Consider the following 72089-nt stretch of genomic DNA (forward strand, 5'->3'; position numbering starts at 1 on the left):
CTTCCTCCTCCAAACATAGCGTTGATCCATGGGCCCAAACAGTTCTAATTTTGTTTCATCAGTCCACAGAACAGTACCACAAAAGTTTTGGGATACTGTGAAGCATGGCAGGGGGTCAATCATGCTTTGGGGCTGTTTTGCTTCTGCAGGTACAGGGAAGCTTCAGCGTGTGCAAGGTAGCATGAATTCTCTTCAGTACCAGGAGACATTTGAAGAAAATGTGATGCAGTCTGTCACAAACCTGAGGCTTGGGAGACGTTGGACCTTTCAACAGGATAATGATCCCAAGCATACCTCCAAGTCCACTAGAGCATGGTTGCAGATTAACCTTCTGCCACCCTCGTCACGCGGCGGCAGCCAATTGGCGTAAAGTCCTTGGGCTCTGTTTTGCATTAGATCGCGCGCATGGTGCACGCGCATCTCATGCTCGGAGGGCGGAGCTCCGCCCCGCCTTCAGTCTCCGAGCGGCTATTGCCGCTCGGGAGACTGTTAGACGGCGATCACGCCGTCTATTTACTAGGTGCAGCGCTGCGATGAGCAGCAGCGCTGCACTGGGGACAGCCGTGTGACACGGCTGTCCCCATGGGGGACAAGAGAGCGATCGGCTCTCATAGGCAGAAGCCTATGACAGCCGATCGCCATAATTGGCTGGCTGTGTGGAGGGAGGGAGGGAGGGAGGAAAGACATTTAAAGAAACAGGGGTTTTATAGAAAAAAAAAAACAATAATATTTATTTAAAAAAAATAAACATGGGGGGAGCGATCAGACCCCACCAACAGAGAGCTCTGTTGGTGGGGAGAAAAGGGGGGGGGATCACTTCTGTGCTGAGTTGTGCGGCCCTGCAGCTTGGCCTTAAAGCTGCAGTGGCCAATTTTGCTAAAAATGGCCTGGTCACTAGGGGGGTTTAGCCCTGCAGTCCTCAAGTGGTTAAAGGCTGGAACATTTTGGAGTGGCCATCGCAGTCTCCAGACCTAAATCCGATTGAGAACCTCTGGTGGGACTTAAAGAAAGCAGTTGCAGCGCGCAAGCCTAAGAATGTGACTGAACTGGAGACTTTTGCCCATGAAGAATGGGCTAAGATACCTGTAGATCGTTGCAAGACTCTTGTGTCAAGCTATGCTTCACGTTTAAAAGCTGTTATAACTAAAAAAGGATGTTGTACTAAGTACTGAGAATTAATGTCACTTGGGGGTTGAATAAAACTGATAAGGATGTGAGCACAGAAAATACATTTGTGGTTATTTCATTATAAATGTAATATTTGTCTGACTTACAAGTGCCTCTCTGATTTAATTGTAAACAAGATGACTTAAATGATCAAAATCAATGTCAAACTGCCCAAAACCCTCAATTTCAGTGGGGGTTGAATAATTTTGAACACAACTGTATGTTCTCTCATCCTGTTTGTACTTGTTTGTACCTTTAGCACATTTGCCTTTCCCACAGTATACTATGTTCTGTACACCACTTATTGGAAGGCTCTTTAAATAGACTCCGTAACAAAAATTGCATCCTGTTTTTTATCATCCTACAAGTTCCAAAAGCTATTCTAATGTGTTCTGGCTTACTGCAGCACGTTCTACTATCACCATCTCTGTAATAAATCAACTTATCTCTCTCTTGTCAGACTTGTCAGCCTGTGTCTAGAAGGCTGCCAAGTTCTTCAGTGTTGTAGTTCTGTGATGTATCTCCCCCCTCCAGGCCCCTCTCTGCACACTGCCTGTGTATTATTTAGATTAGGGCAGCTTCTCTCTTCTCTCTTATCTTTTACAAGCTGGATAAATCCTCCTCTGAGCTGGCTGGGCTTTCACATACTGAGGAATTACATACAGGCAGAGCTGTCTGCACTCTGCAGGAAGAAACAGCCTGACACTTCAGTGGAAGATAGCTGCAGGGGGAAAGAAACACACAAATGATCTCTTGAGATTCAAAAGGAAGGGTGTATACAGCCTGCTTGTGTATGGATGTATTTTCTATGTGTGGACATGCTGTACATCAACTTACTTCCTGTTTTGGTGGCCATTTTGTTTGTTTATAAACAAACTTTTAAAAACTGTTTTTAACCACTTTTAATGCGGCTAGGAGTGGCAAAATTGTGACAGAGGGTAATAGGAGATGCCCCCTAATGCACTGGTATGTTTACTTTTGTGTGATTTTAACAATACAGATTCTCTTTAAGCAGGTTCCCCTAATCCTCTTGTCTCATAGTTTGTACTTACTGTGTACATTTGCCCCACCCCCATCTTATTTATTTTATAGCACTTTGAAATATGTTGGCACTTCATAAATAAGCCATAATAAGAACATGTAATACAGCTGGTGTGGCAAGCTAGTTTTAGGATTGAGTTAGTGTGTTAACACTTAAAAAAAAAAGTAAGATTTAAAAGCAACAAGCGAAACCACGGAAATGACTTGATGGGGAAGTATATTTTCGGAGATGTGCTTAATAACAAGTGTTTTTTTCTTTTCATTGGTTATTTAATCAGACAACCACAAGATGGCATCAAAAGTCTACATACTGTTAGATACAGCATCTCTACAATGTCAGACCATCTGTCATGCAGTACTAGTTGAAATGTTGTTAAACTGATTTCCCACTTGTGTGGCATAATCTGGATGATGGAGGTGAGACTAAAATCACTTGAATCTTCTTGGCAGTGAACCTGCCAGGCAAAATTGTTTTACCTTTTAAATGTGCATGTCATCTGTGCTGTAAAAACAGCAGTTTTGCGCCCAGGATCACCAGGTGCTGAATGTAGTGTTAGAACTGCCTGTCAGCAGTGTTTCTGTCAGCATGGTGATCACAGACAATTCTCTACTTACAAATGAGTCCAGTAACAAGGCTTCAGAGATACAAAAAAATTGTCTTTGTTTACAAAATATACAATTTTTTTTCATTACACATTTTTGTTGTTAAATGTATTGTATAAACTATTATAATAAATAGTTTACAACACTTTAAAAGCACATTGAAAAAAAACAAAAACCATAGTTTACACTATATTTCCAAACCCAAAGTTGTCCAGAAGTAAATACTGTAATTTATCCACGTTTCACCATGTCCACAAGACCAAACTTACAAACAAATTCAACTTAGAAACAATCTCTTGTAACATAACTAGTTTGTAAGTTGGGGACTTCCTGTACCTTTTTTTCCAAAGCTGTTATGTCACAAGAAACATCTTTAAAGAGAAACTCCGACCAAGAATTGAACGTTATCTCAATCAGTAGCTGATACCCCCTTTTACATGAGAAATCTATTCCTTTTCACAAACAGACCATCAGGGGGCGCTGTATGGCTGATATTGTGGTGAAACCCCTCCCACAAGAAATACTGAGTACGTACTCTTTGCAGTTTCCTGTCTGTGAACCTTGATGCATTGAAGGAAATAGCTGTTTACAGCTGTTTCCAACTGCCAAAAAAGCATGCAGCAGCTACATCACCTGCCAACAGTAAAAATGGCACCATGTAATAAATGTCAGAATGTAAATCAGGGATTTAAAATATTTTACAATGGGCAAAACACTGACTAAATCATTTATACATAATTATTGTAAAAATGAAGCACTTTTTTATTACATTATTTTCACTGGAGTTCCTCTTTAACCACCTTTCATATAGTGTTGCACCTAATTCAATTCAGACCTTAGAAGACATGGAGACAAGGCCAGATAGCCAACAAGGAAACAGAGGTAATTGTCTCAGACCCTGAGGAACATCCATCAGTAGCGGGACCTGCTACAGGCCCCATGAAGACCCCTGGCAGGCCACCTGCACTGCAGCGTTGCAAACAGAGAGGAATGTCTCACCTCCTCATGCTCCAGGACTTCAAGACCATGGGATTATGGAGGTTGCTTGCCTCACTTATCTACCTCCTGAGCAAGCCCTGATCATATGACAACACAAATGGTTTTCCAGGGGCCAGAGTGTTACATATACACATCAGTAAGATGGCATTCAAAATGAAACCCTTAAAGCAAACCTGAAGCCAAAGTAAACTTATGATAAAATGAATTGTATGTGTAGTACAGCTAAGAAATAACATATTAGCAGGAAATAAAAGAGTCTCATATTGTTTCCAGTTCAGGGAGAATTAAGTCTAGTTGTTATCTATGCAAAAGAGCTTCTCTGAGCTCTGCGACCGAGCTTGGGTCAAAGACATTCCTGTTTTCTGAAGCACTTAAACAAACAAGAAACAGTAAGAGACAGGTTGAGATAAGGTTTTACTGCAGGAAAGTTCAAAGGGTCATTAGCTCTACTCTGTTTCATAGTTTAAAATAAGGAGTGTGGTTTGCAAACTGCAAATAGGACGAAAGATGCAATTTATAATAAAAAAAAGTTATAACTGAAAATAAAAATAAGGGACTCTTTTCTTTGCTACTAATGTTCTATTCATTATCCATACTACATATACAATTCATTATATCATACGTTTTTTTTTCGCTTCAAGTTTGCTTTAAAAATGGTCTAACATCAATATTTCACTTTCTTCCTTACCTTACAGTCGAGACACTGGAGTGGTGAGTGGTCATGTTGGCACTCAAACACTCTTCCCATTCAGGACACCAGAGGGGTGGGTGTAAAGCTGGCACTCCACCATTGCTCTCATTCAGGACAAAAGAGAGGTGTGTGGCCAAGATGGCACTTCCCCACCCCTCTCAATTGGGACATCAGAGTGGTGTATGGCCAAGCTGGCACTCCACCATTCCTCTCAATCGGGACACTGGAGGGGTATTTGGCCAAGCTGACATGCCACCACTCCTCCCAACTGGGACACTAGAGGGGTGTATGGCCAAGCTGGTGCTCCACCATTCTCCTCATTCAAATTGGGAAACCAAAAGCCCATTGTGGTGTAGTATGTATAGACTCGTTGTGGTTGTCTTATAAATGAACAATGATATGATACTCACAAGTGTAGGTTACCCCACAAGCAACCACTGGAAAGGCAGGTGGGGAGAACAGATCCGAGCCCATTCAGGTTAAAGAGGAACTGTAACGCCAAAACGTCCCCTGGGGGGTACTCACCTCGGGTGGGGGAAGCCTCAGGATCCTAATGAGGCTTCCCACGCCATCCTCCGTCCCTCGGGGGTCTCGCTGCAGCCCTCCGTACAGCCGTGACGTAATATTTACCTTCCTGGCTCCTGCGCAGGCGCTCTGTTGGCTGTCGGCTCCGAAGTAGGCGGAAATACCCGATCGCCGTCAGGTCCACTGTACTGGGCAGGCGCAAGTCTCCGGCGCCTGCGCAGTAGAGCAGACCCGACGGAGATCGGGTATTTCCTTCTATTTCCGAGCCGAAAGCAGCCACAACGCCCCCGCTGGAGCCAGCAAAGGTAAATATTGAAATTACAATCGGGCCTGTCGCCGGCTGTTCAGAGGGCTGCAGCGAGACCCCCGTGGGACGGAGGACGGCGTGGGAAGCCTCATTAGGATCCTGAGGCTTCCCCCACCCGAGGTGAGTTCCTCCCAGGGGATCTTTTTGAAGTTACAGAGTCTCTTTAAGAAGTCGCTGGAAAAAGCTTCCACTCTACTATAATAATACAGACAATGGTATACACCAAATATAGACACTGGTACAAGATACATGATTGATAATTACAAATATAACATGATGAAATGCATAAGAGATTTCAAGATACAAAATGAATAACAAATTCCAAGACACAAAAGGTTGAAAGAGCCCTGCCCTTGTAAGCTTACAATCTAAAGGTATATTCCCTAATCTTTACAGTGCACTGAGAACACTTGGAGATTTGTGGGCATTAGGCAAACAGTGTAACATGCTGTAAGGCAGTGTTCCCCAACCCTGTCCTCAGGGCCCACCAACAGTACATGTTTTGCAGAAAACCACAAACAAGCACAGGTGAGGTAATTAGTGACTCAGCAGAGCTGATTAACTGCCTCTGTGGATTTCCACAAAACATGCACTGTTGGTGGGCCCTGAGGATAGGGTTGGGGAACACTGCAAAGGGATCGCCCCTCTCGGCCGCAGTATGGTCTGAGGTGGCGACAGAGGTAGAGTCAGCTGACACTTAGGTAGGGGTTTATGTAATAAATACCTGACTGGGATTCGAACCCTGGTTTCTCACATCAGAGGCAGTGCTCTTAACCACTGTGCTATAGCTGATGCACAGTGAGGATATTTTACTGGATACTATTGGTTACTCAGCTGACATGTATTGCCACCCGTGTTAGCTGATCTTTCTCTCAGATGATGTCATATAGAGCCTTCCGTCTCCTCTCTCGGCGCCCTCTATCCTGTGCTGGCTCCCACCCATTTCAATCCCCCACTGAAAGGGTATTTGGAAGTCTTCAGGAGCCGTTTCCTCCCGAAGACGTGCGGCTCCGTACTGCACAGGCGTGAGCGTGCAAGAGAGCGTGCTTGATCAGGCGCAGTACAGGGCCGCCCTTCTTCAGGAGCACTCGGGCTCCCTGAAGACTTCTGAAGCCTCCTTCGGCCGGATAAAGCAGTATTTGACTAATTTAGTCAAATACTGCTACCGGGCGAGCCAGCACTGGATCGAGGGGACCAGGAGTGGAGCCGGAAGGCTCTATAGGACCCAGAGCCTTCCCTCTCCTTGGGTAAGTATCTGTCTCATTTTTTTTAAATGCGGCTCCCATTCACTTTAAAGCGGACCCAAAGAAACATTTTTTTAATTCAAAATATTTAGTTGCACCACTCTGACACATACAAAGATAAATAAACACTCCTTCAAGCCTATAAGCATTTCAGTGCATGCTTTTCACCCTTCTCTTTTCATAACTAGGGTTATACAGGTGGCAGCCATTAGCAATTCCTCCTTTGCCGGACACCATCTACTCCACCAATTTGTCAGATTCTGTCCTGGCAATATGAAAGGAAGGGAGGGGTTCCTCCAATAAATGTAAAATATTTTATATTTGTCATCATGCAGCTGAAAAAAGGCTGCTAATTATTAATATAATTTAGAAAATAGATTTTATTTCTGAAATCTTGTATTTTTAATTTGGGTCCACTTTAAACAAGATTAAATGCCTGTGTGTGATTGGCTGTTGTGTGCATGTGGCTGGCCACTGACTGGATCAGTATTTAAACCTTGCTGTGACACTTGCATCTTGCCCATGATAGCTTCTAGCTTGCTGGTTGCTGGGTGTGCTGTTACCTGATGTTTATATTGGATTATCTGGACTTTGACCTCGGCTTTGATTACTGGACCTCCCTTGTCTGCTGCCTGAACTGACCTCTTGCCTGGAATATCGTGACGACCCTTGCTGCCTGGTTTTGATTTCAGAAACGTTCTTTGACTACTCTCTGCCTTGCCCTCCGGTACTGTGATATTTCAGCTTACCGTGTATGAACCTGGACCGTTGCTGGACTTTGTTATTCTGTTTCCTTGTTTGGTCTGGAAGCTTATTTGCTCACCCTGCATTCAGCTCCAATACCTTGCACACTAAAGGCCTGGGTGTAACCGAAGTCGGGCAGGTGTTGTCTCTTCACCTACCATTCAAGTGGGGACGCACCACATAGGGTGAAGCGTGTGGAGTTAGATTGGGGCATTGGAGCTGATTCGTGAGTAGAAATCCCTACAGGCCTAACATTATCACGGGCCTAACAAAAATAATGGAGGATCTTGTGCAGCAAGTGCTTCACCTTACTGGGGCCGTCAATCAGCTCTCGGAATGGGTATCTGCTCAACAGACCCAATAAACTCAATTGGCCAATGCCTCTTTACAGGATGCTTCATCTGCCTCATCAACTGAGCGCTCAGTTCCTCCTTCTCCTTCATCTCAAGTGCCAGTGGAACCTAAGATGCCTCTTCCAGAAAAATTCTCAGGCTCTAGATCTCAGTTCAGCAATTTTGGAAACAGCTGTTTGACTTACATTAAAGTGCATCCACGTTCCTCTGGAACTGAATCTCAAAAGGTCTCTCTGGTCATATCTCTTCTACAGGGGGATCCGCAATCTTGGGCCTATGGACTTCCTTCTGATCATAAAGCCTTGTCTTCTGTGAATAGCCTCTTCAAAGAAATGGTTATTCCAGGCATGGGCAAACTTGGCCCTCCAGCTGTTGAGGAACTACAAGTCCCACAATGCATTGTAGGAGTCTGACAGCCACAGTCATGACTCATAAAGGCAAATGCATTGTGGGATTTGTAGTTCCTTAACAGCTGGAGGGCCAAGTTTGCCCATGCCTGGGCCATTCTGTACTCTGATCCTGATGCTACCACCACTGCAGTACAGAAATTAAGGGAGCTACGTCAGGGTCGACGATGGTCAGTTTTTACCAAGTGGTGTGATGCTGAACTCTTGGATCACTTTCGGTTTGGACTTTCTGACGCCATTAATGATGCTCTTGTCAGTCATCCACCTCCTGGAACTTTGGAGGAAGCCATAACATTGGCAATGCGGGTAGATAGATGACTCAGGCAACGTCACCAACGCAGGTCTCAGGGCCCTGTGTCTGCTCCTGTTCCTTCACAAGTGTCCCAACATCTGCAGAGGAACCTATGCAAATAGGCTTTTCTAAGCTCTCCCCTATAGAGAAACTTAGGAGATGTAATGAGGGCTTATGTCTTTATTGTGGAGGCAAAGGTAATCTTGCCAAGGATTGTCCTGTTAAGAAAAGGCATGAACTCCAGCGCCTAAGTAAGACCGAGGAACCTCAATTGGGCGATCAGGTTCTTCCTCTAAACATGAAAAAAAAATTTTTTTGCCCGGAGTGATAAGCTGGGGAAATATGTCTCATCATTGTTATGCATTTATTGATTCTGGGGCAGCCGGTAACTTTTTGTATTCTTCCCTTGCTGTTGAATTGGGTATTCCTGCCTTGACTGGAGATCTGTGTGACCGCCATTGACAATTCTCCTATCCAGGCGAATCAGCCAATTGCTATCACTCCTGAGGTGTTACTCCACGTTGGTTCACTTCATCAGCAATTTTATCTGCTTAAAATGCCTTCTAGTCCTTTGGTTTTAGGTTTGCCATGGCTTCAGAAACATAATCCGATAATTGATTGGTGTTCTGGTCAATTAACCAGTTAGTCTTCTTTTTGTTACAAGAATTGTTTAAAAATGCTTCCTTTGCATGGCACCGATATGAGTTTAACATATTATAGAGACTTTTCTGATGTCTTTTCTCCACATGCTGCTGACAAGCTTCCCCCACATAGGTCATATGATTGTGCAATTGATCTGTTACCTGGTACTATGCCACCCCGTGGCCGGTCATATAATCTTTCTGCTCCTGAAGACAAGGCCATGAAGGATTATATCAAGGAAAATCCTAAAGAGGGCTTTATTAGACCATCTTCCTCTCCAGCAGGGGCAGGCTTCTTCTTTGTTGAAAAGAAACATGGCGGTCTTAGACCTTGTATTGATTACAGGGGTCTTAACAAAATGACAGTGAAAAATAAATACCCTCTGCCCTTAATTGATGATTTTTTTTACAGTTGGCAGGTGCCAAAGTGTTTACCTAGCTTGATCTCAGGCGGGCTTACAAACTAATCAGGATCAGACAGGAAGATGAATGGAAGACAGCTTTTAACACTAAGAGCTCAATTCACAAAGCGGTGCTAACCCAGTTAGAGACTTTAGGCATGATAACCATTGCACCATGCTGGTGAAAAGTCATTTTAGGTGTGATAAGTTTAGGCGTGATAAGTTTAGGCATGATAAGTTTAGGCATGCTAAGTTTAGATACGTTTAGATTGCGCGCAAAGTCCCGCACGCAAAGCAGCGCCATTAAACTCTATGCGAAGTGTACCAGACTTTGCTAGCGCAAAACTTTTGATCAGCTGTGCACTGCGGTGCTAGCCCAGTTGGTGCTTAAACTTATCACGCCTAAACTTATCACACCTAAACTTATCATGCCTAAACTTATCACACCTAAACTTATCACACCTAAACTTATCATGCCTAAACTAAGTTTAGGCGTGATAAAGGGCTTTTCACCAGCGTGCTAACTGTTAGCACCGCTTTGTGAATCAGGCCCTAAGTGTAATGATCCGCTCAGCTGTCTGCACAAGCAGACAGCTGTTTGACCATTCCTTAAGTCTGTGGGCGACAGGTCTCTGGAAGAGAGACCTGTCTTCACTTTGCAAGTTTCAGACCTGCTCTGCTGCTGAGGAATTTGCATACATTTGTCATGCAAATTGCCTAGCTACCTCCTTTGAAGGCTTGCAGTATAAATACCATGTGATCCCAGAGTCCTTTGCTGGTCATGATGGTTTGTTACAGCTAAAACACTCCTGGAGTGTCAGCCTTGCTATTGTTGCTAATAGATTATCTTAGAGTTATTCCTGGGCACTTCACTAGGCATTCCTTCTAGTGCAGCCAGGTTGTATTATTTGTATTGCCTTGTTCTCCCTCTCTGTCTCAATTGCCTTGTCACCAGCGGCTGTCGACAAGGAATCGTTCTGTCTGTCTGGGAGTGTAGGCCAGAGCTGCGGTTGCTACTGGTTACTCCTTCTGTCTGTCTTGCCGTGTGGATCGCACTCGCTCTGGTGGAAAGAGCAGTGGATCCTGCTAAGACTATTCCTTTCCTCGGATCACACTTGCTCTGGTGGAAACGAGCAGTGGACCCTGCTAGCTCTGTTTCTCTACTTGGTTCACACTTGCTCTGGTGGAAAAGAGCAGTGGATCCTGCTGGCTCTGTTTCTCTACTTGGTTCACCCTTGCTCTGGTGGAAAAGAGCAGTGGAGCCTGCTAGCTCTGTTTCTCTACTTGGTTCACACTTGCTCTGGTGGAAAAGAGCAGTGGATCCTGCTAGCTCTGTTTCTCTACTTGGTTCACACTCGCTCTGGCGGAAAGAGCAGTGGATCCTTTCTGTCCTGTCCCTGAACCCGGATCGCACTCGCTCTGGCGTAAGAGCGGTGGATATTATCCGACCTATTCCTGTCTTTCGTTCGTCTGTCTGTCTGGAGCAAACGCTTGCGGTTGCCTGTGGTAAGGCAACCGTTTAGCAAGCGTTCCTGTTATTTGTTCATTTTGTTCATTCGTTAGTCAGGGTGGCGTGCTTGTCTCTGTTGCGCTTATCGTGCGGAGACCGCGTCGTAAACGCGCTTGTCGCTGTTGCGCCTAACGCGCGGTGACTGCGTTTAGGTATTGTGTTTGTTATTTTCGTTGACATTCTCATTGTATGTTATGCTGTGCCTTTCTCTCTGCTCCTGCAATTAACCTTTACTCTGTCTTGTGTCACTGTTTGCAATCGTCCCTCTTGCGATTGCGTTCACACCTTGGTCTTCGCTTTTGTATGTCGACCGTCGCCGGGCGGCGACTAGATTGGTAGACATACATACATTCTGTCCCTGTGCTCTCTCCCTCGAGAGAAACTATCCTGCTCTGTATTGCCCCATCACGTACAATCACCTGGCATCTGTGGCTGTGCAGAGGATCTGTTCCTCTGCACTCCACAGCTCAATCTGCCTGCATGAATTCCCCTCTACTGGTGCATAGCACCATTGCTGGGTTCTCTCCGATTATACGCTTGTGGAGGATTTCCGCAGTGTCAGCGCGCATCCTGTGCGCTGACCACGGAAATAGTTACACAATCGTTACACTAAGGATGGGCATTATGAATATCTTGTCATGCCTTTTGGATTGTGTAATGCCCCAGCTGTCTTCCAGGATTTTGTTAATGATGTGTTCCGTGATTATCTAGGTTAATTTGTGGTTATTTATTTAGATGATATTTTGATTTTTTTCTCCCTCTCTGTCTCAACATCGGATACAAACTGCAGAAACGGAGAGAAAATTGTCTGTACACTAAACTGGAAAAATGCATTTTTGAAGTTCAAGAAATCTCATTTCTGGGTTATGAAATGTTTGTCTCAGGTTTAGCTATGGATTCTAACAAATTAACTGCAGTCCTTAACTGGTCCTAACCCACTGATCTAAAATCATTGCAACGATTCTTGGGATCTGCCAACTTCTATAGGAAATGTATTAAGAACTTTTCCACTATTGGGATCCTTCTGTTTGGAACAGTGAGGCTGTCCAAGCTTTCAACTCCCTTAAACAAGCCTTCTGTTCCCCTCCCATCTTGGTACATCCTGACAATCAGGAAGCCTTTATTGTTGAAGTTTCTGCTTCTGAGTCAGGGGTGGGGGAAGTCTTGTCACAGTATGCTGGGTTACCTGAACGGCTTCATCCCTGTGCTTACTTCTCCAGGAAGTTCTCCTCGGCTGAAAAAAATTATGGCATCGGCAATAGGGACCTTTTAGCAGTTAAACTGGCTTTTGAAGAGTGGAGGCACTGGTTGGAGGGAGCCACTCATCCTGTGACTGTTTACACCGAACACAAGAACTTGGAATACATTGAGAATGTCAAGCGATTAAATGCACGTCAGGTGAGGTGGGCATTGTTCTTTTCTCGTTTTAATTTCATCATAACGTATAAACCAGATTTTAAAAATGTTAAAGCTGACACTTTGTCACGGTCCTTTGAGAAACAAGTTCCTGATCCTGAAGGTCCAGGGTTTATTTTACCCAAGAATTGCATTTCTGCAGCTGTTGTAACTTGTGACCTGTCTCCTGATTTATCTAGTCGGTTGTTGAAAGCACAGGATGAGGCCCCTCCAGCTAAACCCACAGATTGGTTATTTGTGCCTTTACACCTCAGATTACAGGTCTTGAAGCAATTCCACAAAAGTAAATCGGTTGGTCATCCCAGGGAGAAAAAGACCTTAGAGTTGCTCAAACGGGTGGTCTGCCTTTATCAAAGCATGCCCTGTTTGTGCTGAAACTAAACTCATTACTTCCTCTCTGCTCCAATAGATTAGCCACAGCATGATAACCTTTAGGGGAAACAAATCTTCATTACAATTTATACTTGGATTCACTTCACTAGAACCACTGAAAGGGCTAAGCTGCCTAGGCACAGCTCACAACTATGATTCACAGCTGCTAACAGCTAATTGGCCCATATGCATTAAACTTTTTCACCTGAGTTATCTCCTAGGAGATAATATTCATCTTCTCGTTAATCTAATTTTTCATCATTTTACAATTCAAAAAGTGCTATCAAAATTATTTTGATTTTATTTATTTTTTAAAAAATTTTTTTGCTAGCTGGTGGCTTAAAGTGCATTTTATAGCAAGTTTTGCAAATATCACCTGGGAGAAATCTAGGTAGAAATCTAGGGAGAAAAAAGTGAATTGCATATGGGCCTCTGATCTAGCTAAATAAGCACAGAGCACAGTCCAGTGAATTTATTCGGCAACCATATGTGCAATAAAGACTTTTCATTGTGCGCTAATCTAGAGTTTGGGTCCACTAGAAGTTCTGGGAAATTTGGTGTTTATTCTACCTTGTGTGTCACATAATCAACCTGTCCAACCCATCCAGAAACTGAATTCAGAGAGGAGAGAATGTTGAACTGCATTGGCAAACACTTTTGAAAAAGGATATTCTATCCAGCCCTTTACTTCTATACACTTGTTTACATTCACTTTTGTGATTTCTATCACAATTTCCCTGTTCAGTTTTTGGTTTTGTTGGGCTTTACCTATCATAAACGTCAACCTACAGTTATCTGAGCATATTTGTCCACATGTGGTGATGGCATGACATAGTGGTAGAACATCACTGTTTGCTTAATTCACTGGAAATAAAATCAAACACTTCAATGCAATCACTGCCACTTGTACTTCCACTTGTCATTTCCATGACAACCAAGTGGAATAAACTTTCTTTGTATTAACAAACAGAATATGGCTGCACAACAGGTGGAACATAAAATGAACCAAACGTTTCAACTTTCCTTTTTGCATACATCGTTTACTATATGTATACCAGTGAGAGAGTGCACACTTGATTGCATACTGGGTATTTAAACACATTAGAGCAATCAGAATCCTCATACATAACATAGTAAGTAAATACCAAAGCTTATTTGTGAAATTTTGTGATATCTTTGCAGGAACATTACAAATAGTTTGCCTAAGATTTAAAGGCAAATGCCTGTTTCTTTCAAAATAATAATTATTATTATTACTTATTGTATTTATAAAGTGCCAACATATTAAGCAGCGCTGGACAATACATACTGTACATACAATGATACAAGGATGACAGATGTAACAAGGTTATACAAGGTAAATAGTACAAGATACAGGATCATGCGATTATGGGCTGGTCAGGCAGGCCCAATAATACAAGTACAAGTCTGTCATGGGAAAGGAGCACACAATCATGTAGACTGCACTAGGGAAGGGAGGACCGTGCCAGAGGCTTACAATCTAAGTGGGGGGGGGGGGGGGGATAAAACACTAAGTAGGGCTGTGGAATAAATATTCAGTAGAGAGTTACTGTGTGGTAGGAGGAGGGTAGGCCATCTTAAAGACGTGGGTTTTGAGGGCTTGCTTGAATGTGTTGAAGGAGGGAGAAATTCTGATGGGCGGTGGAAGGGAGTTCCAGAGGTTGGGGGCAGCACTTGAGAAATCTTGCAGGCGCGCATGGGAGTGGAAAATGCGTGGGGCTGTGAGGCGAAGGTCGCTGGAGGACTGGAGGGGACAACCTGGTGTATACCTGTGAACAAGCTCCGAGATGTAGGTAGGGCAGGTTTTGTGCACAGATTTATACGCCAGGCATAGAATCTTGAAATTTATCCTGAATCAGATAGGGCGCCAGTGCAGGGATTTACAGAGGGGAGATGTGGATGTGGAGCAGTACAAAGAATGGATGAGTCTTGCAGCCGCGTTAATCACTGATTGAAGGGGGGCAATGCGTTTCAAGGGGAGGCCAGACAGGAGGGAGTTACAGTAATCAAGTTGGGAGATAATGAGGGCATGGATGAGCAGCTTAGTCGTGTCCGGGGTTATGAAGGGGCGGATCTTGGAGATATTACGGAGTTGGAAATTGCAGGCTCTGGGGATGTTTTGGATGTGGGGGATGAAGGAGAAGTTAGAGTCCAGGGTGATGCTCAGACAGCGGGCCTGGGAGATAGGGCGAATGTTTGTGTTGTCGATTGTGAGGTGGAAATCTGGGAGTGGTGCAGCAGCGTGGGGTGGAAAGATCAGGAGCTCCATTTTGTCTAGGTTAAAAAGTTAAAAATAATCTGTTTACCCCTTTAGTAGCCAATTGTATTTAGAGGCTTGCAAGTTCTCCAGGCCAATTTATTTTAGTACACTTTTCTATTTCTTATTTGTTACATTTGCTTGCTACTAATTAGTACTGCTGTAATGTGTATTTATGGCCACTTTTCACTATGGGGCAGTGTGAGACAAAAACAGAGGACTTCTGCTTTCAGTTTCTATATTTTCTGCTAGCAGAGAGACATCAAAGCATTCCAAGAATTTACAGCATAATGACTTTAGCCGACTGAGGTCAAAAGCAGTGCACTTATCTCAAACGTGATTACTCTATTGAAGCTGCTAATAGGTTAAATGGTGCAATGTCACTTTGTAATTCAATATTTTATGGTTTCACTTCATTTATATCTTCAAGTCAATCTATTATACAGTAGTTCTCTTTTAAAGAGAAACTCCGACCAAGAATTGAACTTTATCCCAATCAGTAGCTGATACCCACTTTTACATGAGAAAAATAATGATTTTCACAAACAGACCATCAGGGGGCGCTGTATGACTGATTTTGTGCTGAAACCCCTCCCACAAGAGGCTCTGGTACCGTACGGTACTCCTGGCAAACTGCCACAATGTAACAATGTTCAGACAGGAAATAGCTGCTTACAGCTGTCTGTTAAAGCCAGACCAGCTAGCAACAGCTCCTTAATCTGCCCACAGTAACAATGTCACCATGTAATACATGTCAGAATGTGAATCTGGGAGAGGAAAGATTTTACAATGAGCAAACACTGACTAAATCATGTATATATAATTATTGTAAAAATGAAGCACTTTTTTTATTACATTATTTTCACTGGAGTTCCTCTTTAAGTCATCGTTTGTTACTTTTACTGCTGGGTGTAAAATGTCGTACCTTTCTGTCTGTCTCTTCTCTGCACTCTCTCTCTCTCTTCCTCTCTCTCTCTCTCTCTCTCTCTCTCTCTCCCCTCCCCCCCCCCTGTCTCTCACACATTCTCGTTCTCTTCCCCCTGTCGTTCTCACTCTCTCCCCTCTCGTTCTTATTCAGGCTGATTTTCAGGATATTTTTTTTTTGTTTTTGCTTCAGGATATATAACAGGTGACAGAGAGAGTGACTCTGTCCTTGTCCTGGAACTCCTCTTTAAAAAGAAACTCCGGCCAAGAATTGAACTTTATCCCAATCAGTAGCTGATACCCCCTTTTACATGAGAAATATAATGATTTTCACAAACAGCCCATCAGGGGGCGCTGTATGGCTGATATTGTGGTGAAACCCCTCCCACAAGAAACTCTGAGGACCGTGGTACTCCTGTCAGTTTCCGGTCTGTGAACCTCGTTGCATTGTGGGAAATAGTGGTTTACAGCTGTTTCCAACTGCCAAAAAAGCATGCAGCAACTACATCACCTGCCAACAGTAAAAATGTCACCATGTGATAAATGGCAGAATGTAAATCAGGGATTCAAAAGATGTTACAATGGGCAAACACTGACTAAATCATGTATACATAATTATTGTAAAAGTGAAGCACTTATTTTATTACAATATTTTCACTGGAGTTCCTCTTTAAAGTAAAAAAAAAAAAAATCTTTACTTTGCTATACAACAAAAATTTGTTTTAAAGCTACATTCACAGTGTGTCATTGTGGTGCGTTGCGTTGACAACATAATCACATCGATGACACGTTACAGTGGTATTGTAATGGTACATTCACATCGGCGCGTTAGCAATGTGGTGTGGTGGAATTCATTGGCATAACGTACTGCACTCAAATGATAAACGAGTAAAGACTACTAATGGTGGGATAGTGGTTCAGTGCTCCAGATGTATTTTATCAGAAAGTAGTCTATTGTAGCATAAGCACTATGAAAACAGCATTAGATAGTATGTAACAGCTACAGCACTTTATAGAAAATAGTTTTATATTAAAAAGTTAAAAAATATTCAGGTAAGACCTGATTAGCCAATGTTGGATTGGTGAGGATCACCCCTCTTATGCTTAGTGGGTCTTGTAGATGAATGCCTATCTTAAATTAGAGAAATTGTACATGCTTATAAGCAGCATCCAACTGGATTAACCATTTATGCCTCCAGGACGTAGTACCTACGTCCAGGAGGCCACGTGCGCGTCCGCGCGCTCCTGCGGCCGATCGCGCGCGTGCACGCGCACTCCCGGCCACGGATTCATTAGCCCAGGAATCAATGTATCGGGCTATGGTGCCCGATCACTGATTCCTCTCCCCCGCTGAAAAAGCGACAGCTTCTCTCGGAAGCTACGCTTTTTCTGAAGCTATGTCCCTCTAAGTGTACATTGTACGCTTAGAGTGACGTCATGTAAACAAACTCAAGATTGCCATCTTGTGGCCAAAAAGTAAAACTACAAGTAAAAGTAAAAAAACATTACAATACACAAATATTTCCCCAAATAAAACACTATTTATATCCCACCCTCCTAAAAATGCCCACATAAAATGTTTAATAAAAAAAAACAAAAACATTACTATAAAAAAATCAACACATAAATATTTACCTAAGGGTCTAAACTTTTTAAATATCTATGTAAAGATGAAATATTTCTCTTTATTTTTTTTTTATAAGCTAGTACATAGTGATGGATGCAAAACGGAAAAAATGCTCTTTTATTTCCAAATAAAATATTGTCGCGATACATTGTGATAGGGACATAATTTAAACGGTGAAATAACCGTGACAAATGGGCAAATACAACACGTGGGTTTTAATTATGGAGGCATGTTTTATTTTAAAACTATAATGGCCGAAACTGACAAATAATGAATTTTTTCATTTTTTTTCTTATTCTTACTGTTAAGATGCATTTACAGTAAGGTAGCTCTTAGCAAAATGTACCCCCCAAAGAAAGCCTAATTGGTGGCGGAAAAAACAAGATATAGATCAGTTCATTGTGATAAGTAGTGATAAAGTTATAGGCTAATGAATGGGAGGTGAACATTGCTCGGATGCATAAAGCGAAAATGACTGAAGGCTGAACTGGTTAAATAATGTATGGGTTAGGTGGCTTGAGACACCGGAGGGCGTAGATCCAGACTTAGTGAGGGACAGGCTTCTTGGGATCATCAATTGATAATTGTCTGCATGGTAGGATGGGATCTTGTCTTAATTATTTTGCCTCTTTTAGTTTTGTTATTTTTCCCTTTGTTTATTTTTTTCTCAGTATGTATAGTTGTCTGTTGGGATGTTTCCATTGATGAATTTGCAGTATCCCAGAGAAAATTATTTTTTTACGTTAAAGGACAAACGAGGTGACATGTGACATGATGAGATAGTCATGTGTATGTACAGTGCCTAACACATACATAACTAGGCTGAAAAAGTTAAAGGGACCCTGAGCAGTGCAGAACCTATGGAAAGATGCATATCATTTTGAAGCTCTCTTTCTCCTCTCTCCATCGATATATAAACCACCGCCCTACGCCTTTAAGTTTTCGTTATTTTCGTGATCGAAGTCGCGGCCACCGCTATTTCAATCACGAAAATAGCGAAAACTAAAAGGCGTAGGGCGGCGGATTATATATCGTTGGAAAGAGGAGAAAGAGAGCTTCAAAATGGTATGCATCTTTCCATAGTTTCTGCACTGCTCGGAGTCCCTTTAAACAACAGGTATGTTAAGTGACAGTTACTATCTGGGTCGGGACTGGGTCGGACTGGGTCAGACTATAGCATGACCCTCACTGATAAGTAATTACAGCCATAAAACACTCTACTGTCAGTAAATGGCTTCTGAAAGTACAAAAGACATAAAAAGGGTCAATAATTCATAGATTTGAGTTCTGGCATACTTCAGTGAAGGTGTCATTGAGTAGAAATAAAAACTTAAAAACTAGATTTATATATAAAATAAAATTGTGTGATATCTAAAAAAAGTCATTTTTAGGAGAAGGATGATAGATACAATTGTTTTTCTCATCAGTTTATTTTCACCTTGGATGTCCGATAAGCAAATATGTAAATTTATAGCCTAAACGGTGCCTGTTTCTCTTTTTGCACAATGCGTGTGATTGGTTGCTAATTGCAGTAGCTGTATTGCCTGTTTACCTATGCAGTTTTATTTTAATAAAGTTGTTTGATTAAAAAAAAGAAAGACATAACATAATTACCCATGAAACACAGTAAAACTACATTAATTAATTAATTAATTAATTAATTAATTAAATACAGCAGTCTATAGTAAGAAATCTCATACACCTGTTTATACCGTATTTTTCGGACTATAAGACGCACTTTTTCTCCCCCAAAAGTGGGGAGAAAAAGTCCCTGCGTCTTATAGTCCAAATGCAGGGAATCCCAGACTTAAAACCACTGACAAACAGCTGACCCGCCGCATGTCGGGATTCCCTGCACTCCTGTGGTCTTGGATCCTCCTTGATGTCACCCTCAATGTTTGCCAGCATGTCCTTTGTGTTGCCTCTTTGCCCCTCGCTGCGCCATTGTCATGTACTTAGCGGCAGAAGCCGCTCGTATCAAACAGCAGACTGTCCCCATTGTATACATAATCAGTCCGCCTGTTTGCCCCTCGCTGCGCTGTGTTATGTAAATCAGCGGCAGAAGCCGCTCGTATTAAAGGGCAGACTGTCCCGTGTATACATATTCCGTACACCTGATTGCCCCTCGCTGCGCTATGTGTAATGTAAATCAGCGGCAGAAGCCGCTAGTATCACTCACCGGACATAGCGTGCCTGCGGCGAACACGGACTCCTCTCTCGCTCACTCCTTCCCCCAAGTGCCGGTACTTCATAGTCGCGTCATTACACACGTGGTCGCGCGTGACCACGTGTGTAATGACGCGACTATGAAGTACCAAATTTGGTAAAATCACCCATAGGCTTTCATTGGGCCTCCTATTTACAGTTCCAAAATCTCACATCTTTTCAAAGGGCAATTACTCAGCAGTGGCAAATTTTCTAGCATTGTAGGGACCCTTAGGGGGAACATGACCGGTGAGTTTCGGGCCCCTAGGCCAAAGAGGTCATAGCCTTGGGTCACAAAAACCTGTTTATTTGGGCCATTTCAATGGTAGTGATGGTGACGTACATAAATCGCAGCAATGGCCGTTAGCAAAGTCTGAATCTCACGAAATGTCTCATGCAGGTAGAAGACATATTGTTAGACTTGGATTCCAAAGATGGGGTCCCTACATCTCTGCAAACCAGAGTTACAGGGGTCCAAAATTTGTAAAATCCCCCATAGGATTTCATTGCCTCCCTATTTCACTTTCCAAAATCTCACATCTTTTCAAAGGGCAATGGCTCAGCAGTACCAAATTTTCTAGCATTGTAGGGACACTTAGGGGGAACATGACTGGTGAGTTTCGGGCCCCTAGGCCGAAGAGGTCATAGCCTAGAGTTACAAAAACCTGTTTATTTGGGCTATTTCAATGGTAGTGATGGTGGCGTACATAAATCGCAGCAATGGCCGTTAGCAAACTCTGAATCTCACGAAATGTCTCATGCAGGTAGAAGACATATTGTTAGACTTGGATTCCAAAGATGGGGTCCCTACATCTCTGCAAACCAGAGTTACAGGGGTCCAAAATTGGTAAAATCCCCCATAGGATTTCATTGCCTCCCTATTTCACTTTCCAAAATCTCACATCTTTTCAAAGGGCAATGGCTCAGCAGTACCAAATTTTCTAGCATTGTAGGGACCCTTAGGGGGAACATGACTGGTGAGTTTCGGGCCCCTAGGCCGAAGAGGTCATAGCCTAGGGTCACAAAAACCTGTTTATTTGGGCTATTTCAATGGTAGTGATGGTGGCGTACATAAATCTCAGCCATGGCCGTTAGCAACGTCTGAATCTCACGAAATGTCTCATGCAGGTAGAAGACATATTGTTAGACTTGGACTCCAAAGATGGGGTCCCTACATCTCTGCAAACCAGAGTTACAGGGGTCCAAAATTGGTAAAATCCCCCATAGGCTTTCATTGGGCCTCCTATTTACCGTTCCAAAATCTCACACCATTTCAAAGGGCAATGGCTCAGCAGTGGCAAAACTCACCAGTCATGATCCCCCTAAAGGTCCCTACAATGCTAGAAAATTTGGTACTGCTGAGCCATTGCCCTTTGAAAAGATGTGAGATTTTGGAAAGTGAAATAGGGAGGCAATGAAATCCTATGGGGGATTTTACCAATTTTGGACCCCTGTAACTCTGGTTTGCAGAGATGTAGGGACCCCATCTTTGGAATCCAAGTCTAACAATATGTCTTCTACGTGCATGAGACATTTCGTGAGATTCAGACGTTGCTAACGGCCATTGCTGCGATTTATGTACGCCACCATCACTACCATTGAAATAGCCCAAATAAACAGGTTTTTGTGACCCTAGGCTATGACCTCTTCGGCCTAGGGGCCCGAAACTCACCAGTCATGTTCCCCCTAAGGGTCCCTACAATGCTAGAAAATTTGGTACTGCTGAGCCATTGCCCTTTGAAAAGATGTGAGATTTTGGAACGTGAAATAGGGAGGCAATGAAATCCTATGGGGGATTTTACCAATTTTGGACCCCTGTAACTCTGGTTTGCAGAGATGTAGGGACCCCATCTTTGGAATCCAAGTCTAACAATATGTCTTCTACCTGCATGAGACATTTCGTGAGATTCAGACGTTGCTAACGGCCATTGCTGCGATTTATGTACGTCACCATCACTACCATTGAAATAGCCCAAATAAACAGGTTTTTGTGACCCTAGGCTATGACCTCTTCGGCCTAGGGGCCCGAAACTCACCAGTCATGTTCCCCCTAAGGGTCCCTACAATGCTAGAAAATTTGGTACTGCTGAGCCATTGCCCTTTGAAAAGATGTGAGATTTTGGAAAGTGAAATAGGGAGGCAATGAAATCCTATGGGGGATTTTACCAATTTTGGACCCCTGTAACTCTGGTTTGCAGAGATGTAGGAACCCCATCTTTGGAATCCAAGTCTAACAATATGTCTTCTACCTGCATGAGACATTTCGTGAGATTCAGACGTTGCTAACGGCCATTGCTGCGATTTATGTACGCCACCATCACTACCATTGAAATAGCCCAAATAAACAGGTTTTTGTGACCCTAGGCTATGACCTCTTCGGCCTAGGGGCCCGAAACTTACCAGTCATGTTCCCCCTAAGGGTCCCTACAATGCTAGAAAATTTGGTACTGCTGAGCCATTGCCCTTTGAAAAGATGTGAGATTTTGGAAAGTGAAATAGGGAGGCAATGAAATCCTATGGGGGATTTTACCAATTTTGGACCCCTGTAACTCTGGTTTGCAGAGATGTAGGGACCCCATCTTTGGAATCCAAGTCTAACAATATGTCTTCTACCTGCATGAGACATTTCGTGAGATTCAGACGTTGCTAACGGCCATTGCTGCGATTTATGTACGCCACCATCACTACCATTGAAATAGCCCAAATAAACAGGTTTTTGTGACCCTAGGCTATGACCTCTTCGGCCTAGGGGCCCGAAACTCACCAGTCATGTTCCCCCTAAGGGTCCCTACAATGCTAGAAAATTTGGTACTGCTGAGCCATTGCCCTTTGAAAAGATGTGAGATTTTGGAAAGTGAAATAGGGAGGCAATGAAATCCTATGGGGGATTTTACCAATTTTGGACCCCTGTAACTCTGGTTTGCAGAGATGTAGGGACCCCATCTTTGGAATCCAAGTCTAACAATATGTCTTCTACCTGCATGAGACATTTCGTGAGATTCAGACTTTGCTAACGGCCATTGCTGCGATTTATGTACGTCACCATCACTACCATTGTGTTACGAGCCTGAACGGAGAAACTGGGATTGATTGCAGTTTGCAGCAACACAGACACTGAGACAGGAATAAACTATGCAGGAAGGTTTATTTACAATCGTGCATACAGGATTATGCAATATCAATGCAGCAGCACACATAACACCATGTACAGTAGTCAGAGAATATGGTGGCAATTATATACAGGAACGCAACCACCACATACATACACACCATACAATCAAGGCAAGATGCAAAACCCCCAAACCCTATCTATCTATCTACCTAAATATATACAGGATATATACACACAGATACACCGGACAAAGATATACAATATATACACCAATCGCAGTACAAGAAGGCAGGCACAAAATCACAGTCAGGACAAAGCATAGGTCGGCAACAATCGAGCAATCACAGTACACAAGGAGCAGGCAGTAAACGAGGTCAGACAGAATCTAGGTTCAGAAACAGGATAACAGATACAGGGATACAGGATACCAGAGAACCAGGGTTGTCCAGATACTCCAGCTAGCGAGCACAAAGTTCTGGCAAAGGTTGCTCCTTGCAGGGCTCTTAAATAAGGAGGACACACCTGCAGCATGATCGACAAGCAAAGTCCATAGAGAGCAACCCTTGCAGTGGCAGAGCTGTTTCCAGCCAGCATAGAGCCACCCAGTGGTGGAACAAGGAAAGTTCAGGTCCTGCAAAGTCTCTAGAGCCACCTGCTGGTGGAATAAAGGAAGTTCAGGGTTCAACACGATGCTGCCACCAGCAGGCAAGAAGTGGTATGACCATATTCCTAACATAACCCCCCCCTTAAGGAGCGGCCTCAGGACGCTCCAATAAGACCATATACCACTACCGCCAGGATCCCAAGAGGCGGCAGACAGGAAATCATACAGGAAGTTTGACAATTTATGCCAACACTGGGTGGGCAGGGAGGGAAACAAAAAATTAAATTTTTCACTTTGTATTTCAGGATGCTGAATTAGGAACTGGAGACAAAAGACATCAAGAAGAACACCAGGCTGGTAGGCATCAGACAGCATGGTAAACTGGCATATATCAAACAAAGCACCAGGCAGAGCAGTGGCCTGGTAGACATCAGGTAGGAAAGTGCCCTGCCAGGCAATAGGCAGGTCCTCACTCAAGCAAATATCAGGCTGGTAGACCTTAGGCATGGCAGTGAAGTGGCAAGAATTAGCCGTAGACTGGGTGCCATCAAGAGGAAGAGCAGGTTCAGGAGGTAGCTTGGCAGTGGACTGGCAGACATCAGGCTGGAAAGAAGACAGGAAACCATCAGTCGGGGCAATGGACAGGAAACCATCTGGAGGAAGATCAGCAACAGATTGAGGTAACTGGACAGCAGCAGCAGCAGCAGGAGTCTGTAGTGGTTGGCCGGCAAAAGCAGCAGGAGTCTGTAGTGGCTGGACCACAACAGCAGCAGGAGGAGTCTGTAGTGGCTGGACCACAACAGCAGCAGGAGGAGTCTGTAGTGGCTGGACCACAACAGCAGCAGGAGGAGTCTGTAGTGGCTGGACCACAACAGCAGCAGGAGGAGTCTGTAGTGGCTGGACCACAACAGCAGCAGGAGTCTGTGGTGGCTGAGCAGCAGGAGTCTGTGGTGGCTGAGCAGCAGGAGTCTGTGGTGGCTGAGCAGCAGGAGTCTGTGGTGGCTGAGCAGCAGGAGTCTGTGGTGGCTGAGCAGCAGCAGTCTGTGGTGGCTGAGCAGCAGCAGTCTGTGGTGGCTGAGCAGCAGCAGTCTGTGGTGGCTGAGCAGCAGCAGTCTGTGGTGGCTGAGCAGCAGCAGTCTGTGGTGGCTGAGCAGCAGCAGTCTGTGGTGGCTGAGCAGCAGCAGTCTGTGGTGGCTGAGCAGCAGCAGTCTGTGGTGGCTGAGCAGCAGCAGCCTGTGGTGGCTGAGCAGCAGCAGCCTGTGGTGGCTGAGCAGCAGCAGCAGCAGCAGTCTGTGGTGGCTGAGCAGCAGCAGCAGCAGCAGTCTGTGGTGGCTGAGCAGCAGCAGCAGTCTGTGGTGGCTGAGCAGCAGCAGCAGCAGCAGTCTGTGGTGGCTGAGCAGCAGCAGCAGCAGCAGTCTGTGGTGGCTGAGCAGCAGCAGCAGCAGCAGCAGTCTGTGGTGGCTGAGCAGCAGCAGCAGCAGCAGTCTGTGGTGGCTGAGCAGCAGCAGCAGCAGCAGCAGCAGTCTGTGGTGGCTGAGCAGCAGCAGCAGCAGCAGCAGTCTGTGGTGGCTGAGCAGCAGCAGCAGCAGTCTGTGTAACCTCATGGATCTGGACCGTTGGTTGAGCGCTTGGCTGCACCGTTGGTTGAGCGCTTGGCTGGACCGTTGGTTGAGCGCTTGGCTGGACCGTTGGCTGAGCGCTTGGCTGGACCGTTGGCTGAGCGCTTGGCTGGACCGTTGGCTGAGCGCTTGGCTGGACCGTTGGCTGAGCGCTTGGCTGGACCGTTGGCTGAGCGCTTGGCTGGACCGTTGGCTGAGCGCTTGGCTGGACCGTTGGCTGAGCGCTTGGCTGGACCGTTGGCTGAGCGCTTGGCTGGACCGTTGGCTGAGCGCTTGGCTGGACCGTTGGCTGAGCGCTTGGCTGGACCGTTGGCTGAGCGCTTGGCTGGACCGTTGGCTGAGCGCTTGGCTGGACCGTTGGCTGAGCGCTTGGCTGGACCGTTGGCTGAGCGCTTGGCTGGACCGTTGGCTGAGATCCCAATACAGTCTGTGTGAACAAGGAGCAAAGTTCTGCAGGCAAGGAGCAAAGTTCTGCAGGCAAGGAGCAAAGTTCTGCAGGCAAGGAGCAAAGTTCTGCAGGCAAGGAGCAAAGTTCTGCAGGCAAGGAGCAAAGTTCTGCAGGCAAGGAGCAAAGTTCTGCAGGCAAGGAGCAAAGTTCTGCAGGCAAGGAGCAAAGTTCTGCAGGCAAGGAGCAAAGTTCTGCGGGCTGGATGCAACACTCTGCGGGCTGGATGCAACACTCTGCGGGCTGGATGCAACACTCTGCGGGCTGGATGCAACACTCTGCGGGCTGGATGCAACACTCTGCGGGCTGGATGCAACACTCTGCGGGCTGGATGCAACACTCTGCGGGCTGGATTGCAGGACTGGATACTGCAGGATGAACATGCTGGGGCTCTGCAGGCCTGTCGGGCTGACCCATAGTCAGCAAATCTAGTCCATGAAAAAGTCCACAAAGAAAGGCGAGGAACTGCTCAGGACTGACTGGAGATTGCTGAGGACAAAAATCAACTGGAGTCTGTATGGAGCTGCATGGAGTCTGCACCGATCTGCATGGAGTCTGCACCGACCTGGATGGAGTCTGCACATGACTGGAATCGGCTGGAGGCTGCACAGGAGATGAAGCGACTGGAGGCTGCACAGGAGATGAAGCGACTGGAGGCTGCACAGGAGATGAAGCGACTGGAGGCTGCACAGGAGATGAAGCGACTGGAGGCTGCACAGGAGATGAAGCGACTGGAGGCTGCACAGGAGATGAAGCGACTGGAGGCTGCACAGGAGATGAAGCGACTGGAGGCTGCACAGGAGATGAAGCGACTGGAGGCTGCACAGGAGATGAAGCGACTGGAGGCTGCACAGGAGATGAAGCGACTGGAGGCTGCACAGGAGATGAGGCGGATGGAGGCTGCACAGGAGATGAGGCGGATGGAGGCTGCACAGGAGATGAGGCGGATGGAGGCTGCACAGGAGATGAGGCGGATGGAGGCTGTACAGGAGCAATAGAGGCTGTAGGGAAGTATTTGCGTTTTGGTTTCCTCAGCACTGGGACAGACTTTAATGCAGATACTGGATACTGTGAGGACCAAGGTGTAGATCTGATGGCCGTTTGCTTAGTAGCGCATTTCTTCTGGTCAGTAGAGACAGGCAAGTCATAATACATAGATTTAGTTATTACTGGTAATGTAGGTACAAATTGTTCAACTGTTGCAGGCTGTGAGTATTGGACATGGTTCGAGGTATATGAAGGGTTAACAGGAGGAAGAGAGTGAAAATGAGAGGACAGAATCTCAGACCAGGCATCAAGTAGCTTTGCAGCTGATTCACACTTGCAGAGTTTTTGCACATTCAGAGACTGAGTCGCACACATACAGGCCCTTATAAATTCCTCTTCTTGATTGGTATAATATTCAACAAACCTCTGCCTGTCCCTCCTCAAATAATCAAATAAATGTTCAATTTGATCAGAATTAAATATAAATTCAAATTTATTTTTTACAGGCAGGGCATGAGATCTGGAGCTGGGAGATAACACTTTCTGCCAAGCAGACAATAAATGTGAAGCCTTTCCAGATTTGCATAGGCCTTGATTGATCAAGGATTGCAGAGAGTTAATGCATGTTTGCACAGTTTGTTTATCCTTGTTGTTGTAATAATCAAAAAAACCCACTTGATCATCTTCTAACAAATTAATCAAGGCTTCAATTTTATGCAAATCGTAAGGTGGTAAATACCCATCAGAAACTGTAGGGAACGCAAGATCATACCAGATTTTGATTATGCATTCAAAATCCTGTGAATCAAACGATCCATCCTTAACAAGTCCATAAACCTGGCTAATTAACTTCAGCAGATCTTCCCTAGGATAATCAGCAAAGAAAGTGCGGCATTCTTGCTCAGATTCCTCAGCCAAGAATGCATAATAATCAAGATCTTGTGGACTCATTCTGACAGATAACTCAGTATACAGTGTAGCTGCAGCAATCAGTAGTTGGCCAGAACTTCTGTTACGAGCCTGAACGGAGAAACTGGGATTGATTGCAGTTTGCAGCAACACAGACACGGAGACAGGAATAAACTATGCAGGAAGGTTTATTTACAATCGTGCATACAGGATTATGCAATATCAATGCAGCAGCACACATAACACCATGTACAGTAGTCAGAGAATATGGTGGCAATTATATACAGGAACGCAACCACCACATACATACACACCATACAATCAAGGCAAGATGCAAAACCCCCAAACCCTATCTATCTATCTACCTAAATATATACAGGATATATACACACAGATACACCGGACAAAGATATACAATATATACACCAATCGCAGTACAAGAAGGCAGGCACAAAATCACAGTCAGGACAAAGCATAGGTCGGCAACAATCGAGCAATCACAGTACACAAGGAGCAGGCAGTAAACGAGGTCAGACAGAATCTAGGTTCAGAAACAGGATAACAGATACAGGGATACAGGATACCAGAGAACCAGGGTTGTCCAGATACTCCAGCTAGCGAGCACAAAGTTCTGGCAAAGGTTGCTCCTTGCAGGGCTCTTAAATAAGGAGGACACACCTGCAGCATGATCGACAAGCAAAGTCCATAGAGAGCAACCCTTGCAGTGGCAGAGCTGTTTCCAGCCAGCATAGAGCCACCCAGTGGTGGAACAAGGAAAGTTCAGGTCCTGCAAAGTCTCTAGAGCCACCTGCTGGTGGAATAAAGGAAGTTCAGGGTTCAACACGATGCTGCCACCAGCAGGCAAGAAGTGGTATGACCATATTCCTAACACATTGAAATAGCCCAAATAAACAGGTTTTTGTGACCCTAGGCTATGACCTCTTTGGCCTAGGGGCCCGAAACTCACCAGTCATGTTCCCCCTAAGGGTCCCTACAATGCTAGAAAATTTGCCACTGCTGAGTAATTGCCCTTTGAAAAGATGTGAGATTTTGGAACTGTAAATAGGAGGCCCAATGAAAGCCTATGGGTGATTTTACCAAATTTGGAGCCCTGTAACTCTGGTTTGCAGAGATGTAGGGAACCCATCTTTGGAGCCCAAGTCTAACAATATGTCTTCTACCTGCATGAGACATTTCGTGAGATTCAGACGTTGCTAACGGCCATTGCTGCGATTTATGTACGTCAGACTCGCCACCATTGAAATTGCCCAAATAAACAGGTTTTGTGACCCTAGGCTATGACCTCTTCGGCCTAGGACTGCATTGAACGCGACCCACGCATTGTGCGCATTCTGGACAACACCAATTACTGGGTTTATACCCTTCTGGATCCACGGTACAAACACAATGTTCCAAAACTGCTTGAAGAAAGAGCCAGACAGGTCAAAATGGAAGAATCCCAGCAGGCCCTTGTGGAGACTTTAGAGAGGAGATTGACATCCTCCCCCTCCTCTACGCCGACAGACTGACTTCCGCAAACCCAGGACGACCAGGAGGGCCGCAAACAACACAAGCCGCAGCTAGTGCCCAAAAGGGAATGGTATCGGCAGTGTCCTTGGAGTGGGAAAATTTTCTGACACCCATGCAGCAGCACACAGAACAGCAAGCGTGCAGATCCACCTCCAACATCGATCGCCTGGAGAAGATGGTCAAGGACTACATGTCAGATGGCGTAGCTGTGTTGAACAATCCATCTGCACCCTTCAACTATTGGGTATCGAAGCTAGACACCTGGCACAAACTGGCAATGTACGCAATAGAGGTGCTGGCTTGCCCGGCAGCCAGCGTTATGTCGGAACGCTGTTTCAGTGCTGCCGGAGGCATCGTCACAGATCGGCGGCGTATCCGCCTCTCCACAGAAAATGCAGACCGTCTGACTCAAATTAAAATGAATCAATCCTGGATTGGAAACGACTACGCAACACTCCCGGACCCCAACCAAGTAACATAAACAATGAACATCTGTGATGGGTTAGCGTTTCCGGTCCCTGTTTATTGAACCTCTCATCTGTATTACATTTATGACTGCATGGCGACAAAATGCAAATTGCTATCCGCACGCTTCTTGTCCTCATGCAAGGCCTGGGTTGTTGTGTCTCAAAGTGTGGCCTTCTCCTCCTGCGCCACCCTCCTCCTGTTCCATCACGTGTGCTGCTGCTGGGTTAGCGTTACCGGTCCCTTTTCCTGGAACCTCTTATATGTATTACATTTATAACTGCATGCCGACAAAAAGCATGTTACCTGTGCAAAGAAAACAGACATTTCCCGCATTTAAAAGACAGTTTTCCCTTTGAAACTTTAAAATCGATTTTCTCAAAAACTATAAGCTCTTTTTGCTAATTTTTTTTTTCCTCTTGTACCCACTCCCAAGGTGCACATACCCTGTAAATTTGGGGTATGTAGCATATAAGGAGGCTTTACAAAGCACGAAAGTTCGGGTCCCCATTGACTTCCATTATGTTCGGAGTTCGGCCATGTTCGGCCCGAACCCGAACATCTAGATGTTCGCCCAACACTACACGTGACCCGTTCGGCCAATCACAGCGCTAGCTGAACGTTCGGGTAACGTTCGGCCATGCGCTCTTAGTTCGGCCATATGGCCGAACAGTTTGGCCGAACACCATCAGGTGTTCGGCCGAACCCGAACATCACCCGAACAGGGTGATGTTCTGCAGAACCCGAACAGTGGCGAACACTGTTCGCCCAACACTAGTTTTTACCCTCTAATCCTAGGTGCGTCTTATAGTCCGGAGCGTCTTATAGTCCGAAAAATACGGTAGTTAAAAAACCCCAAATACTTGGAAATTACTAATGAGGAGGAGCATGCAAAATTCAGTCAAAATTTAGTCAGATTTGTTGTGAATCTGGCTGATTAATTTAAGATGAATTCTTCATGGATCTCACACAAAAATTTGGCCTCAGTTAAATTTTGTAGGAAGGACTTTTTCGCTACATTTTATGTCTTTCACTATACTCTAATAGAACTTATTTTTAATTAATATAGGTGCTGTTATAAATAACTTTCCATCTTCTTGACAGCTATGACATTGTCTTAGAAAAGCCCATCTGCCATCTCCTAATTTGTATAACAGAAGAATGATTGTGGTTACAGCAACTGTGCTGCTCCCCTGTCCCCTTTGCTACTGTACTAAATGTTATTAGTAGTAGATCTTTTGAGGCTTAAAATATTAAACATCGCTGCTATTTCTGGAGATGTAAGTGCATTTGAGATTATACAGAATTCGAGATTGCAGAATAAAAGCGAAAACTCAAGGCTCAAACAAGACTGAAGGGATAATGATACCTCATTAGTTAGACCACTTATATTGAGTTCAATTTGTCAATCACTTTTGTTGTTATATTTAAAAGCATTATTTATTTTGCAGAAAAAAAACCTTGACATGGAGTGAAAGTTAGTAAACTTGTAAAAGTTTCAAACTTTACAAGTTCAATTAGATATTGATTTTTTGAATAAACAAGTGTATAGTGCAGTTAAACTTATCAGTGATAAGTGGATAGGTCCATTAAAAATGAGGTTTGCGTTGATCACTGTGGTGTTTTGGAGCATGTGGGATTCCAAATTATGAGCATAAAACAGATTGTTTTCTGTGTTGTGAATTGCTACGCAGTCCAAAGACTCTTGCCCATTCAAGACAGAACAGAGGACACATAAAAATGCTCCTAAAAATGCTCCTAAAGTAAAGTTTTCTGAAAAACTACCACTTAAAATAGACATTCTTCTACTTAATACTTTTTTTTACTCAGTATGAAAACTGTTTTGAAGTGTACTGACAAAAAGCATGATTGGTGTTTTGTTGAAACAAGTCACCAATGCCTTTAGTAGAGAAGATGTGGCATAGGTGCAGGGGTTGCAACTGCAGCTGGGCCCATGTTCCTGGAGGGCTCTGTACCCTTCACTTGGCCTGCTCATGGTTGATAGGACCCCTTCCCTTGAATGCAGAGTTAGCAGCAGAATGTAATGGCAGTGTCAATTCACCTGTCCAGCCATTGCATTCCTCCTTCCTCCTGTGCAGCATCTCCAGTCTCCATGGCTCTCCACAATGTTGGTGCTCACTTGAACAGCTAGCATGTTATGTCAGTTCGCACATGTTGGTGGGAAAAAGTGAGGTAGAGTTATAGAGGATATGTTAAAAGGCTGAGCATGCCATCAGTCTGGAGAATAGGTGAGTAAGTAATGCAGTAGGCTACTGGTGATTTCCCCAAACTGTCAGCTATCCACAGGCTGTGTAAAGAACACCTAATTATTATTATTATGTTAAAAGTTGGATACCTACCTAATTAGAAGGAAACTTCTGGATAATCCAGAGGCTTCCCATCTCCTCTTCAACCCAACCATTGCTGTGCAGGGATCCTCTGAAGATATGTGACAGGAGTTTACAAGGGCGTCACTAGGGTTAGTGCCACCCGGTGCGGAAACTCATGGTATCACCCCCTCTTACCCTATGAACCTCCAACCTCACTAGGTAGTAACATGGCTTATTAAAGGGGTATGTTAAGATGATCACCATGTGACATTTGAACACTGTTATCAGCTCAACATGGAGCAACCAGAAGGGAGAAGAGCAGGGGGGAGAAGTACATCAAGAACTAGCCTGGTCTGTACTTACATAGGCTACTCGATTCTCCCTTAGACTGGAGCTTGGTGTCACCCCCTCTGCTGGTGACACCTGGTGCGGACCGCACTTGCCGCACCCCCCTAGTGACAGTGGCGCCACTGAGAGCTTATCAGATATGTTCTCCTGCCTTTGCTCCCCTTTGTGTAAGAGCATGAACATACTACAGTTTTGCGCTACTGTGCAAGTTGTACTGGTACACAAAGGAGAACACGAACTAGAAGAGAGTTCTGGACAGTGTTGGTAAGATCGAGGAGGAAATGGGAAACCTATGGACTATCTAGATGCTTCCCTCTACTTAAGGTAAGTATCTATTTAGTTTTTTTTACATATAATACAAGTTTTGTTTAAGGAAGAACCCTCAAGGCCCACTTTTAAGAACCCTGGCACAATGCCCCTCTTGTGGAGCTAAAATGTGAGCCGTGCTTGTTTCTTCACACCCACAGTCACAAGGGACATAAAGCAAGCACCCTAGCTACTGCATCAAGTGTAGCTCCTACCCATGAGCTCCTTGTAATGAGACCATGTCAATCTTACATTTAAGAGAGAGGAACCTTACTTTCATACTTTGTCAGGAGCAACATCCATACTGCTGAAACTGCAGCATCAACCCAGCTTCTTAAAGAACAAGCGACACCCATGCCAATCTAGAAATAAAAAACACATATATAAGTAGATAAATACTACTTCTACTTACATAACAGATGTATTGTGCTAGCCACATAATGATTCCTGTGAATTTTACAAAGGAAAACCAGAAAATCCTTTTCTAGGCAGTGGCCATCTTGCCAAGCTAATGCTGACATCATATCCTCCCTGACTCTTGTTTCCTCCCCTCCTTTCTCTTGCTCATTGTGTATTCATTAGCTGCCCTCCCAGAGTCTTTTTTTTATTTAAACATCCAATCACTGAGTCACCTCAGCCTTGCTTGTAAGCACAAGTGATCAGCTAGGCAGGGAAATACATGGAAGAGGAGGAATATATTATAGATAAAAAGAACTCCCAGCATTCAACTCTTTGGCACTGTTTGGCACTAGGGCCAGTGCTCCTAAAGTATGTGATAACTACAAACCATAACAGCAGGAAAAGTTTTTGCAAGTTTTGAATGCAGGATTAGCATTTTTATCACTTAATACACTCAGACCAGTTGCTGTTGAAATTTGATTTTTATGGTGACAATATCGCTTTAAACGCTTTACGGGTTGGTATTTCATGTTTGATTGGGGGTGAGATGATTACTATACAGCTCATGTAGGTGTTTGTTTTCAGATGACCATATGTTGAAAAGAGTTCACAAAATATTGAACCACCAAACTGGCTGGATTATGCAAATATTTGGGGGCACCTATAACTACTTAAAGAGACACTGAAGTGAAAAAAAAATATGATATTATGATTTGTATGTGTAGTACAGCTAAGAAATAAACCATTAAGATCAGATACATCAGTCTAATTGTTTCCAGTACAGGAAGAGTTAAGAAACTCCAGTTGTTATCTCTATGCAAAAAAGCCATTAAGCTCTATGACTTTCAAAGTCCTGAAGAGGGCTGTCTTCTGACTTTTATTATCTCAACTGTTCCTGGACTATTTACTTTTTATCTGCCAGAGGAGAGGTCATTAGTTCACAGACTGCTCTGAAAGAATCATTTTGAATGCTGAGTGTTGTGTAATCTGCACATATTAGAGAATGATGCAATGTTAGAAAAAACACTATACCTGAAAATAAAAATACGAGAATATTTTCTTTGCTGCTAATCTTCTAGTAATTATTCATAGTACACAACCAATTTATCATATCATATTTTTTTTCGCTTCAGTGTCTCTTTAATATTGAGGGTACTTCTGGCTACCTAACACTAAGGGGCACCTGTAGCTACCTATGACAGGCAAGGAAAGTAAGGGAGAAGTGACAGCTGGGCCAACCAGCACACCGGTGGTTTGTTTCGGCAGAGGTTTGTAGGTTCATGGAGGACAAAGTCTAAGGTGCCAGGACATTTGTGCCTATAGACTCCTGTGAGGTTAATACGGGCCTGGTTTGGCTAATGGCTGTGAGTAGAGTAGGTGAGTTTACAGAATATAATTTCACACTTATAAACAATAGTATAAATGCTAAACTAGCTTATTAGCCATTTGGAATTAGCAATGAAGAGAACCTGAAAACCAAAGCAATATTCCCCATTAATGTTCTTTACAAAATACTAATTTAACATAAATCATTCAGAATCATTGCATATAAATAAAAAGCAATATCAAAGGAAAATGCTGTATGGTAATTAAAAGATGCCTAATAGTATTCAAGTTCTTGTCAGAATGCAATCTATTTGCCCTTAGAAACTTACATGAAATTCAATCAGTGTTGCCAAGACAACAAAGTGAAAATACTTTAACAAGATGTATTATGCCTTGAAGCTAGTATATTTTGTTTTGTGTGCATGTGTGTTTTCATACACAGCGGTTTGAAGAAAGTCTCTCTACAAACCCATGTAGCTTTAGGGACCACTTCAATCAGAGATGGTAAAATAAATACTTTAAAGCAAAGTATGTATCTGATATAGCAAGTAAAAGTTGTTATCATAGTTCAACTGAGCAAGGAATTTTGGGACAAGTAACTCACTAAACTCAGGTCAAGTTTACTGGGTTTATCTGCCTTAGGCCTGACACCTCGACTTATCTTTAACCCTGACTCCACCTGCTGTCCTATGCATAACACTCTCATCTATCTATCGCCTGTGATAGACACCTTGATTTGAAATGTCACATGCTATAACTATGTATGAGTTCTGTACACAATGTTTTTGCAAATGACTACCTTTTCATGTCAATATACAGCTAGCTATCAGTTTCCAAAGCCGACTATAATCAGAAACTGAATTTATTATATAGCTTTGAATCCATACCATGTACCTCAGTACAGACAACCCAGATATTTCCTGTTCCTGCATGAGTTTTTAGCTACACAAAGCTGAAGGTTGAAGGTCTCAAAAGTTATTTTCCACACATTCACTAATTGAGCGACTAGCAGCAAAATGGACTCTTCCAAGATTACTGCCTGCGTTAAGATCATAATTAAATCACATGTGTGCTCAGAGTTAAAGGACATCTATTGTTAAAAATATATATTTTTTTTCAATACCATGTACACATACCACCAGTACTAGGAGCAATTTATTTCTTAAGACACTTTTTCCTTTTTGCTTTAAAATCATCCTATCAGTTATGAGCTCTGCAGATACAGAAACTGTCAGCTGAATAATTTCCTCCAACTACGCTATTCCGTTGAATAGCTCTTCAGAACTTCTCAGGTCCCCAAGTAGTTCCGAGGTTGAGTGCAACCCCACCACGCATGCGTAGAATGTAGTCACGCATGTGCTGTAGGGATGGGATCATCCTCGGAACAACTTGGGGATGTGAGCAATTTCAAGAGCTCTTCGACCCAGCTGGTTGAATAGCTACCCCAGAGGACAGTGCTGGAACAACAGGCTGGACAGAAGAACGGCAAAGCCCGATGCTACCCAGAGCCTTCCCTCTACTAAGGCAACAATCAAACCTGAAGTGAATTTTCTCACTTTTTGTTCACCCTAAAAATTTAACCCAAACCTGATTTTTTTTTTTTGCCTAATGCGAATTCACACCTTTGAAAAATGCCAAATGCTCTCTTACTTCCCAAACTATCATTCATTTTAAGCCATTGTGATACCTTTCCCTATCCTATCCTAAGCCAAACCTAACCCTAAAATGTGCTACAGCATTACACTAACCTCGCCGCCCTTCTCTCATCTGACCCCTTTCTAAAAGAAGCAGTAGGGTATTGTACCGTGTTAGCCATCAGTAAAAGCAAGAAGTTTTAACCCCCTTGGCGGTACAATAAATCCGCCAAGGGGCAGCGCAGCACTTTTAATTTTTTTTTTTTTAAAGCATGTAGCTAGCCTAGCACTAGCTACATGCTTCCCCCCTCCCTTCGCTATCCCTTTCACCCCTCCGATCGCCGCCGCCGCCGTTCTGAACGGGATTCCCTGTATGGGCTTCCCCGTCGCCATGGCGATGATCGTGATGACAACACGGACGTCATCGACGTCCTGACATCAGCGGGTGTCCCGATCCACCCCTCAGCGCTGCCTGGCACTGACTGGCCAGGCAGCGCAGGGGTCTCGTGGGGGGGGGGGCGGCGCGGCGGAGCGGATAGCGTCGAATCGCCAGGTGGCGGCGGCGATCGTTATGCACACACAGCTAGCAAAGTGTTAGCTGCGTGTAGCAAAAAATAATTATGTAAATCGGCACAGCAGGGCCTGCGCGGCACCCTCCGGCGGCTTACCCCGTGTCCAGGATGGGGTTACCGCTAAGGAGGTTAAATCAGGATGATACCATTTATTGGCTAACTAAAAATGAATAAAAATAAGCAAGCTTTCGGCCTTGCAGCCTTCGTCGGGCTTATATCCTGTTAGTTTGCAGGCTGGTGGTACAGACAGCTTATATACATGCAACATCAAAAGGGTTCCACCAATCTGGTATATCTGATTATGTGTGCTAAATGCCCCAATGTTCTGTACGTGGGAGAAACTGGACAAACTCTGCGCAAACGTATGAATGGACACAGGCACACTATTAATGATACCAAATCTTGACTCCCAGTTACTACACACTTTCGGTCCAACGGACACAGCATGGATGATCTTCGTGTCACTGCCCTGAAGGGTGGCTTCAAAACGTCAAATGATTGATTAATAGCAGAAACAAAATTTATAAATTGCTTCAAAGCTGTGCAGAATGGTTTGAATAAGGACAACAATTTTTTATATTGGTATGAGACTGATGATATTTAAACTTTCTCAGCCATTCTAGCTGAACTTGTGAACTAAGAATTTACGATACCTCTGGGTCAATCCTAATCCCAGGTCTGTGAGCATGGCGTAAACAACGATCCTTATCTTAGCTAATAACCTCTAACCCCATTCAGATGATCTGTTTGAATTAAGGCATCTTAATGACATGTATTTATGCTTGAAAAAAATATCTGTTTTCCCTTTTGATGTTGCATGTATAAAAGCTGTCTGTACCACAAGCCTGCAAACAAACAGGATATAAGCCCGACGAAGGCTGCAAGGCCGAAAGCTTGCTTATTTTTATTCATTTTTAGTTAGCCAATAAATGGTATCATCCTGATTTAAAACTTCTTGCTTTTTCTAAAAGAACAGTGAGTCTTATTGATATGGAGAGTCTTGGATTGCTGTGGTGTGGCTCTACACAGAATCTAACAGTGGAGAGAAGTTACTGCTTTGCCATAGGAGACAAATAAAGAAACTTACCCACTGGGTCTGGAACAAGGAAAAATGCATTTCCTAGATCAAAATACACATCTAACTAACCTGGGCAATAGAAAACAGAGGTGGTCTTCAGTAAAAACATAATGTCACATTGATCAGTCATTTCAGAGATATACTATGAAAAACTGTATTTTCCTTCAGACGTGTTGCTTGGTCACACCTCGTCCACTTCCTAACAATCTCTACTGGTTTATTAAAATTATGAAGATCTTTATTTACTTAAAGGACTTACGAGGTGAAAAACAGAAATACAGATCAATACCTGTGTGCACAGTTGTTCTATGGAGGATGCCATGATTTGTGCCCTCTCTTTCATTCCGCGCAGTTTCTGTAACTGTATTGAGACCCATGTCGCAGCCCGACCCCACACCACGGGTCGTATTAGCTTTCCCCGCATAAGATGGCCGCCAGGATTGCCGCGGCTGCGCAGTCCGCATAGACGCGAGTGCGGATGCACAGCTTTAGTGCTTCTTCCAGCAGCGTTCTCACTCCCACATGTCTGTGGGATGTCACGGCAATCCTGGCGGCCATCTTATGCGGAGAAAGCTAGGACGACCAGTGGTGTGGGGTTGGGATGCGACATGGGTCTGAATACAGTTACAGAAACTGCACGGAATGGAAGGGAGGGCGCGGATGGCGTCCTCCATAGAACAACAGTGCACACAGGTATTGATCTTTATTTCTGTTTTTCACCTCGTAAGTCCTTTAAGGTGTAACCATTTTCACAGAAAGAAAAAATATATAAAATATATAATTAAAATAAAAGATATATATATTTCAAAAACTAAAAACAATTACCTTCATGGCAAGTACCAGCATTGTAAATACTGTATGTCATCAAATATTTGTAAACATGACTTACTTTTCCATTGCTTTGTATCTGTCAGGCCTAGCTGAGGCTGCATTCATTTTCAGTGTAAATGCCCTACAGCTAAAACACACTGACCTGCATTAATAAGCCACTGACTAATCTAGAAAATGAGGATTCCATTTTTTTCCAGATATTTTAATTGAATAGTTTGAATATCAATGCAGTGTGTGCAATATAGCTTTTATTGAAAGCAAAGATGCACTTTTAATTAGGTATCCTGTGATAATGTGTTTTTCAGTCAGTTTTCATAACACAAAGTTGTGACTGGTTTGCTTTGAGGTTTTGAGGTTTCCTGTTTGTCTCCAGAAGTTGTATCAAATGAAAAGAAAAAAAAGAAAAACAGAGAAGCAAATACATATCAGAATGTGTTCCATATGAACCTTTATAGGTGACAAGCAGATAGATGAGGAAAAATTGCAGTGTGCCATGCTAGTACAATCATGAGGAGCACAGAAAATTGAACACACACACACACAAAATGGAATGAGGAACCATTCCTCCTGGAATCTTCAAATTGCCTAAAATAAGGTATTTTAGCTGTATTTGCTCCTCAGATGAGGCTGGCATTAGATAATGTGGTACAGATTAGACTATTAGAGTGATATTAACTCTGTTTTTATGCAAAATATACCTCATTATCTTCATTACATTTCAGGCTTCTCAGAATCCTTACATTCAGGTCGCATTTTTATAAAGAAAAGAAATCCTCTGGCCACAAAAAAATCACAGCTGAATAAGGCAACATAGTACAAGATGAACAATTATACTGACGATCACAGAAACTGGAGGATGACAATGACTTTATGAGGGTTGTGAAAAGGAAGTTACGGGTTATTGTAATTTTCTATTTCTTGGTGTATCCTATGAATACGTTGATGTGTCTGGTCTAATAAATCCCAGAAATAAAAATTTTCCCATCCTACGATATTTCTTACAGCAATAATGAAACTTATGTGCAAATGGCGGTATTCAACTCCTCCTTGGTCTGCTGTCAATACCAGGGTAGAGACCTTACACATTAAACAATACTAAAAGTATTTAATTTCTAGAAAAAAAAAATTAAAGAACAACTGAAGCCAGAGGGATATAGAGGCTGCAAAAATAAACTAATGAAATAAACAATTGTATCTATCTTCCTTTTCCTAAAAATGACTCTACTTCTTAAGTTTTAACTGTTTTATTGTTTCTGCTGAATGACACATTCATTGAAGTATGCCAGAACTAACATATATGAACCATTGACCCTTTTTACCTCTTTCCTGCTTTCAGAAGCCATTATCTGCTAGGAAAGTCTTTTTTAGTAGGAATTTCTTATCAGTGAGGGTCACACTGTAGTCACTTCCTGTCTGAGTCAGGACTGAGTCAGCCACTTACATACCTGATATTTAACTCTTTCAGGCAGAGAAAGAAAAAAATGAACACAGCATAGTTATTTGTGTGCTAGTCACCCCGGGTATCTTTTAAGCAACATCCGTTGCCTGAAAATCCTGCTGATTTTCTGACTCTAATACTTTCATCCATAGACCCTGAACAAGCATGCAGCAGATCAGGTGTGTCTGACAATATTGTTATATCTGACAAGATTAGCTGCATGCTTGTTTCTTGTGTGATTCAGACACTACTGCAGCCAAATAAATCAGCTGTGCCTACAGGCAACTGGTATTGTTTAAAAGTAAATAAATATGTCAGCCTCCATAGTCTTCTCACTACAGTTGTCCTATAAGGGACCCAAATAAAGGCTTCAGTGTGAATCACAGATAATTAAACTGGTGGGTCCCCACCCGTGCAGACGCCGACCTCGAGGTTGTCCTCTACTGCGTCTGTGCGAGCGCGCTGTCAATCAAGTCCACGTCTGTAGTGTACTGCGGAAATGCAGAACTACTGCACCAGCGCAGTACACTGCAGACAATGTGGACTTGATTGACAACGGCGCTCGCACAGGGACAGTAGATGAGGTCGGCCTCTGCACCAGCGGGGAGCCTGGGCCGAGGGCTGCAAGCGGAGATGTCGGATTCGAGGGGCTGGAGGAAGCCCTGGGTAAGTATATCATGGAGAATCATGATTTGGCTGACGATTCTTAAGTCATTGGATCACCAACCTGGTCATTGACAGAGAATACCGACAAAACATAATCTAATACAAAAAAATTCAACTCTGGAATGCTTTATACAGTTAATAAGGCAGCCAGGCCCATATACAGTTTTTTTCTCCTGAGTTTTCTCCTAGGTGATATTTTAAAACTTGTCAATAAAATGCATTTTACGCTACCAGAAAGTAAGATAATACTCAAAATTATGTTGATAGTAAAGTGCTGGAAAGTTATTTTAAATTGAAGATGAAAAATTATCTCCTAGGAGAAAACTCAGGTGAAAAAGTGAATTGCATATGGCCCCCAGTCTTCAACTCTTTTTATTATTAAGTAGTACTAATACTTGCGCCCAAAACTACAGTAAATTACTGTTGTATTTAATGATAGTTCAATCTTAAAAACAATACACTAAAAATCATACATAAAAACAGTATTTCTGTCAATGGTAATTGGTAGAAAGCAGCATCGGCACCTGCATGTGATCACAGCAGCATTCACTCCCTCACACTGCGAACAGACACAAGCGCTTCCTATCTAGCTCCTACACAGTAACCAAAAAAGCCCTTCTACTAACAGGATCTTGCGTTCATATATTCTTTAGCACTCCTCTTCTGTGAAAGGTTCTATTAAAAATTCCTCTATGGAAGTCCAGGATAACTCACTTGCCAGGAGGGGGGAGAGAGAGAATCCACACTTGCTGTAACTTCCCACGTTCCGCTCTCACCGGACGGTCATGTGCGGCAGGTTACAAGTACCTGAACTCTGTTCCTGCGAGACGGCGATGAGTAGTGTGCCCCGGCCGCAGGCTCGCTTTTTCTCACAGTCTTCTCCGGTCTCCGTTACTGGCCCAATTTCCGATCAGTGTTACACTCCGGCGTACTCTTCCGGGTGTTTGGGTGACGTCACCACTTCACAACCAATCTGCTGACATGTTTCGGTGGGCCCGCCCACCTTCCTCAGAGCTGATTTCCATTGGGCCAGTCTTGCTGTTATATACACACCTCAACTCCACCCCTCTACTTTCACGTGGGGCTATTCCGTATCCCCATACGGATTTGTATCATATTGTATCGTTATATCCATTCTTCTCATACGGGAACAGCACCATTTCTCTGGCTTTTGTATATAGATAGCTCTTGTATATAGATATTCCGCCACATCTTGTGTTTCACTCCGAATATCATTTATGTTAGTCCAATCTTTCTTTTATGCACACGTTCTCTCCACCCCTTTCTCCTACGTGCTGCCACATCTCTTCATATGCATTCTCATCTCTGCATAACCCTCGATTCCATGCTAGTGCATTGCAATTTTTAGGCATTTATATAAGCAAATATTATTCGATTTTCCAACATTTATATAAATTTGAATGTTCCTCCTGCACATCGATATACTTTTCTCCTTTCACAACTATTATTTCTCGTATCCTCTCCAGATGTTGGTCCAGCTTGTTATTCAAAAGCAAATAATTCCACATCTTGATTAAGTCCCAGTGGGGCTAAACTATTCAAGGTATATATCCATTTTGTCTCCATTCTGGACATCTTTCTTATATAACCCCCCCCCCTCCAATCTTTCTCCACCCCTTGAATAGCAAAAAATCTAAATGTTTGTAGGCTCCCTCCATGAGCTTCAAGAAAATGTTTACTCATAGGGTATTTCTTGTTTCTACTTTTTATATTATTTATGTGTTCACCTATCCTGGACAACAATTTCCTTTTCGTCCTCCCTACATATTGTTTTCTACATCCACATTCAATCACGTAGATCACACCCACACTATTACAGCTTAAATTGCCTCCTATATCGTATTCCTCCTTGGTAGCTATAGATGCAAACTTGGTAACCGGGACCTCATATTTAGTATTCCTACAGGGCATACAGAACCCACATCTCTTAAAGCGCCCCATTCCTTTTTTCACTTCATGTTTACAGTCAGCAACCGTAGGTGCAATCATGTTTCTAATATTTGATGCTTTTGTATAAATAAATTTTGGTTTATCAGTTAAAATACCATTCAAGGTTTTATCTTGTTGTAATATATGCCAATACTTCTCCACTATGTTGCGTATACATTTCGTCTGCTGGTTATATTGCATTTTAATACACAACTGTGGGATCTCTTTGCTTTTTTCCTTTTCAATTATCAAATTTTCTCTCACACATTTCTTTACATTCTCCATTGTATTTTCTAATTCATATCTATCGTACTTTTTTTCTAAAAATCTATTCTTCACAACCTCCGCCTGTATCTCATAGTCTGCCATATCCGTGCAATTCCACCTTACACGTGTGAATTGATTTTTGGGGATGTTAGTCAGCCATTTCAACAAATGGCAGCTATCCAGGAAAATATAGCTATTTGTATCGACCTTCTTAAAGTAAATTTTTGTCTTTACTGTCATATTCTCTATAAAAATATTCATGTCTAAATAATTAACCTCTTTTTCACTATATTCACAAACAAATGTCAAATTGTATTCGTTCTTAATGTTCAACCAATCGAGGAAAATCTTCAGTTTAGTTTCCCCCCCTTTCCATATAAACAGAGTGTCATCTATAAATCTCTTCCATAGGACGAGGTCCGCCCCGGGGCCATCCACTCCCCCTAATACCACCTCCTCCCAATAAGCCATAAATAAATTTGCGAACCCCGGAGCGAACCTCGTCCCCATGGCTGTCCCCACTTTCTGTAAATAATACTTGGACTCATAAAAGAAGTAATTGTGGGACAATATGAACATAATAGCTTCTATTATAAAATCAATCTGCTGTTCTGTTAGATCCGTCATTCTTTCCAAAAAATATTCTACCGCTTGTACCCCCAACTTATGGTCTATGACTGTATACAAAGAACTAATATCCGCCACACATAACACGTAACCTTCTTTCCAATCAACTTCCTCGAGTAGACGCAATACATGTCCTGTATCTTTAATATATGACTTAGTTTGAACCACTGCCTTCTGAAGAAAATTGTCTATATATTCCGATAGATTCGACGTCAATGACCCTATCCCGGAGATAATAGGCCTCCCGGGAGGGTCACTGACCCTTTTGTGAATCTTTGGTAGATGGTAATATACTGGCAGTCTTGGGTGGGACTGCAGTATATATTGATATTCCCTTTCTAATAGAATCCCCTTTTCCTTCCCTCTATCAACAAGGGACTTCAACTCTCTTTGATATATTAGACACGGGTCTCTTTTTAAAGGTGAATAGGTATTACCGTCCTGTAACTGGCGGTCTGCCTCTTTGATATACTCCCCTTTATCTTGTATCACCACTCCCCCCCCCCTTATCCGCTGGTCTAATTACAATCGATGGATCTTCTCTAAGGGATTTTATTGCATTCCGTTCCCCTACTGTCAGGTTGGGGGCACTATTAATCTTGATTTTCCTCACATCGTTGAGGACCATTGTCTCAAACGTTGTCATTGAATCACTCATTTCCTGTTTTGGATTGAATTTTGATTTTTCTTTTAAGTTTGTATGTAAGAATATGTCTTTCTCCTTCTCCACTTCCTGTGTTATAGGTTTTTTTATAAAATACTTTTTCAAACAAAGTTGTCTCATATACTTTTTCACACCTACAAAAGTATCAAACTTACTTAGTTTATTACTGGGGGCAAATTTTAAACCCTTATTCAGAAGTGACACCTCTGCTGACTCCAATTTTCTGCTGCTAAGATTAAATACCCCCCCCCCTTGTCTCTTTTGGGTCTAAACTCCTCTCTTCTATTTTTTCTTTTTTACTGATACCCCTTCCCCTTTTTCCTCTGGGTTTGTTCCTCCCCTTCTTCGGTATAAAAAATGATTGGTTATTTTATTATTTTGTCCCTTCCACTTTCTTTGGTATTCATTCAATTTCAAATCCTTCCGGGGGAGATACTTTGGTTTTTGGTGGGATCTGAGCTGCATCCTATCATACCCCCCTTCTTCCTTCTCTCCTTTCTTTGTTTGTCTTTCGTCCAGTGTTATCCTATAGTCCACAAATTTCAAGTTCTTTCTAGATGGGCTTTGTATTTCTCTTAAAGGGGTAAACCGGTTATGAGTCGGAATCTGTATAGTTTGTCGATCTGTCAGGGGCATAGGTCGATTACACATGGGGGCCTGTATAGTCACATTTGCTTCTATGGGGATATACGTCATATTCCTTGCAAATTCTTCATTAGCATTCTCTTGTGGTGTCTCCAATATTTCTATCTCTTCCCCCTGCCTCTGCTTCCCCTTCTCTATCGCTCCTAACTGCCTTCCTATTTCACTCCTAACCCCACCCCCCTCCACCCCCCCTCTCCACTCCCACCTCCTCTACTCTAACTACCTCTCTATCCATTCCTTCACTTCCTCTCTCCATCTCCTCATCTAGTCTCTTTTCCTGCGTTGGAGGTACAGCGTAGGAGGTGTCAGGAGTTGCTACGTATTCATCCAGAACCATTAACGATATCCCCTCTTCTACTCTTCTCTCAGTTGACCCCTCCCTTTGAATTAATCCTAAATTTAGCTTTTCCCTGGATTCGAATGGTTTCAAGTCTTCACAAGTCACTGAATCTCTCTCAAACTTCCTAATCTTCCTTTGCATGATATCTTCTTCCAACCTAATCAACCTCCCCTGTATGCTCCAATCTAAATCTTTGAAGGTCTCACTCTCTGCATGTGGCTCTAGTTTCCCATATAGATTCCTTACTTCCTCACTTCTGTTTATAATCTGCATCCTCCTAACTTCCGTAACAAACTCCATTACTTGCATGGAGTATGATCTAAACATGCGATCCCAATCTTCCTGCACCTCCTCAGATTGGAGGTCAGGTGCTAACGCTTTATAAACAATCAATCCGGGGGGACATTTCCCCTGTTCTTTATATTTATCCAATGCATATACTTCCCATAGATTTTTAGTTTCTTGGGTTAATAATTTTTCCAATTTCCGACAGTTATTTTTAATAAATTCATCATCCTCATAGTCCAGAGGGACTTTTTTATCATTCGTTTGAAAAAAAGATTCAATCCTATTAAACCGATCTTCTCGATATTCCCACAGATTAGTACTGTATTCAAATGCATTGGATACATTTTCCATTTTTGAGACTGCTCACAACAATGAGAGATATAAGGAAAAATTTTTTTTTAAATAACAGTTGTAGCGCTCTGCATATATTCAATTTAAAATTAGGCTGCAAAGTACAAGGGGTTACTCTCATCCCCTTCGAGACAAGAAGAAAAAGTAGTAATAATACTTGCGCCCAAAACTACAGTAAATTACTGTTGTATTTAATGATAGTTCAATCTTAAAAACAATACACTAAAAATCATACATAAAAACAGTATTTCTGTCAATGGTAATTGGTAGAAAGCAGCATCGGCACCTGCATGTGATCACAGCAGCATTCACTCCCTCACACTGCGAACAGACACAAGCGCTTCCTATCTAGCTCCTACACAGTAACCAAAAAAGCCCTTCTACTAACAGGATCTTGCGTTCATATATTCTTTAGCACTCCTCTTCTGTGAAAGGTTCTATTAAAAATTCCTCTATGGAAGTCCAGGATAACTCACTTGCCAGGAGGGGGGAGAGAGAGAATCCACACTTGCTGTAACTTCCCACGTTCCGCTCTCACCGGACGGTCATGTGCGGCAGGTTACAAGTACCTGAACTCTGTTCCTGCGAGACGGCGATGAGTAGTGTGCCCCGGCCGCAGGCTCGCTTTTTCTCACAGTCTTCTCCGGTCTCCGTTACTGGCCCAATTTCCGATCAGTGTTACACTCCGGCGTACTCTTCCGGGTGTTTGGGTGACGTCACCACTTCACAACCAATCTGCTGACATGTTTCGGTGGGCCCGCCCACCTTCCTCAGAGCTGATTTCCATTGGGCCAGTCTTGCTGTTATATACACACCTCAACTCCACCCCTCTACTTTCACGTGGGGCTATTCCGTATCCCCATACGGATTTGTATCATATTGTATCGTTATATCCATTCTTCTCATACGGGAACAGCACCATTTCTCTGGCTTTTGTATATAGATAGCTCTTGTATATAGATATTCCGCCACATCTTGTGTTTCACTCCGAATATCATTTATGTTAGTCCAATCTTTCTTTTATGCACACGTTCTCTCCACCCCTTTCTCCTACGTGCTGCCACATCTCTTCATATGCATTCTCATCTCTGCATAACCCTCGATTCCATGCTAGTGCATTGCAATTTTTAGGCATTTATATAAGCAAATATTATTCGATTTTCCAACATTTATATAAATTTGAATGTTCCTCCTGCACATCGATATACTTTTCTCCTTTCACAACTATTATTTCTCGTATCCTCTCCAGATGTTGGTCCAGCTTGTTATTCAAAAGCAAATAATTCCACATCTTGATTAAGTCCCAGTGGGGCTAAACTATTCAAGGTATATATCCATTTTGTCTCCATTCTGGACATCTTTCTTATATAATCCCCCCCCCCCCCCTCCAATCTTTCTCCACCCCTTGAATAGCAAAAAATCTAAATGTTTGTAGGCTCCCTCCATGAGCTTCAAGAAAATGTTTACTCAAAGGGTATTTCTTGTTTCTACTTTTTATATTATTTATGTGTTCACCTATCCTGGACAACAATTTCCTTTTCGTCCTCCCTACATATTGTTTTCTACATCCACATTCAATCACGTAGATCACACCCACACTATTACAGCTTAAATTGCCTCCTATATCGTATTCCTCCTTGGTAGCTATAGATGCAAACTTGGTAACCGGGACCTCATATTTAGTATTCCTACAGGGCATACAGAACCCACATCTCTTAAAGCGCCCCATTCCTTTTTTCACTTCATGTTTACAGTCAGCAACCGTAGGTGCAATCATGTTTCTAATATTTGATGCTTTTGTATAAATAAATTTTGGTTTATCAGTTAAAATATAATTCAAGGTTTTATCTTGTTGTAATATATGCCAATACTTCTCCACTATGTTGCGTATACATTTCGTCTGCTGGTTATATTGCATTTTAATACACAACTGTGGGATCTCTTTGCTTTTTTCCTTTTCAATTATCAAATTTTCTCTCACACATTTCTTTACATTCTCCATTGTATTTTCTAATTCATATCTATCGTACTTTTTTTCTAAAAATCTATTCTTCACAACCTCCGCCTGTATCTCATAGTCTGCCATATCCGTGCAATTCCGCCTTACACGTGTGAATTGGTTTTTGGGGATGTTAGTCAGCCATTTCAACAAATGGCAGCTATCCAGGAAAATATAGCTATTTGTATCGACCTTCTTAAAGTAAGTTTTTGTCTTTACTGTCATATTCTCTATAAAAATATTCATGTCTAAATAATTAACCTCTTTTTCACTATATTCACAAACAAATGTCAAATTGTATTCGTTCTTAATGTTCAACCAATCAAGGAAAATCTTCAGTTTAGTTTCCCCCCCCTTTCCATATAAACAGAGTGTCATCTATAAATCTCTTCCATAGGACGAGGTCCGCCCCGGGGCCATCCACTCCCACTAATACCACCTCCTCCCAATAAGCCATAAATAAATTTGCGAACCCCGGAGCGAACCTCGTCCCCATGGCTGTCCCCACTTTCTGTAAATAATACTTGGACTCATAAAAGAAGTAATTGTGGGACAATATGAACATAATAGCTTCTATTATAAAATCAATCTGCTGTTCTGTTAGATCCGTCATTCTTTCCAAAAAATATTCTACCGCTTGTACCCCCAACTTATGGTCTATGACTGTATACAAAGAACTAATATCCGCCACACATAACACGTAACCTTCTTTTCAATCAACTTCCTCGAGTAGACGCAATACATGTCCTGTATCTTTAATATATGACTTAGTTTGAACCACTGCCTTCTGAAGAAAATTGTCTATATATTCCGATAGATTCGACGTCAATGACCCTATCCCGGAGATAATAGGCCTCCCGGGAGGGTCACTGACCCTTTTGTGAATCTTTGGTAGATGGTAATATACTGGCAGTCTTGGGTGGGACTGCAGTATATATTGATATTCCCTTTCTAATAGAATCCCCTTTTCCTTCCCTCTATCAACAAGGGACTTCAACTCTCTTTGATATATTAGACACGGGTCTCTTTTTAAAGGTGAATAGGTATTACCGTCCTGTAACTGGCGGTCTGCCTCTTTGATATACTCCCCTTTATCTTGTATCACCACTCCCCCCCCCCCCTTATCCGCTGGTCTAATTACAATCGATGGATCTTCTCTAAGGGATTTTATTGCATTCCGTTCCCCTACTGTCAGGTTGGGGGCACTATTAATCTTGATTTTCCTCACATCGTTGAGGACCATTGTCTCAAACGTTGTCATTGAATCACTCATTTCCTGTTTTGGATTGAATTTTGATTTTTCTTTTAAGTTTGTATGTAAGAATATGTCTTTCTCCTTCTCCACTTCCTGTGTTATAGGTTTTTTTTATAAAATACTTTTTCAAACAAAGTTGTCTCATATACTTTTTCACACCTACAAAAGTATCAAACTTACTTAGTTTATTACTGGGGGCAAATTTTAAACCCTTATTCAGAAGTGACACCTCTGCTGACTCCAATTTTCTGCTGCTAAGATTAAATATCCCCCCCCCCCTTGTCTCTTTTGGGTCTAAACTCCTCTCTTCTATTTTTTCTTTTTTACTGATACCCCTTACCCTTTTTCCTCTGGGTTTGTTCCTCCCCTTCTTCGGTATAAAAAATGATTGGTTATTTTATTATTTTGTCCCTTCCACTTTCTTTGGTATTCATTCAATTTCAAATCCTTCCGGGGGAGATACTTTGGTTTTTGGTGGGATCTGAGCTGCATCCTATCATACCCCCCTTCTTCCTTCTCTCCTTTCTTTGTTTGTCTTTCGTCCAGTGTTATCCTATAGTCCACAAATTTCAAGTTCTTTCTAGATGGGCTTTGTATTTCTCTTAAAGGGGTAAACCGGTTATGAGTCGGAATCTGTATAGTTTGTCAATCTGTCAGGGGCATAGGTCGATTACACATGGGGGCCTGTATAGTCACATTTGCTTCTATGGGGATATACGTCATAATTCTTGCAAATTCTTCATTAGCATTCTCTTGTGGTGTCTCCAATATTTCTATCTCTTCCCCCTGCCTCTTCTTCCCCTTCTCTATCGCTCCTAACTGCCTTCCTATTTCACTCCTAACCCCACCCCCCTCCACCCCCCTCTCCACTCCCACCTCCTCTACTCTAACTACCTCTCTATCCATTCCTTCACTTCCTCTCTCCATCTCCTCATCTAGTCTCTTTTCCTGCGTTGGAGGTACAGCGTAGGAGGTGTCAGGAGTTGCTACGTATTCATCCAGAACCATTAACGATATCCCCTCTTCTACTCTTCTCTCAGTTGACCCCTCCCTTTGAATTAATCCTAAATTTAGCTTTTCCCTGGATTCGAATGGTTTCAAGTCTTCGCAAGTCACTGAATCTCTCTCAAACTTCCTAATCTTCCTTTGCATGATATCTTCTTCCAACCTAATCAACCTCCCCTGTATGCTCCAATCTAAATCTTTGAAGGTCTCACTCTCTGCATGTGGCTCTAGTTTCCCATATAGATTCCTTACTTCCTCACTTCTGTTTATAATCTGCATCCTCCTAACTTCCGTAACAAACTCCATTACTTGCATGGAGAATGATCTAAACATGCGATCCCAATCTTCCTGCACCTCCTCAGATTGGAGGTCAGGTGCTAACGCTTTATAAACAATCAATCCGGGGGGACATTTCCCCTGTTCTTTATATTTATCCAATGCATATACTTCCCATAGATTTTTAGTTTCTTGGGTTAATAATTTTTCCAATTTCCGACAGTTATTTTTAATAAATTCATCATCCTCATAGTCCAGAGGGACTTTTTTATCATTCGTTTGAAAAAAAGATTCAATCCTATTAAACCGATCTTCTCGATATTCCCACAGATTAGTACTGTATTCAAATGCATTGGATACATTTTCCATTTTTGAGACTGCTCACAACAATGAGAGATATAAGGAAAAATTTTTTTTTAAATAACAGTTGTAGCGCTCTGCATATATTCAATTTAAAATTAGGCTGCAAAGTACAAGGGGTTACTCTCATCCCCTTCGAGACAAGAAGAAAAAGTAGTAATAATACTTGCGCCCAAAACTACAGTAAATTACTGTTGTATTTAATGATAGTTCAATCTTAAAAACAATACACTAAAAATCATACATAAAAACAGTATTTCTGTCAATGGTAATTGGTAGAAAGCAGCATCGGCACCTGCATGTGATCACAGCAGCATTCACTCCCTCACACTGCGAACAGACACAAGCGCTTCCTATCTAGCTCCTACACAGTAACCAAAAAAGCCCTTCTACTAACAGGATCTTGCGTTCATATATTCTTTAGCACTCCTCTTCTGTGAAAGGTTCTATTAAAAATTCCTCTATGGAAGTCCAGGATAACTCACTTGCCAGGAGGGGGGAGAGAGAGAATCCACACTTGCTGTAACTTCCCACGTTCCGCTCTCACCGGACGGTCATGTGCGGCAGGTTACAAGTACCTGAACTCTGTTCCTGCGAGACGGCGATGAGTAGTGTGCCCCGGCCGCAGGCTCGCTTTTTCTCACAGTCTTCTCCGGTCTCCGTTACTGGCCCAATTTCCGATCAGTGTTACACTCCGGCGTACTCTTCCGGGTGTTTGGGTGACGTCACCACTTCACAACCAATCTGCTGACATGTTTCGGTGGGCCCGCCCACCTTCCTCAGAGCTGATTTCCATTGGGCCAGTCTTGCTGTTATATACACACCTCAACTCCACCCCTCTACTTTCACGTGGGGCTATTCCGTATCCCCATACGGATTTGTATCATATTGTATCGTTATATCCATTCTTCTCATACGGGAACAGCACCATTTCTCTGGCTTTTGTATATAGATAGCTCTTGTATATAGATATTCCGCCACATCTTGTGTTTCACTCCGAATATCATTTATGTTAGTCCAATCTTTCTTTTATGCACACGTTCTCTCCACCCCTTTCTCCTACGTGCTGCCACATCTCTTCATATGCATTCTCATCTCTGCATAACCCTCGATTCCATGCTAGTGCATTGCAATTTTTAGGCATTTATATAAGCAAATATTATTCGATTTTCCAACATTTATATAAATTTGAATGTTCCTCCTGCACATCGATATACTTTTCTCCTTTCACAACTATTATTTCTCGTATCCTCTCCAGATGTTGGTCCAGCTTGTTATTCAAAAGCAAATAATTCCACATCTTGATTAAGTCCCAGTGGGGCTAAACTATTCTTTGTATACAGTCATAGACCATAAGTTGGGGGTACAAGCGGTAGAATATTTTTTGGAAAGAATGACGGATCTAACAGAACAGCAGATTGATTTTATAATAGAAGCTATTATGTTCATATTGTCCCACAATTACTTCTTTTATGAGTCCAAGTATTATTTACAGAAAGTGGGGACAGCCATGGGGACGAGGTTCGCTCCGGGGTTCGCAAATTTATTTATGGCTTATTGGGAGGAGGTGGTATTAGGGGGAGTGGATGGCCCCGGGGCGGACCTCGTCCTATGGAAGAGATTTATAGATGACACTCTGTTTATATGGAAAGGGGGGGAAACTAAACTGAAGATTTTCCTCGATTGGTTGAACATTAAGAACGAATACAATTTGACATTTGTTTGTGAATATAGTGAAAAAGAGGTTAATTATTTAGACATGAATATTTTTATAGAGAATATGACAGTAAAGACAAAAACTTACTTTAAGAAGGTCGATACAAATAGCTATATTTTCCTGGATAGCTGCCATTTGTTGAAATGGCTGACTAACATCCCCAAAAACCAATTCACACGTGTAAGGCGGAATTGCACGGATATGGCAGACTATGAGATACAGGCGGAGGTTGTGAAGAATAGATTTTTAGAAAAAAAGTACGATAGATATGAATTAGAAAATACAATGGAGAATGTAAAGAAATGTGTGAGAGAAAATTTGATAATTGAAAAGGAAAAAAGCAAAGAGATCCCACAGTTGTGTATTAAAATGCAATATAACCAGCAGACGAAATGTATACGCAACATAGTGGAGAAGTATTGGCATATATTACAACAAGATAAAACCTTGAATGGTATTTTAACTGATAAACCAAAATTTATTTATACAAAAGCATCAAATATTAGAAACATGATTGCACCTACGGTTGCTGACTGTAAACATGAAGTGAAAAAAGGAATGGGGCGCTTTAAGAGATGTGGGTTCTGTATGCCCTGTAGGAATACTAAATATGAGGTCCCGGTTACCAAGTTTGCATCTATAGCTACCAAGGAGGAATACGATATAGGAGGCAATTTAAGCTGTAATAGTGTGGGTGTGATCTACGTGATTGAATGTGGATGTAGAAAACAATATGTAGGGAGGACGAAAAGGAAATTGTTGTCCAGGATAGGTGAACACATAAATAATATAAAAAGTAGAAACAAGAAATACCCTTTGAGTAAACATTTTCTTGAAGCTCATGGAGGGAGCCTACAAACATTTAGATTTTTTGCTATTCAAGGGGTGGAGAAAGATTGGAGGGGGGGGGGGGGGGATTATATAAGAAAGATGTCCAGAATGGAGACAAAATGGATATATACCTTGAATAGTTTAGCCCCACTGGGACTTAATCAAGATGTGGAATTATTTGCTTTTGAATAACAAGCTGGACCAACATCTGGAGAGGATACGAGAAATAATAGTTGTGAAAGGAGAAAAGTATATCGATGTGCAGGAGGAACATTCAAATTTATATAAATGTTGGAAAATCGAATAATATTTGCTTATATAAATGCCTAAAAATTGCAATGCACTAGCATGGAATCGAGGGTTATGCAGAGATGAGAATGCATATGAAGAGATGTGGCAGCACGTAGGAGAAAGGGGTGGAGAGAACGTGTGCATAAAAGAAAGATTGGACTAACATAAATGATATTCGGAGTGAAACACAAGATGTGGCGGAATATCTATATACAAGAGCTATCTATATACAAAAGCCAGAGAAATGGTGCTGTTCCCGTATGAGAAGAATGGATATAACGATACAATATGATACAAATCCGTATGGGGATACGGAATAGCCCCACGTGAAAGTAGAGGGGTGGAGTTGAGGTGTGTATATAACAGCAAGACTGGCCCAATGGAAATCAGCTCTGAGGAAGGTGGGCGGGCCCACCGAAACATGTCAGCAGATTGGTTGTGAAGTGGTGACGTCACCCAAACACCCGGAAGAGTACGCCGGAGTGTAACACTGATCGGAAATTGGGCCAGTAACGGAGACCGGAGAAGACTGTGAGAAAAAGCGAGCCTGCGGCCGGGGCACACTACTCATCGCCGTCTCGCAGGAACAGAGTTCAGGTACTTGTAACCTGCCGCACATGACCGTCCGGTGAGAGCGGAACGTGGGAAGTTACAGCAAGTGTGGATTCTCTCTCTCCCCCCTCCTGGCAAGTGAGTTATCCTGGACTTCCATAGAGGAATTTTTAATAGAACCTTTCACAGAAGAGGAGTGCTAAAGAATATATGAACGCAAGATCCTGTTAGTAGAAGGGCTTTTTTGGTTACTGTGTAGGAGCTAGATAGGAAGCGCTTGTGTCTGTTCGCAGTGTGAGGGAGTGAATGCTGCTGTGATCATATGCAGGTGCCGATGCTGCTTTCTACCAATTACCATTGACAGAAATACTGTTTTTATGTATGATTTTTAGTGTATTGTTTTTAAGATTGAACTATCATTAAATACAACAGTAATTTACTGTAGTTTTGGGCGCAAGTATTATTACTACTTTTTCTTCTTGTCTCGAAGGGGATGAGAGTAACCCCTTGTACTTTGCAGCCTAATTTTAAATTGAATATATGCAGAGCGCTACAACTGTTATTTAAAAAAATCTTTTTATTATTAAGCACCATACCATTCGGTTCTGGTCCAGTTCTGTATAATGCCTGAAGAAGAAACTTAACGTTTCAAAAGCTTGCAGAGAAATCTTGTACAGTTAATCATAAAAGGTATCGCCTAAACAGCCTTTGTTGTTATGTCTTCAGATTTTCTCCATGACTAATCCCGGACCACACGCAATTGACAAAATAAAGCTGTGGCACTGCACGTAAAATGTAAATAATGGTGGCGTATAAATCATGTAAACCTACATTTAATTAAAAACTGAGAAAATGCATATCAAAGAAAAAATATATATTTATTTTGTATATATATATATATATATATATATATATATATATATATATATATATATATATATACTGTATATATTTTTTTATATTTATTTTATTTGAAACATACATGCTTATTTTGACTGTAATGCCAGGGCCATGTTATAAAATGCTGTGATGGGGCATGTTTACCCATTTGTTGCATCCTTTTTTTTGTTTTAGCACCACTCTCTGACTCTAAATGGAATTGAAGAGATCAGTTACTGTAGAACTGAATGTGAAATACATCAATCTGCGGTTGGTGCCATCTTGGCCAACATTATAGTGCGTGTACCATCATTCCCTAATGCAGGGGTGTCAAACTCAAATACAAAATGGGCCGACATTGAACACTGGGATGAAGTCGCGGCCCACCTTCAATGTCTAATGGCCTCCTCCCTACCTTATAAATTTCCCTGGTGTCTAATAGCCCCCTCCTCCCTCCTCTAAACAGTTTCCAGGTGTCTAGTGGCCCTCCTCCCCCCATATACAGTTCCCAGGTGTCTAATCTTCCTCCTCCCTCCCCTATACAGTTCCCTGGTGTCTAGTGGCCCTCCTCCATCCCCTATACAGTTCTCTGGTGTCTAATTCCTCCTCCCTCCCCGTACAGTTCCCTGATTTCTAGTGCCCTGCTTCCCTCCCCTGTACAGTTCCCTGGTGTCTAGTGACCCTTCTACAATCCCCTATACAGTTCACTATTGTCCTAGTGTCGCTTCTTCCTCCCCTATACAGTGCCCTGTTGTCTAGAAGCACGTTCCTTGGGATCTAGTGCTTTCCCGACTCCCTCCCCCATATGGCTTCCCTGGTGATCTAGGGCTTCACATCCAATATAGCTTCCCTGGTAGCTTAGAGAGGGCCAAACATAATGCAAAGTGGGCAAACCACTTGGGGGGCAAATTTGAAGGCTCTGAGGGCCAGATTTGGCCCACGGTCCGGAGTTTGACATGTATGCCCTAATGTCATTTAGTGATCAGTAAATAACATGGAAGAATGGACAATGGATGGGTGCACTGTGTTGTATTTACCCCACCCACTGGCTTCCAGCCTCTGACATGGAGTGGGACATTACACTACCCCCAATTAGTGTTGGGCGAACAGTGTTCGCCACTGTTCGGGTTCTGCAGAACATCACCCTGTTCGGGTGATGTTCGGGTTCGGCCGAACACCTGATGGTGTTCGGCCAAACTGTTCGGCCATATGGCCGAACTAAGAGCGCATGGCCGAACGTTACCCGAACGTTCGGCTAGCGCTGTGATTGGCCGAACGGGTCACGTGTAGTGTTGGGCGAACATCTAGATGTTCGGGTTCGGGCCGAACATGGCCGAACTCCGAACATAATGGAAGTCAATGGGGACCCGAACTTTCGTGCTTTGTAAAGCCTCCTTATATGCTACATACCCCAAATTTACAGGGTATATGCACCTTGGGAGTGGGTACAAGAGGAAAAAAAAAATTAGCAAAAAGAGCTTATAGTTTTTGAGAAAATCGATTTTAAAGTTTCAAAGGGAAAACTGTCTTTTAAATGCGGGAAATGTCTGTTTTCTTTGCACAGGTAACATGCTTTTTGTCGGCATGCAGTCATAAATGTAATACATATAAGAGGTTCCAGGAAAAGGGACCGGTAACGCTAACCCAGCAGCAGCACACGTGATGGAACAGGAGGAGGGTGGCGCAGGAGGAGAAGGCCACGCTTTGAGACACAACAACCCAGGCCTTGCATGAGGACAAGAAGCGTGCGGATAGCAATTTGTATTTTGACGCCATGCAGTCATAAATGTAATACAGATGAGAGGTTCAATAAACAGGGACCGGAAACGCTAACCCATCACAGATGTTCATTGTTCATGTTACTTGGTTGGGGTCCGGGAGTGTTGCGTAGTCGTTTCCAATCCAGGATTTATTCATTTTAATTTGAGTCAGACGGTCTGCATTTTCTGTGGAGAGGCGGATACGCCGCCGATCTGTGACGATGCCTCCGGCAGCACTGAAACAGCGTTCCGACATAACGCTGGCTGCCGGGCAAGCCAGCACCTCTATTGCGTACATTGCCAGTTTGTGCCAGGTGTCTAGCTTCGATACCCAATAGTTGAAGGGTGCAGATGGATTGTTCAACACAGCTACGCCATCTGACATGTAGTCCTTGACCATCTTCTCCAGGCGATCGGTGTTGGAGGTGGATCTGCACGCTTGCTGTTCTGTGTGCTGCTGCATGGGTGTCAGAAAATTTTCCCACTCCAAGGACACTGCCGATACCATTCCCTTTTGGGCACTAGCTGCGGCTTGTGTTGTTTGCTGCCCTCCTGGTCGTCCTGGGTTTGCGGAAGTCAGTCTGTCGGCGTACAACTGGCTAGAGCAGGGGGAGGATGTCAATCTCCTCTCTAAAGTCTCCACAAGGGCCTGCTGGTATTCTTCCATTTTGACCTGTCTGGCTCTTTCTTCAAGCAGTTTTGGAACATTGTGTTTGTACCGTGGATCCAGAAGGGTATAAACCCAGTAATTGGTGTTGTCCAGAATGCGCACAACGCGTGGGTCGCGTTCAATGCAGTCCTAGGCCGAAGAGGTCATAGCCTAGGGTCACAAAACCTGTTTATTTGGGCAATTTCAATGGTGGCGAGTCTGACGTACATAAATCGCAGCAATGGCTGTTAGCAACGTCTGAATCTCACGAAATGTCTCATGCAGGTAGAAGACATATTGTTAGACTTGGGCTCCAAAGATGGGTTCCCTACATCTCTGCAAACCAGAGTTACAGGGCTCCAAATTTGGTAAAATCCCCCATAGGCTTTCATTGGGCCTCCTATTTACAGTTCCAAAATCTCACATCTTTTCAAAGGGCAATTACTCAGCAGTGGCAAATTTTCTAGCATTGTAGGGACCCTTAGGGGGAACATGACTGGTGAGTTTCGGGCCCCTAGGCCAAAGAGGTCATAGCCTAGGGTCACAAAAACCTGTTTATTTGGGCTATTTCAATGGTAGTGATGGTGACGTACATAAATCTCAGCAATGGTCGTTAGCAAAGTCTGAATCTCACGAAATGTCTCATGCAGGTAGAAGACATATTGTTAGACTTGGATTCCAAAGATGGGGTCCCTACATCTCTGCAAACCAGAGTTACAGGGGTCCAAAATTGGTAAAATCCCCCATAGACTTTCATTGCCTCCCTATTTCACTTTCCAAAATCTCACATCTTTTCAAAGGGCAATGGCTCAGCAGTACCAAATTTTCTAGCTTTTTAGGGACCCTTAGGGGGATCATGACTGGTGAGTTTTGCCACTGCTGAGCCATTGCCCTTTGAAATGGTGTGAGATTTTGGAACGGTAAATAGGAGGCCCAATGAAATCCTATGGGGGATTTTACCAATTTTGGACCCCTGTAACTCTGGTTTGCAGAGATGTAGGGACCCCATCTTTGGAATCCAAGTCTAACAATATGTCTTCTACCTGCATGAGACATTTCGTGAGATTCAGACGTTGCTAACGGCCATGGCTGCGATTTATGTACGCCACCATCACTACGATTGAAATAGCCCAAATAAACAGGTTTTTGTGACCCTAGGCTATGACCTCTTTGGCCTAGGGGCCCGAAACTCACCAGTCATGTTCCCCCTAAGGGTCCCTACAATGCTAGAAAATTTGCCACTGCTGAGTAATTGCCCTTTGAAAAGATGTGAGATTTTGGAACTGTAAATAGGAGGCCCAATGAAAGTCTATGAGGGATTTTACCAAATTTGGAGCCCTGTAACTCTGGTTTGCAGAGATGTAGGGAACCCATCTTTGGAGCCCAAGTCTAACAATATGTCTTCTACCTGCATGAGAAATTTCGTGAGATTCAGACGTTGCTAACGGCCATTGCTGCGATTTATGTACGTCAGACTCGCCACCATTGAAATTGCCCAAATAAACAGGTTTTGTGACCCTAGGCTATGACCTCTTCGGCCTAGGACTGCATTGAACGCGACCCACGCATTGTGCGCATTCTGGACAACACCAATTACTGGGTTTATACCCTTCTGGATCCACGGTACAAACACAATGTTCCAAAACTGCTTGAAGAAAGAGCCAGACAGGTCAAAATGGAAGAATACCAGCAGGCCCTTGTGGAGACTTTAGAGAGGAGATTGACATCCTCCCCCTCCTCTAGCCAGTTGTACGCCGACAGACTGACTTCCGCAAACCCAGGACGACCAGGAGGGCAGCAAACAACACAAGCCGCAGCTAGTGCCCAAAAGGGAATGGTATCGGCAGTGTCCTTGGAGTGGGAAAATTTTCTGACACCCATGCAGCAGCACACAGAACAGCAAGCGTGCAGATCCACCTCCAACACCGATCGCCTGGAGAAGATGGTCAAGGACTACATGTCAGATGGCGTAGCTGTGTTGAACAATCCATCTGCACCCTTCAACTATTGGGTATCGAAGCTAGACACCTGGCACAAACTGGCAATGTACGCAATAGAAGTGCTGGCTTGCCCGGCAGCCAGCGTTATGTCGGAACGCTGTTTCAGTGCTGCCGGAGGCATCGTCACAGATCGGCGGCGTATCCGCCTCTCCACAGAAAATGCAGACCGTCTGACTCAAATTAAAATGAATAAATCCTGGATTGGAAACGACTACGCAACACTCCCGGACCCCAACCAAGTAACATGAACAATGAACATCTGTGATGGGTTAGCGTTTCCGGTCCCTGTTTATTGAACCTCTCATCTGTATTACATTTATGACTGCATGGCGACAAAATGCAAATTGCTATCCGCACGCTTCTTGTCCTCATGCAAGGCCTGGGTTGTTGTGTCTCAAAGCGTGGCCTTCTCCTCCTGCGCCACCCTCCTCCTGTTCCATCACGTGTGCTGCTGCTGGGTTAGCGTTACCGGTCCCTTTTCCTGGAACCTCTTATATGTATTACATTTATGACTGCATGCCGACAAAAAGCATGTTACCTGTGCAAAGAAAACAGACATTTCCCGCATTTAAAAGACAGTTTTCCCTTTGAAACTTTAAAATCGATTTTCTCAAAAACTATAAGCTCTTTTTGCTAAAAAAAATTTTCCTCTTGTACCCACTCCCAAGGTGCACATACCCTGTAAATTTGGGGTATGTAGCATGTAAGGAGGCTTTACAAAGCACAAAAGTTCGGGTCCCCATTGACTTCCATTATGTTCGGAGTTCGGGTCGAACACCCGAACATCGCGGCCATGTTCGGCCTGTTCGGCCTGAACCCGAACATCTAGATGTTCGCCCAACACTACCCCCAATGATACCAGAATAATGCTGGCAGCTGTAATATGGGAATGTACCATGCATAGAGGGCCCCAGGAATCTTTGGGGTGCTGGGAAGTAATACAAATCCAGAAGAGGTTCTCCCCTTACCAATGCATTAAGACATTAAAAAATACTGGAAATGGGCTTCTTATTGAAATGCCATATATGCATTGATTGATTCCCTACTAACTTATGCTAAGGAAATGTAAGCCCCGTTACTAAGTTTATAGTTTCCACAAATGAAAATGAATACAGCAACATTGCCTCTCCTAGTTAGATGACATGCAAAACATGCAAGCTATGAGACTACACTATGCAGAAAGTGTCAAATGAAAGGAAATATATAATTCATTTGTTGGGCACGCATTTTAGTGAGCAGGACCTCAAATGACATCAATAATGCAATGCCCCTAGTTTCGTAATAACGGAAGCTATTTATATCTGGTGGTGTAGGAAAATCTTGACATTGTTTTCTGTGCCTCTTAATACAGCCTAGACTGTGCATCGCAGCTTTACTCCTCATCAAATCCAACTTAGGCATGAGATAAATCACAGCTCAAACCTCCAGGTGACTTCTTAACTAGAAGATGCAGAATATCTGGAAACACAAACTTGGTGTTCTTTTTGTCAATCCCCTGTGAGCCATTGATCACCGAATCAAATGAAGAAAACATACATTTTGCATGTTACTTAGAGCCGAGGTTTCTACAAGTACATAATAAATATTTCATAGCGTGACAAGATGGGTTATAAAAACAGACATGCAGTTAAATGACAGCATAGCTAATCCATAAATGCTTCAGGAAAATTGTGCTCGGGAAGTTTTGTACAGCATTTCTCTCCACGAAGCTGCTGGGGCAAGATGAGCAAGATTTGCTGAAAAAACATGACATAGTTATTTGGGTTGAAAAAAGACATACGTCCATCGAGTTCAACCAGAAAATAAGGTACAACACTACTATTGCATACATAAGGGAGCCCAGAGCATCAATCAATAATAGCATCAAGTATTAATCATACTGTATCTGCGTACAAAAGACCAAGGACACAATAAAATTCCCACCCATTAAACCTCTGTGGTTAACTAAATGCGACACCTGTAACCTGTATAAGATAGTTGCAGTCCTGGAGAGCACTCCTATTTAAGACCAGCGCTGAATAATAAATATATCTTCAGGCTCACTTAGTAATCCACAGATCAAATGACAGCCGGACAAGGGAGGAAGTGTATCTTCATCCTCAACCCGTGTGCAATTATAAGCACGCCTCTACACAATAACGTATGAACAGTCACATAATATAGTGTCAAACCTCTCAAGCCTTGGATAACAGCGGCAGTGATGCTGACTAGGTGGGCGGTGCCGTGTCCTCTCCGTGCCTTTGTGCACTTCCTCTCGCCTTGACTACGGCTAAGCGTACTACAGCACGCTTTTCAAAGCAGCACATCTCCCCGCAATCAATGTGGCAATACCCCGCGGGTCTCCAGGCTATCTCGGAGGGGTCTAAGCACAGTGCCGTGCAAGGTCACGTGAGTCTGCTGAAACAAGCTATCACCCGAGTTGCCGCTGTTCTTAAATAGAAGTGCACTCCAGGACTGCAACTATCTTATACAGGTTACAGGTGTCGCATTTAGTTAACCGCAGTGGTTTTATGGGTGGGAATTTTATTGAGTCCTTGGTCTTTTGTACGCAGATATGATTAATCAATTATGCTATTATTGATTGATGCTCTGGGCTCCCTTATGTATGCAATAGTGGTTATCAATTTTTCTAGGGTGAGACGAGCTTAATGAATTGAATTGGTTGATATCCTGTAACTTTTCTTGTTAGTAAGGTACAACACTAGCCTGCTCCCTCACATATCTAAGTGGAAGGCAAAAAACCTTTGCAAGGCTTGGATAGGTTACTCCTAAAAGGGAAAAAAATCCTCCCAACTTCAGATAGGAATCAGGTTAAAGCAGCACTGCCAGGAATTACCTATTAATTATAGCCACGGATGTCTTTCAATGCAAGTAAGCTCACAAGGGCAGGGCTCTCTCACCCTTTTGTGTCTTGGAATTTGTTATACATTTTATTCATCATGTTACTTTTATCACTGTTATTACCAATTCTGTATGTGTACTAATTATGTATTTTGTTACCAATTCTGTATGTGTACTAATTATGTATTTTGTTACCAATTCTGTATGTGTACTAATTATGTATTTTGTTACCAATTCTGTCTTTTGCTACCAATTTTGTATATTGATGTATACCACGGTCTGTATTATGTACCCCATGTTTGGTTCATACTTTGTGCAGCACCACAGAATATATTGGCACTTTATCAATCAATAATAATAAATGCAAGGAAAGCATCTAAGCCCCCTTTAAAAGCAGATATGGAATTTGCCATGACTACTTACTGTGGGTAATACGTTTTCCCCAAAACCATCCTACACACAAACTGCTCTACTTACAATGTTTTTTTGTCTTCTAATCTGGTCACCTTTTCTCACACCCGCTTGCAAGACTTCTCCCAATCCTATTCCCTTCTCTGAAATCTCTCCCCCCCAACACATTTGCTACTAACCCACAGTTACCATTTTTAGGCAAAACCTAAAAACTCATCTCTACAGGAAGGCATACTATGTCACTTAGGACACATTGACCATGGACTACCACTTTACCATCCTATACCAGCTCCCCTTTACCTATGGTCTAATTACTTAACGTGGACCTGAACTCTTGCACAGGACAGAAGGAAAACATAAAGAAATGCACCCTGTATGTATTTAGAGAGTTTAGCCTGTGTAATTCCCCCTCATTTGTGTCTAATCACAAGTTGTAATGTGATCTCTACCCGTGTCACATGACTGCCACGGCAGAGAGGGTAGATAAGCTCGTTTGAAAGCACAGGCTGTTAACAATATGTCTGCTGCCATGAATCAGGAAGTGGACACACTGCAGATTTATTTTAGGATTTGTCTCAGCTTTAACAAAGAAATGTTTTTTCGTTTAACCTAGAGAAGACCGGAGCTTTGCTGGAAGGCTGCGCCGATCGCTGGAACCAGGCTGGGTAATGTATAAACGACTGGATCGGGGGATCGGAGGCAATCGGGGGGTGCTGGAAACCGATACTAGTTAGCCTAGTGCTAGCTAAACCTTTTGCAGGCATTAAATCTGTTAGATTCATCCTGGGGACTCTGAGGCTGCAAAACCTCCTGAGCGACCTAATGTTCAGAAGGTTAAAGGTTATTATGCTGTAGTGTATCTTTTAGAGCAGAGAGGACGTTCTGAGTTTAGGTCTGCTTTTAGTTTGTAGAATGTAAGACTGATTGGCGAGGATTCTCTTTCCCTTGTCTCTCAATGCTGTGCAATGTGTGTGCATATCTTTCACCCCTGTGCAAAAATCTGTAGTTGATTTGTTCACTGCATCAATGGTAATTCACCATTTAGTTAGGCAGCATGCCCCCACAAGAAAACATACATAGGCAGAGTGTCCCATAAACATGTTTAGACAGAGCCCCCTTCATATTCATAAGTAGGTATTTTTACTATAAGTAGGTATTGTATTATTGAAAATTGCGCATTTTATTTGGTAGCGCACCCAGGCTATGCATATGCATAGGTTAGGATTTAGTTAGTGTTAGGTCCCCTCCCATACGAGGATGACTTCTCCGCAGTGGGAGGGACGAGTACTTAACAAGTTGCATGCAAGCTGTTACAGGAAACCAACATCCTTCAGTGGTAGACAGGTCATGTGTATGCTAGGTGTGTATTTTACCCCACAAGTGGGGCTTGCACTCTCTTGCAGGTAGGCACTTGTCTGTTTTTAAGTAGCGCTGTTCATTTCCTTGCCAGGTATTGTATTATGTTTTATATAAATCAGTAATAATAATAGGTAGGGCCTGATTGTTTTGTGCTTAGGATGGGTTCACACTTATTTAAAAAGGCATACAAGTTGCAGAAACACATTTGCAGCATATGTAGTGTATCCCAATGGCAGCCCATTGTATTTCCCATTTGTTACAAATGTGTGTTTGTGAAATTTCTCTGTTTAAAACTCATTGCATATGCGATGCGCAATTTATGTTTCAATGCAAGTCAAAGGGAATGCAGAAAATTTGTATAAGCATTAGGGGGGGGGGGGGGGGGGTTGCACAAAAATGCAGGTACAAGTACAAAAAGAGAATACAAAATCACAAATGCAGAATTGTGCACAACAGAAAAGTGCATACATAACACGCTATGCCGTGACAAGCACCTTACTGAAGTGTTCTTAGATTTAGTCAAAGTGTAGCAGCCTAGTTGATAAAAATTGGTATAGACGTTTAGATTCATCACCACTAATAAATTGCTAAGCAGAAAGGCCTAGCCTTGCAGAGTGAGGAGATGGAATGCCAGTGCTTGGACTTACTGTCCAACTGCTTATCCATCAAGTGTAAGTCTAAGATACCTCAGCGCAATGGATAACAAAACATCCACATGCAGCAGGGTGGTCACAGTACCTGTTCCTGAAGTTCCCACCTCTGATACTCTGCGGAATATGTTCAAACGGATCTGTAATCTTGCTGTAATCCCGATAAACCAAATCCGCTCTGTGTAGGTGCCAGAACGGTCGCGCTGGACGGATTTCCGGCTTTCTGGGTCATGTGGTCTACGCTGGTACTGGTGGATGAATCCCCCGTGCGTTCCAAATGCGTCCTCTACGTCAATATGCTGTAAGAGAAGCGGAAACAATAGTGCACACCGTAGGGGCCAGAAAAAACCAGGCGCAAAGAATCCACTTACTAGATAAGAACTTGTTTAATAGCAGTATTGCAATGTAGCCTCCACTTCCCGACTCGAGTTTCGGCTTCCGCCTTCATCAGGGGGTGCACTATTGTTTCCGCTTCTCTTACAGCATATTGACGTAGAGGACGCATTTGGAACGCACGGGGGATTCATCCACCAGTACCAGCGTAGACCCCATGACCCAGAAAGCCGGAAATCCGTCCAGCGCGACCGTTCTGGCACCTACACAGAGTGGATTTGGTTTATCGGGATTACAGCAAGATTACAGATCCGTTTGAACATATTCCGCAGAGTATCAGAGGTGGGAACTTCAGGAACAGGTACTGTGACCACCCTGCTGCATGTGGATGTTTTGTTATCCATTGCGCTGAAGTATCTTAGACTTACATTTCTCTTCTCTTGCGCTGTGAAGCCAGCGCACCTCCAGCAGCATTTCTCCTCATTCGCGCTGCTGTTTCTGTGTTGCTTATCCATCAAGGCTCTGGACATGAAGGTAGGTGTGGGGCTGCAGGACTGTTATAGGCAAGTACTATACTGCGTTCATGCAAGTGTAGGCTAAAGCAATGGATACTTCTTCTCAGTACACTGCACACCGAACCAAATAGGTAAGGGGTGCTGCTGCACATGAATAAGGGCATATGGAATGGTTGATTCTATCATTCTATTCTATAATAGATGACACAGCACCTTATAAAAGAAAACACAGAGACAGCAGGAGCCCAAATGGTGCAGTATGTCATTGGAAGGAGAATATTGTTGAAGGAGTAGTACTCAACAGTTGCAACAAGCGCAACCAACCATAGCGAGAAGGTGGAGATTATAAACCCGTCTCCACTAGGTGTTCCCAGACGATCCTGATGTGGTCACTCTTTAGTAAAACACAGGGTACCAGATGCAGGCTGTGGAGCTGGGGACCAAGGTCCCTCAATGGGGAGTGACTAAAATTGATAACACTTAGTTAAAAATTACTAAAATATAAAGGGAAGAGGTGACACTAAGTTAAAGACAAAAAGTTTATTAACAGTATACTGGTGACACATTTCATGGGGCAATAGCAGTTCCAAGTATCAGGGCTGGTTCTAGACTTTTTGCTGCCTGAGGCAAACTTGTGAAGATACTCCCCCCACCCCCATTTGGAATGATCGCACAGCACCTGACAATTTACACAGCTTCATTTAACGTTCTCAGTCAGCAAGGGAGCATATGCAACAATTTGAGACATGACATGCTGCAGCTCAAAACAATAACTCACTGGCTGGCTGTAAGTCTTTGATAAACAAATTGCTCACCCTCAGCAGATGGTTATCCTCCATTCCACTTCAGTCAGAACAGCAGTGCTACCTCCTCCTTTTTGCTGTGCAAGTTAAATGAAATCACATCCTCCGTAGAAGCACAGCTTAGTGCAAAATGGCCGTCAGGCTTTCTTTGTACCCAGCACCAACCGTTACACCATGTGCCTCTGATTATCTACTGTATATGTATGTTACCTGCCTTCACTTGGTGATGTTTATTGCACATTTTATGCACAACTATATCCAATAAAGAGTTTTTGCTTTTCAGCAGTGCCAGCTTTCCTTCTTCTACTACATGTCAGACTTTATGCTAGAGCACGCTGTTGGCACCTGAGAGGACACATGTTTGCAAACCAGTCATTAGTGCACAGCTCAACGCTGTAGGCTTATACTGCAGTGCCAATCTGCTGCAACCGTCTTTGCAAGTTAAATGAAACACTGCTTCTCTCTTGCACACCACCCTCCTTACTCACTGTCAGACTCCTCACACAGCACAACAAGCTGCTTTCCCCCAATGATGACCTTTTCACCTTGCTCGCTCTCCTCTCGAGCTCAATGCTGTAAGTGTAAACACACAGTACAAACATGCCGTCCCTCTAACCTCTGCACCTGATGCAGGTGTTGCTTCATGAAAGAACCGGCTCTGCCAAGTATACACAAAGTGTAGCTCCGAGCCCATTGCGATGTGAAAGCTCATGGTGATGATGGTCTGCAAAGAAAAATCTTTCCTTGATGTTGAACATACCATCACAATTGCACAGCATATTTAGCATCTTGGAAAGCTTCTGCATACTATGAACGGAGTAGAAAACCTTAGTAACATCAGGTAATGACTTCTGTGTGATTGCTATCACACTCAGTCCTGCATGAAAGAAACTTCACAGTGGTTTAAAGCGAACCAGAGATGAAGCTCCGTCATGTATTTTATTACATTTATCAGTGGGAACATGACAGTAAACACCTACCCTGCTTTTAGTTTCATCCTTCTCTGTTTAATCTTCCTGTTATCAACTCTGATAAGAATCCCCGACTGAGCATTCAGTCTAGGTTTGACCTGGAATCATTATAGCTGAGTCAGTCTTCTGTGGAGTCTTTTCAAGCCCAAACCTGCCCCCTCCTGGCTCAGCTTTCCTGCTTTGCACACTAAGAGCTCTGATGACTGGGAGGAGCTGTTCCTTCAGAGAAAGAAGTTTTGAAACAGACAAGTGTGGCTGTGTGATCTGTGTGCACTGTGCAGTTATCATCATCTATGCAGTTTCATTTCTATGAGAGACACTTCCTACAGGCAGCTGCACAGCATACCAGAATTATGAAAGCACACAGATGAAAGCCTGCAGCAGCAGCCCTGCTTGTCTATAGTCTCATAGAGCCTAGACATCACATCCAGAACAGCTCATAACCTGGAAGCAGAATGGGTATGAGCCGGCAGCCATATTGGATTTTTCCTGGAGCAATAATGGATAAAAAACACTCAAAAAGGCACACCAGAGCGGCAAATTTATCAGGTAGAGCATTTATTCTTTACAAGCTATCGACTGATATGTTTATTTTGTGTGACTCGTTCATCTCTGGTTCCCTTTAAAGAATTAGCAATTCTGAGGGTACTGCTACTCCGGGGTACTTCCATTTTCCATTCAGCACTGAACACCATGCTTACAGGAAAACCAATCTGTTTATAGGGTTTTTTCTAGTGCTGTTTTCAATCTGTTACATCATAGGAAATTCCGCTTATTGTTCATACAACCTAGCCATAGTAGGATGTAGTATTATGTGCACTAGCTCACACCATGAAAGTAGACCGGATAAATAGCTTTTTACCCTTATAAATGTCATACAGTTCACACAGTAACAAAATCATGCCTATTTTACCTTCAACCAAATGCAAAAATATAGCCAGGGATTCAGTTTATTGGTATTTTTTCTTTGACATTTGCACTGAGCATTCTGCATAGACTTATATCCTGCTTCCATATAAAACTATTTTCAAGTACAAAGGTCATTTTATCCCAAACTGCTAAAGGTCCTAGATAATCCTTTAAAATTTCAAAAGTTAATAATACAATACCAGTGAAATAGAAAGTGAGAAAGTAAGAAATGAAAAACAAGGTAAAATCACAGCTATTCAACCGCTGTCAAAAGAAGAACTAAACAATATTCCGAAGGACAAATCACAAGCTATTATTACTCATGGCAGTGAGTTTTTGAATAGATAATAAAGATATAATTGGTGGAGAGGAGTAACAAGGACATGATAATCTCATATTGGCAATGATTTAGAAGAAATAAATGAAAACATCAGTATGTGTTATACACTTTTCAACATCAGATCAGCACTTCCTTGCATCTGTGTATTCATCCACTACACCTTCTCTCACCCTGTGAGATCCACACTCACCAACAGCGGTGGGCCTGGATTACATAGGCCTTGTCACGCTTTTGGGGTATTTGCAGGCTCCCCTCGCCCTCGACCTCCTCTTTGCCTCCCTTGCATCAGGATTCCATAATAGATATCACCTGGGCATTGCTCCACGCAGTGTACCTCAATGACAATAATAAATCCTCATTGCGCAACTTATTAAAAACCAGTACATTTTATTAAACCATTGCACTCATGTATTTTAGGAGTTTTCAAAAGCCTGTGGAGTATATGAATGGGCTCCCACCCCGTGCGGCCTCCCGGGCTGACCGCCGCTGTGATGTAATTTGGGTTCCGAGCCGGCTCATCCACCGCTAAGCCTCCCTCTCCCACACGTGTGGCCACTTCCGCATGTGGCTCTTCCCAACCGATTTGATCGCTGTGCGTGACTCATTCAGGGTTCCCATCACATCACAGCGGCGGTCAGCCCGGGAGGCCGCACGGGGGGGGGGGGGGGGAGCCCATTCATATACTCCGCCGGCTTTTGAAAGCTCCTCAAATACAAGAGTACAATGGTTTAATAAAATTTACTGGTTTTTAATAAGTTGCGCAATGAGGATGTATTATTGTCATTGAGGCATACTGTGTGGAGCAATACCCAGGTGATATCTATGGTGGAATCCTGATGCGAGGGAGGCAAAGAGGAGGTCAAGGGCAAGGGGAGCCTGCAAATACCCCAAAAGCGTGACAAGGCCTATGTAATACAGGCCCTCCGCTGTTGGTGAGTGTGGATCTCACAGGGTGAGAGGAGGTGTAGTGGATGAATACACAGATGCAAGGAAGCGCTGATCTGATGTTGAAAAGTGTATGATTACTAGGAAAGAACTCATTCTTGATACAGAAGCGCACCAGCATATAGACTGTGTAACCTTAATGTTGATCATATTGATAGCAAGTTGCTGATCATATTGATTTGAGAGATGTTTATGGTGTTATGACTCATGGTCTACTACTGCCTGGCAATTTATTTCCCTTATAGGTTATATTTTAATAGTATAGTGACTCTTAAGGAGCTCAATCGCTGTGTTGTTTGGGAATAATATCAGTATGTGTTGTCCAGACCAAGCAATCACTTATCTATATGACTTTTAATCAAGTCAAACAAAGGAAATCTGCTATAGTATGTGATGTTCTGGTTCAAATGCCCTAAATATGAATGGAACAACAGGTCCTGTTATAGAGACTCTGTAACCTCAAAAACATCCCCTGGGGGGTACTCACCTCGGGTGGGGGAAGCCTCCGGATCCTAATGAGGCTTCCCACGCCGTCCTCTGTCCCACGGGGGTCTCACTGCAGCCCTCAGAACAGCCGACGACAGACCCGACTGTAAAATCAATATTTACCTTTGCTGGCTCCAGCGGGGGCGCTGTGGCTGCTTTCCGCTCCGAACTACACGGAAATACCCGATCTCAGTCGGGTCCGCTCTACTGCGCAGTAAACTTGCACCTGCGCAGTAGAGCAGACCCGACGGCGATCGGGTATTTCCGTGTAGTTCGGAGCCGACAGCCGTCAGAGCGCCTGCGCAGGAGCCGGGAAGGTAAATATTGACGTCATCTTTCACGGAGGGCTGCAGCGAGACCCCTGAGGGACGAAGGACGGTGTGGGAAGCCTCATTAGGATCCGGAGGCTTCCCCCACCCGAGGTGAGTACCCCCCAGGGGATCTTTTGATGTTACAGATCCTCTTTAAGTAATATTATCCAATAAAGTTACATATGGGTATGTCCCTTTTAGCCCTCATAAGATGCTAATCTTGATATGGGCAAATAGGGCTTTTGGAGACAACCAGCTTCTCAATGTATTCAGAGATATAGAGACAAGTTTTGAGTCAGATCATCTAATAATTAAAACATATATTTTATTAAAAAAAGCATAAAATATATTTTAAAACATTTGCATAGAGTGTAGCTAGAACAGACACATACTGATATAGCCATCACAGTAATCAGTATTACATACAATAACAATTTATCATACAATTTTTCGATTATTCCCCTGTTCCAAAGTGACCCCCACTATATAAACTAAAGTGAGGTTGCACTGGGATCAGACTGTCCATATATACACTAATAGCAATGGATATATACAATGGCTGAGATATACTTGATGTCTCAATGCGTTTCGTGAATAAGATGGTTGTATAATTCACTTCTTCAGGAGTAGCGTATTATTCTCGGTTTAAAGGCACAAATACACTGAATTCCATGGATTCAAAGATACACTAGATCTCATATTTGTATGTCTCTCATTTGTATTGCAAGATTCCAGATGTCGAAATCATCACAATTGGAAGCAAGGAGCGTGTTACTTGTCTGTAGGCTTTAAATAAGGGAAAAACCAGCAGGTCCTGCCTGAGCAGTTATCTTACAAAACTACGTGGAGTGAATGGAGATTTCAGAGTGCATAGGATGTGATGTTGTTGTGAGTAACAGTTATGTCCCTTGTACAGAAAAGCAGGGACTGATGCTTACCATAGCCTCTTCTGTGTTCATCTCCCAGGATGCATCTTGTGCGGCATTTTCTTAAGAATAATCCCATGGTCAGCTGGCCAATATTTTTTATTTATTTATTTATTGATGATTTTTTTTTCTCCATAAAGAAGAAGTAAAATCACTGAGAAAAAATTGGATAATGTATAATGCTGCTTTCGAGACAGCATACATGGCTACTGTGTGTTTATTTGTCCAGTGTAATGCTAGTGCTGTTCCCAATGGCCATGGCAGGTTTAATACCAGAGCTGGGAGCTGGCACGGATAGATCTGCCTTTCAGCGCAGTTGACAAGGCAGCACTGGAGTACTCTATGGCCGCTCACAACAATTTCACCACAATTTTTGGGAAAAAGAAATGATGAGAAAAGAATATGTTTTCTTTTCATACACTGTCATAAACAGATACCGTACCACAACATGTACCGATGAGACCATTTTGCTCAATTCATATTTTTATCATCCCATAAAATAATTATATGAAATGAATCATATTTATTTTTTCTCATTGTTTTTTGAATCACATTTTAAATGTTCTTTTATTCTAGTGCAGCATTTCCAAAACTGCATTGATTGCCAATTAAGGGAGTCCTTTCTTTATTGCAGAATAGGAGAATTTACTCTAATGACAGCCATATTGACAGGTATCCAAAGAAGCATGGGGAGAGTGTTTCTATGGGATTGTGTAGGTTCCACATGATGTTTTGGAGAAGAAAATGGTCTATTATTGTGAAATAAAAAATTTGCATTAAAGCAAGTTGCAGTAAAGTTAATGGTGCCAAGCCTTGTGGTTAACTACAAAGCCCAAGCCCACATACATGTCATCATCACCAAATTAGCTAGGTATGTTAAAGGGATCTGAGCACTATCTGAGCACTATATCAATAAAATAAATAAAGTGAACTTCCCCCTCCCTAATGGACGGTTGTAAATAGTGTGGGCTATTGTGGGGAGGGTGACAGGCAGTACTTACCTTCATGGGGCTGCTCCCTAGGCTCCAGGGGCATAACTAGAAATCACTGGGCCCCCCTGCGAAACCTTGGATTGGGCCCCCTCTCGTCAAATCTCAAACCTGCAGAGAATAGAAAACTTTTTCTCTCCGTGCCCAGACTCCTCAAGCATCACTACAGGAGACAGCACTTGGGGAGGGGTAAAAAGGCCGAGGTAGAAAAGAGCTGTACACAAGACAGAACACTGAGTAGGGATTGT

The 72089-nt window shown here is 43.0% G+C and overlaps 1 long non-coding RNA gene across 1 annotated transcript; it reads left to right on the forward strand.

Annotated features, from left to right (window-relative positions):
* Positions 1-2595: 2595 nt before the first annotated feature.
* Positions 2596-39188, forward strand: LOC137570569 (uncharacterized). Its single transcript, XR_011031087.1, has 4 exons — positions 2596-2625; positions 3623-3693; positions 12146-12323; positions 38965-39188. It is a non-coding gene; the product is annotated as an uncharacterized lncRNA (long non-coding RNA).
* The last annotated feature ends 32901 nt before the right edge of the window (positions 39189-72089 follow it).

The sequence above is a fragment of the Hyperolius riggenbachi genome, chromosome 4 (genome assembly GCF_040937935.1).
Source record: "Hyperolius riggenbachi isolate aHypRig1 chromosome 4, aHypRig1.pri, whole genome shotgun sequence".
NCBI classification, from domain to species: domain Eukaryota; kingdom Metazoa; phylum Chordata; class Amphibia; order Anura; family Hyperoliidae; genus Hyperolius; species Hyperolius riggenbachi.